This window comes from Meriones unguiculatus, chromosome 11 (genome assembly GCF_030254825.1).
Source record: "Meriones unguiculatus strain TT.TT164.6M chromosome 11, Bangor_MerUng_6.1, whole genome shotgun sequence".
NCBI lineage: Eukaryota > Metazoa > Chordata > Mammalia > Rodentia > Muridae > Meriones > Meriones unguiculatus.
In genome coordinates this window covers 12,592,119-12,664,207 of record NC_083359.1, presented here as the reverse complement: position 1 = coordinate 12,664,207, position 72,089 = coordinate 12,592,119, and the positions used below count along the sequence as shown (strand labels likewise).

The 72,089-nt window shown below is 42.1% G+C and overlaps 5 protein-coding genes across 5 annotated transcripts; 2 read left to right on the top strand and 3 right to left on the bottom strand.

The window, feature by feature from the left end:
* Nucleotides 1-8,283: 8,283 nt before the first annotated feature.
* LOC110552160 (olfactory receptor 2T29-like) lies at nt 8,284-9,246 on the bottom strand. The gene has a single exon (XM_021643270.1). The coding sequence runs from the start codon at nt 9,244-9,246 to the stop codon at nt 8,284-8,286; it is 963 nt and encodes a 320-aa protein (XP_021498945.1).
* A 9,285-nt stretch (nt 9,247-18,531) lies between these two features.
* LOC110552159 (olfactory receptor 2T29-like) lies at nt 18,532-19,549 on the bottom strand. Its single transcript, XM_021643269.2, has one exon. It carries the CDS (start codon nt 19,538-19,540, stop codon nt 18,578-18,580), a length of 963 nt encoding a protein of 320 aa, XP_021498944.1. The 5' UTR covers nt 19,541-19,549; the 3' UTR covers nt 18,532-18,577.
* An 11,556-nt stretch (nt 19,550-31,105) lies between these two features.
* On the bottom strand, nt 31,106-34,905 carry LOC110552169 (olfactory receptor 2T4-like). Its single transcript, XM_060365021.1, has 2 exons — nt 34,889-34,905; nt 31,106-32,159 (listed from the first exon to the last, which is right to left on the bottom strand). The coding sequence occupies exon 2, from the start codon at nt 32,149-32,151 to the stop codon at nt 31,204-31,206; it is 948 nt and encodes a 315-aa protein (XP_060221004.1). The 5' UTR covers nt 32,152-32,159; nt 34,889-34,905; the 3' UTR covers nt 31,106-31,203.
* Nucleotides 34,906-46,013: 11,108 nt separating this feature from the next.
* LOC110552161 (olfactory receptor 2T29-like) lies at nt 46,014-46,967 on the top strand. The gene has a single exon (XM_021643271.2). The coding sequence runs from the start codon at nt 46,014-46,016 to the stop codon at nt 46,965-46,967; it is 954 nt and encodes a 317-aa protein (XP_021498946.1).
* A 17,367-nt stretch (nt 46,968-64,334) lies between these two features.
* On the top strand, nt 64,335-65,440 carry LOC110552156 (olfactory receptor 2A12-like). The gene has a single exon (XM_021643266.2). It carries the CDS (start codon nt 64,365-64,367, stop codon nt 65,370-65,372), a length of 1,008 nt encoding a protein of 335 aa, XP_021498941.1. The 5' UTR covers nt 64,335-64,364; the 3' UTR covers nt 65,373-65,440.
* The last annotated feature ends 6,649 nt before the right edge of the window (nt 65,441-72,089 follow it).

Below are 72,089 nucleotides of genomic sequence, written 5' to 3'. Positions count from 1 at the left end.
GTGGTCATAAGACATGGCAGCTAAAAATTATGAATACATGGAAGTAAAAATTATGAATATCCTAGTGTCACATAGAGGAACATCTATATCCCACAGACAACAGCTGAGATCCTGTGGCTCCCCAGGACCTGGTCCATGGGCATCTTGGGCACAATGACAGAAATGAACTTCATGGACATCAGATGACAGTGACAGAAATGACACATCATTTGACATCAGATGACATCAGTGACAGAAATATACATCAGGGACAGCTGGCTGATGAAAAAGTACATGGGTGTTTGGAGGTGGGTATCAGAGAGTATCAGGAGGATCGGGAAGGTTCTCAGACAAGGCCATCAAGAAAACCATAAACATAATCACAGCAAGCTGGGCAGGGTGTTTGGATTGAATGAACTGTTTGGATTCACCAGCAGAGTGAAATCTGACTGTCCAGTGTAGTTGCTCATCCAGATGGTGATTCCATGGGTGTCTCCTAGGCAACCAAGAATGCTTTTGGGTTACTGTCATGTCATCATAGGAACAAATGCTCAGTGGTATATGTCTCAATCTCACTGTGGAACAGAGGATGTTCCTTGGGCCTAGAAAGTCAGGTTTATAATTTATCTGTAATTTAAGAATATTTAAAAACAAAGTTCATATCTGTGATTAGAATCAAAATAACTCCTCGTGAAACTGTCATATTTCAGGGTCATGAATTATCCAGGTCCCATAATAGTTTCCTTTATCTAGAAGGACCAGAGTCTGTGGGATCAATTCCTAGATTATCATAAACCACTGCTCCCAATGGGAAATCAACTTATTTTGAGGATTTTTTTAACCTGATGTATGAACTGAGTCTAAACCTCTGTGGATTAAGAATCAAACTTTTTATTTTCAAAAGCTCAAAGCTACTTTCCATATAGTGATTACACAGAATGTGAATAAAAAAAAAATGTGGTGACACTCATCTCAGACACATGAATCCTTTTCACCCTAAGGATCATGTGGCACTGAGAGGTCTGTGCTCTGTGGAGCAAACTCATCTCACAAGCAGCACCCAGTGACCAGGAAGGACATGGGGAGAGACACCACTCACTGGACAGACCCAGCTGTGGGGCCAGCCACCCCTCAGGCATCCAGTCCTCTGTGCAATCTACAGAGGAAGGGCTTAAGTTAAGTGACATAATGGGTACACTCAGAATACTGACAGATTCAAGTGGACAAATACACATGCTTTAGAAAGTTCATGCGCATACTTTTCTCAAGAACTCTCATACGGATGTACATTAATGTCATTAGGTTGTGGTTCTCAGTATGAGCACCTTTTTACACATTTATGAATTATGTTTTCAACAAATATCACATGATGCCACTCATCTGGGAATCTTAGTGTTGAATCTTTTGATTTGTGTGTTTATTTTGGAGAATCTGCTGAATACAGGAAACTGGGGAGTGCTGACTTGTGGCAATGGAGAGAAAGATCTAAGGGACAGTGGACAGTAGAATACAGTGGCACAAAGGACAAAAGAATAATTGGGAAGGAGTTTGAAGGACGGAAAGGATGCAGGTGAGGACAGAGAAGGGAACAACTGGCACTAAGGATGTTTGAAAAGGCCATATAGAAACCTGCTCTTCTTCTACATGAATTTATATGGATGTATACACTCTACTCAGGAGACATAACTCTCAGAAGCCATGCACTGTCAAACAGCCCGGTGTTTAGTGTGGGATATTTTTTTCTTGAGATGTTTGTCAGGGGTGTCCTGCAGAATCCCCAAAGGGGCTATTGCCACTGTTCTTGGTTATCCTCTAGAAGTTGGTGCTAAGACCCACTGCTGAAGAAACCGCAGACATTACTCACAAGACATGGCGAATTCATGTTAGTAGTGACTTGGAAGTTTGTCCCTGCTGGCTACCTTTCAGAGTACCGGAAGTTGCCTTATAGATGCTGCTGCTTTGTCTGCAGCCAAAGCCGACACAGCCCCTCGTGGTACCATGAAACCTAGTTAGCAGGAAGCAAGACAAGAGCACACTTGTTTTCTCCATATTGTTTGCCCAGAGAGTATGGTGTTTTAAGAGTTTCGACTTATTTCAGGTGTCTCTAATCTAAATATTTACATTTTTATTGAAGTCATTAGTAATTGTAGAGTGTTGTGTAATTTGTTACTGTTTAAAATGATACAAACATTTAATCTGAAGGCAGCTTAAGCACATGGCTTGTGACTGTCAACAGAGTACAGGGCTAAAGGGCTGGGGAAAGGGCAAGATGGCACATGAGGGGTCTTAATTGTCATCTCCTTAGATTCTGAAAAAGCCTTTGACAAAATCCAACACCCTTTCATGATAAACATAAAGGCATCTATAAAGATTAGGCATTAAAGAGACATACCTCAACATAAGAAAGGAAATTTACAGCAAGTGTATACCTTATATTAAATTAAATGGAGAAAAAAATCAAAGTAATTCCACTACAATCAGGGACAAGAGAAGGCTGTGCACTCTCCTCATATGTATTCAGCACAGGACTTGAAGTTCTAGTTAGAGAAATAAGACAACTGAAGCAGATCAAAGGGATACAACTGGGAAAGGAAGAAGTCAAATTATCGCTATTTGTAGGTAATATGGTAGTATATGTAAGTGACCCCAAAAATTCTATCAGGGAATTTCTACAGCTGATAAACACTGTCAGTGAAGTGGCTGGATACCATGTTAACTCAAAAGACTCAGTAGTCCTCCTGTATACAAACAATAAACAGGCTGAGAAAGACATCAGGGAAACAACACCCTTCATAGTAGCCATAAATAATATAAAAAATATCTTGGTATAGCTCTTACCAAGTGAGTCAAAGACTTGTATGATAAAAATTTCAAGTTCTTTTTATTTTTTATATTAATTACAGTTTATTTACTTTATATCCTAGTTGTAGCCCCCTTCCTCATTCCCTCCTAATCCTACCCTCCCTCCCTCATCTCTTCCCTGCCCCTCTCTAAGTCCACTGATAGGGGAGGTCCTCCTCCCCTTCCATCTGTCCCCAGCTTATTAGGTCTCACCAGACTGGCTGCAGTGTCCTCCTCTGTGTCCTAGCTAGGCTGCTCTTCCCATGGGGGTGGGGGGAGTCAAGGAGCCAGCCACTGAGTTCATGTCAGAGACAGTTCCTGTTCCCCTTACCAGTGGACCCATTTGGAGACTGAGCTGCCATGGGCTACATCTGAGCAGAGGTTCTAGGTTATATCCATGAATGGTCCTTGGTTGGAGAATCAGTCTCAGACAAGCCCCTGTGCCCAGATATATTTGGACCTTGTGGAGCTACTGTCCTCTCCAGGTCTTACTAACTCCCTCTTCTTTCATATGATTCCCTGAACTCTGCCCAAAGTTTGGTCATGAGTCTTAGCATCTGCTTTAATACATTTCTAGTTAGAGTCTTTCAGAGGCCCTCTGTGGTAGGCTCCTGTCCTGCTCCTTGTTTTCTCCTACTTCCAATGTCCATCCTATTTGTCTTTCTAAATAACTGATCATAATCTTACCCCGGGTCCTCCTTCTTGCTTAGCTTCTTTAGCTGTACAGATTTTAGTATGTTTATCTTATCTTATAGGTCTAGTATCCACTTATAAGTGAATATATACCATATGTGTCTTTCTGCTTCTGGGATACCTCACTCAGGATTATCTTTTCTAGGTCCCACCATTTGCCTGCAAACTTCATGATTTCCTTGTTCTTAATTGTTGAGTAGTATTCCATTGTTTAAGTGTACCACAATTTCTGTATCCATTCCTGCATTGAGGGACATCTGGGTTGTTTCTAGGTTCTGGCTATTACAAATAAAGCTGCTACGAACATGGTTGAACAAATGTCCTTGTTGTGTACTTGAGCATATTTTGTATATATGCCTAGGAGTGGTATAGCTGGATCTTGAGGAAGCACTATTCCTAATTGTCTGAGAAAGCACCGGATTGATTTACAGAGTGGTTGTACAAGTTTACATTCCCACCAGCAATGGAGGAAGGTTCCCCTTTCTTCGAAACCTTTCCAGCTTGTGTTGTCACTTAAGTTTTTGATCTTATCCATGAGTGTAAGGTGAAATCTCAGGTCGTTTTGATTTGCATTTCCCTGATGGCTAAGGACGTTGAACATTTCTTCAAGTGTTTCTTTGCCATTCTACATTCCTCTGTAGAGAATTCTTTATTTAGCTCCATACCCCATTTTTTTTTAAATTGGATTACTTGATTTGTTGCTTTTTAACTTCTTAAAGAAAACATTTGAGGAAGATACCAGAAGATGGACTGATTTCCCATGCTCATAAATCAGAAGGATCAACATAATAAAAGTGACCACACTACCAAAGCAATCTATAAGTTGAAAGAAACACCAATTAAAATTCCAACAGAATTTTCTTTTTGCAGAATTTGAAAGTAAAATACTCAACTTCATGTGGAAAAAGAAAAACCTAGGATAGCAAAAATAAAAACAAAAAACAACAATAAAAACCCCAACTCTACAACTAAAAGAATTTCTGAAGGTATCATCATCCCTGATTTCAAACTATATTACAGATATATAATAATAAAAACCATTTGGTATTGGCATAAAAATAGACAGATTGATTGATGGAATCAAATTGAAGACCCAGATAAAAATCCACATACCTATGGACACTTGATTTTTAATAAAGAATCTAGAAAGATACAATCTTAAAAAAATAAAAGCATCTTCAGAAAATGGTGATGTTATAAATGGATATCTGCACATAGAAGAAAGCCCAAATTGGAGATCTCCACCAGGTCCCTTCCCTTAGAGTGTGTGAGGACACTAGGAGAAGATGGCTACAGAATCACTAAGCAGTGCTCAAAGTGGCTCACAGCCTGAATCAGCAGTTACAGGGCCCTCGTGGGTCTTCACTGGGTCCTCTGCAGGTATGTTATGGCAGCTTGCTCTTTTTTGTGGCACTCCTAACAGTGAGAGTGGGGGTGTCTCGGACTCCTTTGCATGCTCTTGGAACCCTTTCCCTCTTTCTGTGCTGCCCCTCCCAGCTCTGATATGAGGGTTTATACCTAGTCCCACTGTATCTTAGTTTGCAGTGTTAAGCTGACATCCCTTGGAGGCCTGCCTGTTCTTTTCTGCAGGAACATATGCGAGAAGTGGATTTGGGGGAGATCTGGATGGGGAGGATGCTGGGAGCTCTGTAGGGGTGTATTTATTACATGAGACATATTAGACTATAGAACAATAAAAAGAATGTAATGCAAATAATAAATTATCTAACAATAAATGGTAATATTCAGGAAGAAAATCTTTTATATTTTGCTACATTCTTAAGTTTATCCAGTTTTGTTTCTACATTAGTTTTCATACTGAACAATCTTGTTTTCTCCAGTTTCCCCTTAGAAGAACTCAGTAACATGAGAAAATCAACAGGGAAACTGAGACTTTTGAGAAAGAAATCCACAAAAAACCTCTATTAATAAAAATTAATAAAATATTAACCATCAATTAGACCAAGGAGAAACAGGAGAAAGACTATCAGGGATGGGGACAAGATTGAATACATCCTCCAAGTTCACAGGACCTAAATAATTATTTTCTTGTACCAACATCATTTCTCATAGAACAGAACAAAACAAAACCAACCAACAACCCAACTAATGAAACAACAACAAAAAAGATAGCCAAGCAAAAGGACAGTGGCAAAAATATCAATATTCCTGGCTTCAAATTAAGAACCACAGCATTTTCTGTGCACAAACAAAGCTATACAGGTCAGTGATATGGAATAAAAGAAACAGATACAAACCCTGGCCACCACACAATGGGAAAAGATGATTTCATCAACAGCTCTTGTTGAGAACACTGTATAGCAACATGCAGAAGAATGAAATTAGATCAACCTCTTGCACTACACAAAAATCCATTTCAAATGTATCCAACATCTGAATGAGACCCGAGCCTCTGAAACAGAGGAAGAAGCAGAGAAAACACTATGAGATGCAGGCATAGGCCAAGACCTTTGACTAGGATTTCAGTTGGTCAGGAAATAATGCCCAGATAATGCATGGCAAAAACTATTAGCATCGCAAGACGGAGGCAGGGAACAGGGTAGCCAGAGCAGATGATAGTTTTTAAATACCCAAAGTAAAGTCCACTAGAATTTCTTGATAGACCCACAGGAGCCTTTACTTCCTCCCTCTTTTGGACTCCATGACTAGACATAGGAGTGATGAACCCAGGTAGGTGTGGCTAAAGAACTGATGATATTTTATAGGTGAGATTGTTAAAAATAAATGATACTATTTTAGGTGAAATTGTTAAATATAAGAATGGAACATCAATGGCGAGTTCAGGAAAAAAAGCTGATATGTAATTACCCTTCAAAAATGAGGTTTGCTGTGAGAAAGGGCATAGAGGTGATGACTGGGTCTTGAGGAGGGGAGCATTACAAAGGAGTAGTGTATCATTTTGGAAACAGCATTTCCCTTTCTGACTGTGACACAAATAATATAGTCATGACCACAATAATCTTATAATTCCAACTTCTCATAAATTTGGCTTCAAATTTCTGTTCTTAGTTCCAGAAATATATGGTACACGGGGACAGGACAGTTCTTGTGGGAAGGAAGTCAAAATGATCCCATGTTGTTGTCTGATTTCATCTACAATGTGGTTTATACTTACTTCCCCAATCTGCAGTCTGTATAAAACCAGCACAACAGAACATATCAAAATATGGCCTATGAACAAGAGTTACAAAAACTTAGAAATTGAAGAACAATCTTTCTTAAAAGTAGAACTAGCCACTCCATATGCAATCATACCTATGTGGCCAGACTGTCCAAGAGAAAGCAAAGTTACAAGAAAGTTAATTATTTCACATATTCTAAATGCAAGGACAGAGAGGAAACATACAGATAACCTAGCTGAAAGATGATTCTAGCTGTGCTCAATTAAGAAACATGTTTCTCTCACTTGTTATCTTTACTTTCTTAGGCTTCACTGCATTCTTGATAACTTCAGGTATGACATTCCTGTAACATGTCACATGTAAATGCTGTGTCAGATACTGAGAGTGGAAACAAATGAGACCCACATCAGAATGGCTGCACTAGCTACTTCTCCTGAAGACTGCTGTCCTGCTTATCCAGACTCCTAGGAATGAGCTTCCTCAGCACAGGTCAGAAACAGCAGTTGGCCTCTTCATGCACAGAATGTGACAGCTGGTCAGCAGGGAACACTGCACTGAAGTTCTCAGAGGACAAAGGCATACACAGGTTAAAGTTTGTGCAACTGGCCAGTTGGTAGACCTCCTGTGAACATGGAGCATAAGAACATAACAGATTTAAAGTTAATTTACCCCAGCCTGTCTATGGTACCTTAGAAGCCATTCATTGCTGGCTTTGGTTTCTGAGCCAGCATCGTTACAACTATCGGTGAAACCTTCTGGAGTGTATTGGCTTATCAGAATGCCAGCTTCCCCTAAGTTAAAAGTTTTCTATGTCACCGGACAGCATCTGAGAACAATGGCAGAAAATTTTCCACTTTTCTACAACCTTAATCATGATGTTCCCACAAATGTAATTGAAAATGCCTTGAGTTATGACTTATGATTATTTTGTGCTTTGTAATTTTCCATGTGACTTTGGAACATGTTTTTTGGGGAACTTAGGTCCATGTGCCTGGGCATTGGTCACTCACTTTCAGCTCATAAATAAGCTATACCTCATTTCCTTTGAAGTGAGAGCTGTGTTTGGTTTTGAGGGACATATTTATATGCAAATACAGCGTCAGTGATGATTTGAAATCCTTGGAACCACTTGAACCATGCAGGTTTACATCTCTTTTAACCATTATTTTTACTATCTCATAACACAAGAGTTGAAGGGAGAAAACTATATCTTGCTTGTTACTTGTATCTAATTTCAAATTTACATAAAAATTTCAAGAAGTACACAGAATTATTTCAATATGTTATTTATTTCATTTCACCTCTTGTTAACTTTGATATACACTTTTCATTCAATTCACTCTATCTTTTCTCAGTTGAACACCCCATGATCATTTATTGCTGAACATGACATGATGTTTGAATGATAAGACTTTGACACACAAAATTGAATAATGTCAATTTCATAATATGTAACACCGACAGAATACATGTAAAGAGTTTGATAGGACAAGAAGTATATTAATGAAGAAATACTCAGACTAGATAAATAATTCTTCAAAACAGGATGAATATGAAATAAGACAGCAGCAAAAGAGATGGAATGACTGATGTTTAGAGAAGAGGCAAAGAAAACATTCCTTCCAAATTATTTTACTATTTCTTGAAAGAGGGTTCTCACACCAAGCAATTTCTTCATAGCCTCTGTGACATTCTTGTTCCTAAGACTATAGATTAGTGGGTTCAACAGAGGGGTGAGAATCGTGTAAAACACAGACACCACCATGTCCTTCTCAGGGGTGTGGAAGGAGACAGGGAGCATGTAGGTGTAGACAGCAGCGCCATAGAAGAGGATGACCACACTCATGTGGGAGGAGCAGGTGGCAAGGGCCTTCCTCCTGCCCTCTGCTGAGTTCATCCTGACAACAGTGAGGAGGATGGATGAATAGGAGCTGGAAATGACTGTCACAGGGATGAGAAGCATGAGCACACAGCACAGGTACATGAGAGTCTCAGAGAGCCTGGTATCTGAGCAGGAGAGCTTTGTCACAGCAGGGACCTCACAGAAGAAGTGGTGGATCTCCCTGGACCCACAGAATGGGAAGTTCATGGTGATAGGGGTGAACATGAATCCATCCAAGGATCCCAGGAGCCAACAGACAGACATCAGGAGGAGGCACACCCTGTGGTTCATGAGGACAGGATAACGGAGTGGGTGGCAGATGGCCACATAGCGGTCATAAGACATGGCAGCCAGAAGGAAAAATTCTGAACCTGCTAATGTCACATAGAAGAACATCTGCATCCCACAGGCAGCAGCTGAGATCCTGTGGCTCCCCAGGACCTGGTCCATGAGCATCTTGGGCACAGTGACAGAAATGTACATCATGTCCATGAGGGACAGCTGGCTGATGAAAAAGTACATGGGTGTGTGGAGGTGGGTGTCAGAGAGGATGAGGAGGATCAGGAGGGCGTTCCCAGAAAGGGCCAGCAGGAAAACCACAAAAATGACCACAGCAAGCAGGGCAGGGTGTTTATATTGAGTGAAGAATCCCACCAGGGTAAAATCGTACAGCCCAGTGTAGTTGCTCATCCAGGTGGTGATGTCCATGGGTATCTCCTTAGAAACCAAGAAGCTTTGGGGTTAGCAATAGCCTACTGATATATGCACAAGCCTACTATGCTGAGAGATGCCCTGGGCCTGTAGATCTGAGAATAACAATCTAGTTATAATTTAAACAACTTAAAAAGTAAGAATGCACATCTGTGATTAGAGCCATTACAACTTTGAATAGCAATACCACAGTTCACGGTTGTGACCTTTCCCTTTGACAAATAGTGTCCTCTATCAACAAGTTCTTCAAAGCTGCGGGAAACAGAAACAGCTGCTCCTAACAGAAATAGTGAATTACCAACCAAAACAAACCAACAAAAGCCAATGAAAGTGAAATGCAAACAAGGAAATTATTTAGAAAATTGCTGAATAAAAGCTATTCTTCAGAATTATTGTAGAGCTGCTTCTAATATTAACACATTGTTAAATGCACTCTCCAATTGAGCATTCTTTGAAGAGTGTTGTTTTTAAAGTAATATAGTAACATACTTTATTTGAATAATACATTCTTTCCATTGATTTTGTAGTGTCTAATATCTTTTTATAGATAAATGCTCTTTAAATATACATTCATATAAACATTCATATAAAAATATAGATATAAAACACATATAACGCGCTCCCTCATCTACGCAGGTTAGACAGAGTTAATGCTAAGTTTCACCTTCTCTGGTCTCTCTTCTCCCAGTTCCTCTCCTCACAGTATCCACCATTTGCTGTAAGAATCCACAGGAAGGCAGAGGATTCAGCGGTCACTGCTGGTTGCCAGGCCAGGCTGTGGCAGCAGCATCTCGGTCAGCCACTTCTTCATGGAGTCTGAGAGGGAGAGGGAACACAGCCCTGAGATGTTCCTGATAGAAACTCACCATTCCCTCCACTCCAGGCTCACAGCCTCCTTCTGTGTTAGATGCTGAAAGAAATCCCCAGACACGTTAACCTTGGTTGCATTAAACAAGGTTAGTGTCTGCCTGTGCTGGGAAAATTGCACATAAAAGTGAATTAAGTTTGAAGGCTTAAATAGGTACAACATAGTAAGAAATGGCACTAGACAGAGTGTATCCAACCTTTTTGACAAGGCTCGGTGAACGCCTCTTCTACACGTAGTCTTAAGAAGAGATCCTAAATGTTTTTAAAAATTATTTGTAAACTAGTAGATTCTGCATGTTGAAAGCTGTAAGTAACAAGAAGGGTATGAAATCTCTTTGTGAGATGTTAGCCAGAGTTAGAGAGGAGGAGATGTTGAGACATCAATCACAAATCTCAGGGACATTTGATATCTATGTCAAGATTCTAAAAAGAAAGTTGCAAAGGGAAATCTGAGATTGAAGTCTTTATAGGGCCATGTCCGTCCGAGCTGCTGATGGAGCAGAGAACAAGACAAGGTTCTTGATGCCGTGGTAGAAATGCCAGAGAAATCTGCAACCTATGGGAGCAGATGGGCAGAGATAGACGGAAATAGACTGAGAGAGAAAATAACAAGGTAGATTTCCATTTTTTTCTTTATTAATTACACTTTACTCACTTTGTATCCCCCCCTGTGGTTCCCTCCCTCCTCCCATCCCAATCCCTCGCTTCCTCCACCCTCTGCATGCATGCCCCTCCCCAAGTCCACTGATAGGGGAGGACTTCTTTTCCTTCCTTCTGATCCTAGTCAATTAGGTCTCATCAGGAGTGGCTGCATTGTCTTCTTCTGTGGCCTGGTAATGCTGCTTCCCCCTCAGGGGGAGGAAACTAAAGAGCAGGCCAATCAGTTCATGTCAGAGACAGTCCCTGTTCCTATTACAATGGAACCCACTTGGATACTGAACTGCCATGGGCTACATCTGTGCAGGGGTCTTAGGTTATCTCCCTGCATAGTCCTTGGTTGGAATAGCAGTCTCAGGAAAGACCCCTGTGCTCAGATTTTTTTTGGTTCTGTTGCTCTCCTTATGGAGTTCCTATCATCTCCAGATCTTACTGTTTCTCACTTCTTTCCTAAGATTCCCTGCACTCTGCCCAAAGGTTGCCCATAAGTCTCAGGATCTACATTGATAGTCTGCAGGGCAGAGCCTTTCAGAGGTCCTCTGTGTCAGGCTCCTGACTTGTTCCCTCTTTTCTCCTTCTTCTGATGTCCAGCCTCTTTGCCTTTCTGGATAGGAATTGAGCATTTTAGCAAGAGTCCTCCCTCTTGATTAGTTTCTTTAGGTGTACATATTTTAGTAGGTTTATCCTATATTATATATCTATATGAGTGAGTATATACCATGTGCATCTTTCTGCTTCTGGGATAGCTCACTCAGGATGATCTTTTCCAGATCTCACCATTTACCTGCAAATTTCATGATTTCCTTGTTTTTTATTGCTGAGTAATATTCCATTGTGTAGATATGGCACAATTTTTATGAAAGTAAATTTATATAAATTTAAAAATGTAAGTTCTCCAAAGTTCACCTTACATTAACCTGCTGACCCAGTTTTTAGAGCCATAGTGAAGAAAGACTGGGGACAGAGTCAAAGTCTATGAGAAGCTCTGAACACTGTCTTCTGGGTGAGTGGAGGTCAGGAGGCAGGTGAGGGGCAGGAGGTGTGCTGGGAAGTCAGTGCTCTCTGTTAAGTGGGAGCCACTGGCATCAAGGTACCCATGCAGAGGGAGATCAGGAATGTGGTATCTGCACAAGGCATGGAACCAGCACCCTGATTGCCCTTATTCATGCTGTGCTACTTGATTTCATGTGAACAGATTGGTGCATTGTTAAAACTTTGTGTTACCAACAGTGAAGGTAGAGAAAGGACAGAGCGTCATCTCAAGCCAGCAGCATCCCTGAGCTGCGCTTCCATAGGAGTCACCATGTTTTCTTCTTTCACAGTGAGAAGCTCAGGGTCTCAGGGCACCTGCCTCTCACCACACAATAGCTGACAGTGTGAGTGATTAACCTATGAGTAGGCACAGAGTGGTACCTGCCTGGGCACTATGGAAATGCCACTTCCCCAGGAATGTATAGTTTGGGTTTAGATTGCCCACTCTCTGCTTCTTATGATGAGACACGAAAAGATTAAGATAGTTATTCTTGCATTATTGTAAGCCTCAAGAATAGCCCACACTTGAAATTAAGCCACAAAGAGACAGTTTTAGAAAACTAATGCATTGGAAAACTAATACAGAAGGAAGGGTGGGTGTGCTGGCAGATGCCTACAACATTCCTAGTATTGTGAGACTAAAGCAATGGGATCATCAATGAAATCATGGCAAGGATGTGTGTGTGTGTGTGTGTGTGTGTGTGTGTGTGTGTATTTCTGTGTGTTTGTATGAAAAACACATGATTTCATTTATTAGCTAGAAAAATATCTCAGTAAGAAAATGCCACAGGGAAACTTTAGAAAGATGCTGGGTGAGACAGTGCACACTTTGATGCCAGCACTAGGGAAGGAGGCATGGAGACTTCTTAGTTTGAGGTCAGGCTGCTCTACAGTGCTTGTTGCAGAGCTACATAGAGAAACTGAGGAGGAGGAGAAGGAGGAGGAGAAGGAGAAAAAGGAAAAGGAGAAGAAGAAGTAGAAGAAGGAGAAAAAGAAAAAGAAGAAAGACTTTCTTTCCTCCACATAATGAATAAGACAGTAAAGAATAAAGGATAAAACGGCCCCATATACAGAGAACAGGCTGTCCTCTGACCACCCCGTGCCATGCAGACTCTTCTGTCAGGTCCTACTCACCATCAGATGCAGCTGCTGCCTGAGCCACATGGGTCAAGGGACAGAAGCTGGTTAAATGCACAAGGAACAGGAGACAAGTGACATCATCCCTGGCTGGACTCTGCTCATTAACTGATCAAAATTTGGTTAATAACTCCCCTCTGGGAATTTTAAGAAGAATGTAAGTAAGAGCCATGGTTGCTAACAGAAACCCTGCCTAGGCCTTATTTACTCTTCAGTTTGTTAAACTGAAAAATTCTAGCCAGTGTCTACAATGCCTGAATATCGCCGCCATAAATAACAATCTGGTCCAATAAGAGTCAGTGATTATATGACCAAGACCTTGTTCACTTACAGAATTCTTTCTGTCCCCACTGCTTCTCTGTGTGTGTTCATATAAGGCCCCAATATCTTTTGTGACATGTTATCTTTCATAGGTGTGGACACAGAAGCTTAGGGTTTAGCTGCTGTGTTATAGACATTGCCCCTGATAGTGCATGGCCATTCGTTCTGAGGCCTCACCCCTCGTGGACCATCAGCTCTCCCCCTGCTCCATCATCCCTGTGTTCTGCTGTCAGTCATAAGCCATGCTCTCTAGAGCTGCCCTCAGTTAAATGTTTGTTTCATCTTAAAAAGAGAACTGAAACTTACAGAACAATCTAAGAGTGCGGATGGCTTGGATGAAAATTTTGACATTACCAACAGCTTGGCAAAAGCCACACTATAAAAAAAGTCACACCTTGCTTTAAAATGCAGATGTCTGCGAAGTGTATACTCTTTGGGGGAAGCTGTAATAAAACCCTGTAGAAGATGAAGGCAGCTAGGCTCTCTTGCTCTTGCAGCCACGTTGCGCTAAAGTTTTTTGAATGCTAAAGGTGTCTGATCACTTTCCCACATAGTGGTGTTCCAATTCCATGCTCTAGCCACACAATGTCCTCTGCTCCTCAGGCCCCAACTGATGGCACAATTTGTAAAAGGAAGGCTAAAAGACTGAAGGCCTCCTCCCTAGTCTAAATGACCTTTGAGAAACAGACCCTTAACTGGCCTTGACAGAACACCAACAATCAAATATTTATTTTGGGCTCTCAGTATGCACTTAAACACCTAACAGGAATTGCAACCATGTAGGGGTCATAAGACATGGTAGCCAGAAGTAAATTTTCTGAACCTTCTCATGTCACAAAAGGAATAGCTGGCTGATGAAAAAGTACATGGCTGTGTGAAGGTGGGTGTCAGAGAGGATCAGGAGGATCAGGAGGGTGTTCCCAGACAACGCTACTGGGAAGGCCACAAAAGTTACCACAGCAAGCAGAAAAGGATGCTTGACTGAAGAATTCCACCAGTATAAAAATGACAGTCCAGCACAGTGGTTCATCCAGGTGTCCATGGATGTCTCCTAGGCAACCAAGAAGTGTTGTGGTCAGTGTCATGTGACCATAGGAGTGAATGCTCAGTGTTATGTGACTCAACCTGACTGTATGAACCCAAAAAGATCTCTGGATCTGGAGAGTTGAGGTTTATAATTTATCTGTAATTTAAGAATGTTTAAACACAGAATCCCTATCTGTGATTAGAACCATCATAACTCCTCATGGAACTGTTGTTGATATAATGCTATTGTGGAATGTAAACAATTTACCCTTGCTCATTCAAATGCTGATTTCTCTACCCCACTATCTGGTTTCAATCTGGACATTGCATTGTGATGTTTATTCTAAGCATCGCCTGTCTCAAGTTTGTGTAAACATGTCACCATTTGTTCTCTGTATTGTTAATAAAACAACCAGCCAGTGCTGTGCAATGGAGAGAATAGGGTGGGACATCCTGGTCCAGAGGGGAGGAGAAGGAAGCGAGTAGGTGAGTGGGAGAGCAGAGATCAGGAGGACAGGACTTGGAACCATGAAGAGAGATGAACCGGACCTAAGATATGACTAAAAACAAGTATAATGTTGGAAATTCTGAATGGGAGGAAGCTATGCGGGCTTGGAGGTTTAGGATGGAGTAACTATTGCCCAGCATCGTGCTTTAGGTTAACTAAATAAATCCTAGTCTCTGTGTGGTGATTTGGGTTAAAGCTGATTTAGGAATAACCACTGATTAACTTCAGATAAATCAATAATAAATACTAATAACTCATAACAAACTGTCACATTTCTGGGGCATGAAATATCCAGGTCACATAAGAATGTCCTTTATCCAGAAGGACCAGAGTCTGTGGGATGTCTTCCTAGACTATCATAAAACACTGCTCACAAAGGGAAATCAAACTTATTTTGAGGATTTTTTAAACCTGAGGTATGAATTGAGTCTAAACCTCTGTGGATTAAGAATTGAACTTTTGTTTTTAAGATCCCAGAGCTACATTCCATATAGTGATTACACAGAAAGTGAATCAAATCAAAATGTGGCGAAACTCATCTCAGACACGTGAAGCCTTTTCACCCTAAGGATCATGTGGCACTGAGAGGTCTGTGCTCTGTGGAGCAGACTCATCTCACAAGCAGCACCCAGTGACCAGGAAGGACATGGGGAGAGACACCACTCACTGGAAAGACCCAGCTGTGGGGCCAGCCACCACTCAGGCATCCAGTCCTCTGTGCAATCTACAGAGGAAGGGCTTTTCACTTTTGGCCAAAATTAAATGAAATAATGGGTACTCTCAGAATACTGACAGATTCAAGTCAATGACTACACACACATTAAAGACTTCATGAGCACAGGTTTCTCAGGAACTCTCATATAGATGAGCATTAACGCCATTGGATTGCGAGATGAGTTACTGTGGTTCTCAGTGTGAATGCTTTATTTTTCTTTTTTAAACATTTATAAATTATGTTTTCAATAGATATCAGAGGATCTCACTCATGGGAATCTTATCGTTGACTCTTGATTTGTGTGTTTAAATTGGAGAGTCTGCCGAATATAGGAAACTGATTTGTGGCAAGGAAGAGTCTCAAGGTCTCAAGGGACAGTGGACAGTAGAATATAGTGGCACAAAGGACAAATCAACAACTGGGAAGGAGTTTAAAGTCTGGAGAGGATGAGAGGGAGGACAGAGAAAGGAACAAATACCACTAAGGACATTTGAAAAGGCCGTATAGGAACCTGCTCTTCTTCTACATGAATTTATATGGCTGCAACCCTCTACTCAGAAGCCATAACCCCCAGAAGCATGGACTGTCAATTAGCCCATCGCCGCAGTGTGATATATCTTCTTGAGCTGTTTGTCAGAGATGTCCTGCAGTCTCCCAAAGGACATTAATGCCATTAGATTGTGAGATGTATCACTGTGATTCTCAGTGTGAGCACTGGTGGCTATTAATGCCAACTCAAGCAGCAGAGCAAATGGTTCCTACTGTCTGCTCCCTTTGTAAACAGCAAGAGGGGCTTGCTGAGACTGAAGCATCAGCCAGGGACCACGCACAAACTGGACCTATGTTCTCTAGAAAGATGTAACTGATAGGCAGCTAGTCTTCATGTGGGTCCTCTAGTAAGGCAAGTGGGGACTGCACCAGACACAGACTCACTTGCCAGTTTTTTTTTTTTTTTTTTTTTTCCCTTCCCATTGGTAGGACTGTCTTGCCAGGCCTCAGGGGAAGAGGGCATGCTCAGTCTTAATGCAACTTGAGCTGGGTTGGATGGGAAAGGGAGCTCCCCTTTTCTGAGAGAAAGGAAAGGAGGAAGGGGAGGGAGAGAAGGTAGGATTGGGAGGGAAGAAGGGATGGGGCTACAACAAAGATATAAAGTGGATAATATATATGTATATACACACACACATATATATATTTAATAAAAAAGAGCAAAGTGGGTTCAGAAAAGTTACTGACAAGGTTTGGTATGAGAAAGTGTCTTGAGTTGGGGCACATTAGAAAGCAATAGTACATCATTTAAAAAACAGCATTTTTCTTTCTGTTTGTGACATAAATGACTTAGTTATGTCCACAATAATCTATGGATTTTGAATTCTCATGAAATTGCCTTCTGCTTTTCATCTTTATCCCCAGAAATATTTGGTACATGAGAACAGGACAGTTCTCCTAGGAAGCAAGTCAAAATGATAGCATGTTGTTGTCTTATTTCATTTACAAGGTGGTTTATATTTATTTCCCCAAACTGCATTCTAGTGTAAAATCAACACATCAGAACAAATGAAAATTTATAAGCTTCATTAAAGCTTATAAATAACACTTATGAAAACTTAGAAACTGAAGAACAATATTTCTTAAAATTAGAACTAGCCACTCCATGTATAATCACACCTATGTGGCCAGACTTCCCAAGAGAAAGCAAAGTTACAAGAAAGTTAATTATTTCAAGTAATTAAAAAAATTAAAATTATTTGAAAAATAATTATTTCAATTATTTGAAATTATTGTAAGTATGAACATTTTATATCTGTGTCAAGATTCTAAAAAGAAAACAAACAAACAAACAGAAGGGCAAAGAGGTAACAAACAGGTAGGTAGTCTGGTTAAAAGATGATTCTGGTTGCACTCAATTGTACTCAACCGGTTTCTCTCATTTGCTACGCTTGCTTTCTTAGGCCTCACTGTGTTTTTGTTAACTTAACTTCAGGTATGACATTCCTGTAACACGTCACATGTAAATGCTGTGTCAGATACAGAGAGTGGAAACAAATGAGACCTACATCAGAATGGCTGCACTAGCTACTTCTCCTGAAGACTGCTGTCCTGCTTATCCAGACTCCTAGGAATGAGCTTCCTCAGCACAGGTCAGAAACAGCAATTGGCCTCTTCGTGCACAGAATGTGACAGCTGGTCAGCAGGGGACACTGCACTGAAGCTTTCAGAGGACAGAGCCACACACAGGTTAAAATTTAGGCAACTGGCCAACTGGTAGACCTCCTGTGAACATGGAGCATAAGAACATAACAGATTCAAAGTTAATTTACCCCACCTGTCTATAGTGCCTTAGGAAATATTCATTGCTGGCTTTGGTTTCTGAGCCAGCATCCTCATGACTACCAGGTGAAACATTTTAAGTGTGTATTGGCTTATCAGATTGCCAGCGTCGCCCAAACTAAAAGCTTTCCCTGTCACCAGACAGCATGTGAAAATCATGGCAGAGATTTTGTCACTTTCCTATAACCTCAATCCTGATGTCCCCACATATATATGTGTGTGTGTGTATGTATATATATATATATATATATATATATATATATATATATATACAGGAGCTGGAGGAAGAAAACTGTATCTTGCTCTTTACTTGTATCTAATTTCAAGTTTACATAAATAATCAAGAAGCAGCACAGCAAAAATTGTATATTCCATTTATATCAATTCACCTTTTTAAATATTCTTAAACACTTTCCTTCCAACTCACTCTGTTATCAGTTGAATACCTCATGATCACTTATTGCTTAATATGAGATATTATTTGAATGGTAAGACTACAGTAACACAAAATTAAATAGCCGTTATCAACTTGATAGAAGGTAACATTCATACAATGCAAATAGAGATTTTGAATAGATGAGAAGTATATCAATGAATAAATTTTTAGAGTAGAGAAATAATTCATCAAAGAGGGATGAATATCAAATGAGACATGATTGATGAGGAATAATATTAGCATAAGATTTGGAAAAACAGATGTATAGAGTCAAGAAAAAAACCTATGCATTCCATATTATTTACTTAGTTGTTTCTTGAAAGATGGGTCTCATGCCCAACAATTTCTTCATAGCTTCTGTGACGTTCTTATTCCTAAAACTATAGATTAGTGGGTTCAACAGAGGGGTGAGTATTGTGTAAAACACAGACATAACCATGTCCTTCTCAGGGGTGTGGAAGGAGACAGGGAGCATGTAGGTGTAGACTGCAGCGCCATAGAAGAGGATGACCACAGCCATGTGGGAGGAGCAGGTGGCAAGGGCCTTCCTCCTGCCCTCTGCTGAGTTCATCCTGACAACAGTGAGGAGGATGGATGAATAGGAGCTGGAAATGACTGTCACAGGGATGAGAAGCATGAGCACACAGCACAGGTACATGAGGGTCTCATAAAGCCAGGTATCTGAGCAGGAGAGCTTTGTCACAGCAGGGACCTCACAGAAGAAGTGGTGGATCTCCCTGGACCCACAGAATGGGAAGGTCATGGTGACAGGAGTGAGCATGAATCCATCCAAGGATCCCAGGAGCCAACAGACAGACATCAGGAGGAGGCACACTCTGTGGTTCATGAGGATAGGATAACGGAGTGGGTGGCAGATGGCCACATAGCGGTCATAAGACATGGCAGCCAGAAGGAAAAATTCTGAACCTACAAGGGTCAGGTAGAGGAACATCTGCATCCCACAGGCAGCAGCTGAGATCCTGTGGCTCCCCAGAGCCTGGTCCATGAGCATCTTGGGCACAGTGACAGAAATGTACATCATGTCCATGAGGGACAGCTGGCTGATGAAAAAGTACATGGGTGTGTGGAGGTGGGTGTCAAAGAGGATGAGGAGGATCAGGAGGGCGTTCCCAGACAGGGCCAGCAGGAAAACCACAAAAATGACCACAGCAAGCAAGACAGGGTGTTTGGATTGATTGAAGAGTCCCAGCAGGGTGAAATCTGACTGTCTAGTGTAGTTGCTCATCCAGGTGGTGATGTCCATGGATGTCTCCTAGGCAACCAAGAAGCTTTGGGGTTAATGATTATCTACTGAAAATTCTCATCGTGAAGATGTGAGGGTGGCTATCTACTTATAATTTAAGAAATTTTAAAAGTAAGAATACACATCTGTAGTTGGAGACATCGGAACATCAAATAGCTGTACCACCATTCATGGTTGTGATCTTTCCTGATGACAAATAGTGTCCTCTAGCAACAAGTTTTTCAAAGGTGCATGATGATTTTTTCTTTTTTGCTACTAACAGAAATAGCCAATCACCAACCCAAACAACCCGACAAAAACCAATGAAAGTGAAATGCAAACAAAGAAGCACATTGTTCAGAAAATTAATGAACACAGAAGTTATTCTTTAGAACCATTGTAGAGTGGGTGGTAATGGAAATGGGATTTGGTACCAAGTATGGGGAGAGCAGAGGTGAGGTAGCGGGGAGGACAGGGAGAAAGACAAGAAATTAGTGTGGAGACATTTCTGGGACAGGGGTGGCTCCTGGGAGTCTATAGTGGTGATGCTAGCTGAGACTCTTAGCAGCAGGAGGTGGGGAGTTTGGAGTTGCCATCAGCTGTATCCATGGGGGACTCCCGGTAGAGAGAGGTATCTACCCCACCTATAAAACCTTTGACCCAAAATTTATCCCTACAAGAAGTGTAGGGATAAAGATAGAGCAGAGATTGAGGGAATGGCAAACCAATGACTGGCCCAACTTGAGACCCACTCCATGGGAGAGAGCCAACCCTCAACACTATTAATGATACTCTGCTATGCTTTGCCTAGCAAAGCTGACTCCAAAGAGGCTTCATCCAGCAGCTGATAGAAACAAATGCAGAAATGCACAGCCAGACAATAGGCCAAGCTCAGGGAGTTTTGTGGAAGAGTGGGAGGAAGGACTGAGTAAGACAGAAGGGTTGAGGTCTGAAACAGAAGACCTACAGAATAAACTAACCTGGACCCATGGGGGCTCACAGAGACTGAACCACCAACCAAAGAGCATGCACGGGCTGGACTTAGGCCTTTTACCTATATACAGCCGAGGTGCAGCTTGGTCATCATGTGGATTCCCTAACAATGGGAATAGAGCCTCTCCCTCTCTGACTCTGTTGCCCACCTTTGGATCTCTTTTCCCTTGGTGGGCTGCCTTGTCTGGCCTCAGTGGGAGAGGATACACTTAACCCTGTTTCCACCTGTTGTGCCCATGTGGCTTGGTATCCATGGGGGCTCCACTTCTCTGAGTAGAAGGAGAGGGTAGAAGGAAGAAGGGAGGCATAAGTGCAGGACTAGAGGAGAGAAGGGAGGTGGCTACAATCAGGCTGTAAAGTGATTACATAAATAATGAATAAATAAATGACAAAAACCCAGAAACGTTGTAGAGCTGCTTCCAATATTCACGCATTATGAATGCACTCTCCAGTTCAGCCTTTACTGAAGAATGTGGTTTTAAAACTGATTTGATGGTAAAAGATCTCAGTTGAGTAATGTATACAGTCCATTGAATTTGAAGTGTCCTATATATGTTTGTTTTGATAGTTAAGGGCTATTTAAAAATATAATAATATAAACATATAGGTATAGGTATAAAATATTTATAGCATGTTTGCTCATCTCACTGGTTAGACAGTTAGTGCAAATCTCACCTTTTCTGGTTGCTCCTCTCCAAATTTCTCTCCACACAATGTCCGCTATTTTTTTGTGAGAGTCTGTAGGAGGCGGGGGATTCAGCTATTACTGCTGATTGCCAGGCCTGGTTATGGCAGCAACATCTCTGTGAACTGTCAATTACCTCTTCTTGGAGTCAGAGAAGCAGAGAGTCCCGAGATGTCCCTGATAGAATGTCATCATTCCCTCCACTCCATGCACGCAGCTTCCTTCTGTGTTAGATGCTGAAAGAAATCCAGGGACACGCTTACCTACACTGCATTAAGCAACATTAGTGTCCATCCAAGAGGCTCGGTGGATGCCTTTTTTAACATACTTTTAAAGAGAGGAGATGTGTAAAGTCTCTTTATTCTGAACTAGTAGGTCCTACATTTTGACAGCCCTAAGCCACAGGAAGGAAATGAAACGTCCTCTTTCTGAGATGTTAGTACAGCAAGCACAGGATTCAGGGATATTTCATGTCTATGTCAAGATTCTAAAAATAAAAACTCAAAAGCAAACCTGATACTGAAGTCCTTAAAGTGCCATATTCTGCCCAAGTTGCTAATGGAGGAGAGAACAGGGTTCTTGATGCCTTCATATAAACACCAGACAAATCTGAGACCTATGGGAGGAGATGCGCAGAGATAAAGACAGGAAATAGACTGAAAGATAGGGAGAAACCAGATACATTTTCAGTTCATAAAGGCATATTAGTGAAAAGAATCTTGGATCTATTCAAAGATTTAAACACCCCAAAGTTCATCTTACCTTTACCTGCTGACTCGGTTTGTATTATTGGACACAGTAGAGAGGATCTGGAGAGGGAGCCACAGTCTATGGGAATCTCTGAGCACTGTCTGCTGGGTGAGTGGAGGTCAGGAGTGAGGGGCAGGAGGTGTGCTGGGAAGTCAGTGCTCTCTGTTAAGTGGGGACCACTGGCATCATGGTACCCAGGCAGCAGGAGATCAGTAATGTGGTGTCTGCACAAGGCATGGAACCAGCACCCTGATTGTCCTTACCCATGCTGTGCTACTCCATTTCATGTGAGTAGCTTGGTACATTGTTTAACACTTCGTATTACTAACAGTAAAGGTAGAAAAAGGACAGAGCATCATCTCAAGCCAGCAGCATCCCTGAGCTGCTGCTTCCATAGGAGTCACCATGTTTTCTTCTTTCACAGTGAGAACCTCAGGGTCTCAGGGCACCTGCCTCCCACCACACAATAGCTGACAGTGTGAGTGATTAACCTATGAATAGGCAGAGTGGTACCTGCCTGGGCACTATGGAAACACCACTTCCCCAGCAATGTATAGTTTGGGTTTAGATTGCCCACTCTCTGCTTCTTATGATGAGACACGAAAAGATTAAGATAGTTATTCTTGCATTATTGTAAACCTCAAAAATTGTCCACATTTTAAGTTAAACCACTAAAGTGACAGTTTTTGAAAACTAATGCATTGTCATATGAACACTTAAAAATACAGAAGGAAGGATAAATGGGGTGTCGGATGCCTACCACAGCCCTAGCATTTTGAATCTGAGCCAGGCAGATCAGGAATGAAATCAAGGCAATCCATGTGTGCGTGTGTGAGTGTGAGTGTGTGTGTGTGTGTGTGTGTGTGTATGAGAGAGAGAGAGAATTTAAGACAAGTAGCAGAGAGACCTTGTTTTCCAAACCCCCAAAATAAGTAGATTAAAGTTGGAACACATACTGCTTCATTCATCAGTTAGAAAATAAGAAATTACTAAAGGGAAGCTTTAGGGAGAAGCCAGGTGTGGTGGCACCTATTCTTGGGCTCAGGAAGCAGAGGTAGGTGGATCTCTGTTGTACAAAGTGAGTTCCAGGACAGCCTAGACTACACAGAAACACCCTGACTCAAAACCCAATCCAAACCAAACCAAAACCGAAACAAACAAACAAAAAACAGAAAGAAAGCAGAATTTCCTTTCTCCACACAAAAAAATAGATAATAAAGGATACAACAAACCTCACAAATAATGGACAGACGGTCCCTCACCACCCTGTGCTGAGTTGACTCTCCTGTCAGGTCCTACTCACCATCAGATGCAGTTGCAGCCTGAGCCACACTGGTGAAGGGACAGAAGCTGGTTAAGTGCGCAAGGAACAGGAGGCTATTGACGTCACCAAGGCAGGACTCTGCTCATTACCTGATAAAGTATTTGTTAATAGCTCCCCTCTGGGACTTTAAGGAAGAATGTAACCGAGAGAGCCAACATGTTAGAGAGGATGCTAACAGAAAGCCTTGCCACAGCCTGATTTACTCTTCTGTTTTGTTAAAGTGAAAAATCCTAGCCAGTGTCAACAATCGCTGACTATAACAATCAGTTCCAACATGAGTCATTTATTGTGCGTTCAAGACCTTGTTCGCTGTACAGAATTCTCTCCCTCCCCACCATCTACTTCTGTGCGTGTTTAGATAAACTTCCAGTAGCTTGGTGACATGCTAGCTTTCATAGGTGTGCACTCGGAAGCGTGGGTTCAGCTGCTATGTCATAGACCCTCCCCCTGCTAGTGTGCAGCAGCGTGAGCTTGAGGCCCTGTACCTCATGTCTGCCCTTCCCCGTCAGACACAAGCTATGTTCTTTAGAGCTGCCTCCAGTTAAATGTTTCATTGTAAATAGTGATATCCAAATTACAGAACAATCTACAAGTACAAATGGCTTCAATGAAAGTGTAAATATTTGTTACCATCAGCTAGGGAAGAGTCTCACTATAAGAAGTCACACCTTTATTTAAACTGCAGACATCTGTAGAGTGTATAGCCAACTCCACGCTCTTGCTCTTGCTTTCAAATTGCTCTGAGCTCTTTTGAATGCTAAAGGTGTCTGATCACTTTCCCACATGGTGGTGTTCCCATTCCATCCTCTGGCCACACAGCGTCCTCTGCTCCTCAGGCCACACTCCTGAGCTCAGCCCTCTCAGGCTCCCAGGTTTTAGCCTGCAGATGGAGCAGTGTCTTGACTCCTTCCGCACTTGGTTTCAGGGCATCCCAGGATGGATATTGGCAGGGAGGGGAAATGGGGTCTTTCCCTGTTGTTGCTGGTCTGGGGCAGCTACATCTAGGTGACAGAGGCTCTGTGGGACTCCAGGCTGTGTCCAGCACCTGAGACAGGTGACTCGGCACTGTTATCACCCAACTGTGCCAGGTGCTGCGTGGTGTCAGGAAAGTAGGTTCAGAGGATCCAGTACGGAATGCACAGCAAGGGGCACATGCAGCTGCCAAAGGGACAGCATTCCATCCACTGTCTTCAGCCTGCCCAACAGATCATCACTCCTGTGTGACCAATGTCCTGCAGGAGTTTCTCCAGCTAAAGGGCATTGTAGAGTCCTAGAAACTGATTCATGAGGACCTCTGTGGGAGAAGTGGAAAGAAACCCCAATCTGACTGTCATCAAACAATCAATCCTATGCAATAAAAAGTGATAATCTTTATTATAATGTGGACAGATCATAGAAATGCAACAGAAAGAGAACTGAAAATAACAGAAGTTTTTGCACAGTGTAATGTGCCCACAGATACACAGAAGTGACAGTTGTTCCTGCTGAGATACAGGCAGTGGGGACTGCGCTGTTGTCCACGCATTTCTCCTCTCCCCTTCTGAAGAGAATTAGCTGGGAGGTCTTTCTTCATGTTCAATGGTTGTAAGAGTCTTCAGGGGAGTAGACATTACCTCATTACCGCATTACATTACCTTTAATGTAAAGGATCAGAAAAAGATTTTTCCAAGTAAATGGACCTAAGAAACAAGCTGGCGTAGCCATCATAAAATCTAACAAAATGGACATCAAATCAAATTGATCAAAAGAAACAGGAAGGATACCTCATAGTCATGAAGGGAAAAATCTACCAAGATGATCTTTAAATTTTTAACTCTATGCCACAAATGCAAAGAAACATAACTTTGATGAAGAAATATTGCTAATCTTAAATCATACATTTGACCCTCAAACACTGAAGATCGGAGACTTTGGTCCCACGCTCTCAGCAACAGACAGATCATCCAGACAAAAACTAAACAGAGAATTACTGGGGCTAACAGATACATGAATTAATTGGACCTAATAAATATCTACTGAACATTTCATCCAACCTCAAAAGAATATAACGTCTTCTTAGCACTCATGGAACTTGTTTTGAAACTTGTTTGTACTTACTCAATCACAAAGCATGCTTCAACAGATAAAACAAAATAATAATAATAATAAAATGAATAAAACACCTACATCCTATCAGACCACCATGGATTGAAACTGGGTTTCAACTACTACAGAAATTACAGAAAGCCTACAAACTCGTAAAAATTGAACAACTCTCTGCTGAATTTGCAAACTGGGTCAAGACAGAAGTAAAGCATAATTCAGTGAAAATGAATACACAAAGGAGCCACTGAGAGACTCTGAAAGCAGTGTATGTAGTATGATCATAGCACTAAGTGCTTTCGTGAGAAAATAGAGAGATCTCATACTAGCAACTTAACAGCACTCTTGAAAGCTCAAAAGAAGTAAGGGGATACAAATCAGAAAGGAAGAGGAAGATGGGGGGATAATTTCAAATTGAGGCCACAGATCAATAAAATAGAAACAAAGAGAACAATAAAAAGAATCAATGAAACAAAGAGTTTGTTCTTTGAGAAAATGAACAAGATAGACAAACCCTTATTCATACTAACTAAAAGATGCAGAGAGATTATCCAAATGAACAAAATAAGACATGAAAAGAGGGACATAACAGTAAACATCATCAAAATTCAAAGACTCACAGACCAATTTTCCTTATGAACAAAGATGCAAAAATACTCGCAAACTGAATCCCAGTACACATCAAAAAGATCATCCACTGTGACCAAATAGGCTTCATCCAAGAGATGTAGAGATGGTTCAATGTATAAAAATCCATCCATGTCAGCCACCATATAAACAAACTGAAAGAAAAAAACCCACATGATCATATCATTAGATGCTGAAAAAGCCTTTGACAAAAGCCAACACCTTGATGATAAAAGAATTGGAGAGTTTATGGATTAAAGACACATACCTTAACATAATAAAGACAATATAGAGCAAAGCCTATAGAAAACAAATATAATGGAGAGGAACTAAAAGCAATTGCACTAAAATAAAGAACAAGACAAGGCTAACCACTCTCTCCACATTTATTCAATATAATACTTAAAGTTCTCACTTAGGCAATAGGAAAACTGAATGAGATCAAAGGGTTATAAATGGGATAAATTATAGGATAAAATACTTACGTCACCCTCAAAAATCTACCAGGGAACTCTACCGCTGGTGAACACCTTCAGCCATGTGGCTGGATACAAGAACTAACATAAATAAATAAATAAATAAATCACTAGCCTTGTATACAAACAACAAATTGGCTGAGAAAGAAATCAGGAAAACAACACCCTTTCCAATAGCCACAAATAAACTAAAATGTCTTGGAGTAACTGTAACCAAGCAAGTGAAAGACTTGTATGATAAAAATTTTAAGTTTTTGCAGGAATAAATTAAAGAAAATACCAGAAGATGGATGTATTTCCCACTCTCATGGATCAGTAAGATCAACATAGTGAAAATGGTCATACCATCAAAATCAATTTACAGATCCAAAGCAATTCTCATCAAAATTCCAACACAACTTTTTTGCAGGCCCTGAAAGAACAGTACTCAATTTCATGTGGAAAAACAAAAATCCAGGATCATTAAAACAATCCTGAACAATAAAAGAATTTTGGAGATATCACCATCCCTGATTTCAAGCAGGATTACAGAGCTATAGTAATAAAAACCACATGGTATTGGCATAAAAACAGATACATTGATCAATAGAATCAAATAAAAGACTCAGGTATACATCCACACACCTATGGACACCTGATTTTTCATAATTAATCTAAAGAGACATAATAGAAAAAAGAAAGCATCTTCAACAAACAGTGCTGTTATAAACAAATGTCTGTATGTAGAAGAATGATAACAGACCTACACTTGTCACCCTGCTCAAAACTCAAGTCCAAGTGGATCAAAGACTTCCACATAAAACCAGATACACTGAACATGATAGAGGAGAATGGCATAGGAGACAATTTGCTGAAGGTAACTCTAATAGCTCAGGCACTAAAGTTAACAATTAATAAATGAGACCTAATGAAATCAAGAAGGGTTTGTTAAAGTAACGGTCACTATCAGTAGGACAAAACAAAAGCTTACAGAATAGGAAAAGTTTTTCATGACCTCTGCGTCTGATAGAGCACTGACATCCAAAACATATAAAGAGCTCAAGAATCTAGACATGAACAAACCAAATAAGCCAATGGAAAAATGTAGTTCATACACAATTCTCTAAACAGAATTCTCAACCAAACCAAACCAAACCAAACAAAACAAAATACAAAAACAAAACAAAACAAAAAAAACAACTGAAATGGCTGAGAAACAAAGAAATGTTCAACATCCTTAAATGTCAGGCAGATGCAAATCAAAATTACTTTGAGATTCCGTCTTATACCTGTCAATATGGTTAAGGTCAAAGACACAAGTGATGGTTCACACTGGCAAAGATGTGGAGCAAGGAGAAAATTCTTCCTTTGTTGGTGGGAGTGCAAACATGGGCACCTATTACAGAAAACAGTACGACAGTTCCTCAGGAAACTAAATCGCTCTACCTCAAGACCCAGATATACCGTTCTTGGGCATATACCCAACGGATGCTCTATCCTACCTCAAAGACTCTTGCTTAGCTTTGTTGGTACCAGCCAGATTCATAATAGCCAGAAATTGGTTATTGTTTTCTAGATGTTCCTCAACAACAACTAACTGATAAAGAAAATGTGGTACTTTTACACGATGGAGTAGGAGTCAGCTGTTAAAAAAATAGCATAATTTTCAGACAAATGGATGTGGAACTAGAAAAAAAAATCATCCTGAGTGAGAAAACCTAGAACCAGAAGGACAAACATAGTACATATTAGCTGTTAAATAAATGATAATTTTTCTGTAATCCACAAACCAGAACAAAGTAACAAGGAGGGCTCTAAAGGTATGCATGAGTCTCCTTGGAAAGGGGAATAAATTAGACTTTGTGGGTGGACTGGGGTAGGTGTGAATGGGAGCAGGAGGGATCAGGTGGGCAGTAAGGAAACCCATGCCCAGCACTGACTGGACTGCCAGGAACCTGAGGCTGGGTAGCCTAGAGACTAAGATAGAGGACCTCCCCTATCATTGGACTGGGGGAGGGGCATAGGAGAAGAAGAGGGAGGGAGGGTGGGTGGAATTGGGAGGGGATGGGGGAAAGGGCTACAGCTGGGATACAAAGTGAATAAACTGTAACTAATAAAAAAATGAAAAAAGAATGGAATGAAATATGAATAATGAATGAATTACCTAACAATAAATGGTAATCAATATTGGGGAGGAAAAAGCTTTTGTTATTTTATTGCCTTCTTATGTTTATCTAGTTTTGTTTACACATTAGTTTCCATAGTGAATAATCATCTGTAGCTGTGTTTTCTCTAGTTTCCCCTTAGAAAAACACAGTAACATGAGAAAATCAACATGGAAAATTGAGGAAAAAAATCCACAAATAGACTGTACAAAATAAAACTATTAATAAAATAGCGGAAAACATCAACAGGCAACTAGACCAAGCAGGAAGAGATTGTCAGCGACGGAAGACAAGGCTGAAGACACCCTCTGAGAACATAGGACTTAAATAATTGTTCCTTTGAACCCCCATCATTTCTCATAGAAATAGAACAGAACCAAACCAGAACACACCAACCAATTGAACAAACATGATAGCCAAAAGAGACCTTAGCAAAAGAGCAGTGGCAAAGGTGTCAACATCTCTGACTTCAAATTAAGAGCCAAAGTAACAGAAGCAGCATAGTGCAGGCAGGAAAGGGGGTATACAAGTCAGCAGTATGGAATAGAAGACCTAGGTGTGAACCCACACAGTCATGGCCACCACGCAATGAAAAAGAGATGATTTTATCAAAGGATCATGCTGAGAATCGTGGATAGTGACATGCGAAGGAATGAACGTGGACCCAAACACAAACCATGTTTTTAGTTGACATACTTTAGTTAAAAAGAACAGTTGACCAAAAGTGTACTAAAGATCCTAAAGGAAGGTTAGTACATTTTGAGACTTTCCCAGAACTATGGACATTGATGGATTAGGTCTTTGTTTTAGTTTTGGCAGCTGGTGCTGTGTTACATGTCCTGAATGCTACTTTTATCATGGAGTCAGTTATGTGGGGAAAGAACAGTTCTCTTAGGAAGGAAGTCAAAATGATGCCATGTTGTTGTCTGATTTCATCTACAAGGTGGATTTGAAATTCCTTTACCAAACTCCAGTCTGATGTAATACCAATGCAAAGAACAACTCAAACAGTGGCCAATGAACAAGAGTTACAAAAACTTAGAAGCTGAAGAACAATCTTTCTTAAAATTAGAACTAGCCATTCCATAGGTAATTACACCTACGTAGCCAGACTGCCCAAGAGAAAGCAAAGTTACAGGAAAGTTAATTATTTCACATATTCTAAATGCAAGGGCAGAGAGGAAACATACAGGTAGCCTAGTGAAAGATGATTCTAGCTCTGCTCAATTAAGAAACCTGTTTCTCTCACTTGCTACTTTTACTTTCTTAGGCCTCACTGCATTCTTGCTAAATTAAGTTCAGGTGTAACATTCCTGTAACATGTCACATGTAAATGCTGTGTCAGATACTGAGAGTGGAAACAAATGAGACCCACATCAGAATGGCTGCACTAGCTACTTCTCCTGAAGACTGCTGTCCTGCTTATCCAGACTCCTAGGAATGAGCTTCCTCAGCACAGGTCAGAAACAGCAGCTGGCCTCTTCAAGCACAGAATGTGACAGGTCAACAGGGGACACTGCACTGAAGTTCTCAGAGGACAAAGGCAAACACAGGTTAAAGTTTGTGCAACTGGCCAACTGGTAGACCTCTTGTGAACATGGAGCATAAGAACATTACCGATTTAAAGTTAATTTACCCTGTCCTGTCCATAGTGCCTTAGGAAATATTCATTGCTGGCCAGGTGAAACATTTTGGAGCGTATTGGCTTATCAGAATGCCAGATTCCCCCAAACTAAAGGTTTACCCTGTCACCAGACAGCATGTGAGAACCACAGCAGAGATATTGTCACTTTTCTGCAACCTCAATCCTGTTGTCCCCACAAGTAGAGTGGAAAAATGCCTTGAGTTATTAGGTCTGATTTACTGGTGCTTTCTAACTTCCTATGAAATGGTGGATTATGTCATTGAGGGAAACCTGATTCCATGTTCCTGGGCCATGATTACTCAGTTTTGGCTCAAGAATAGGCTAGAGCTCATTTCCTTTGAAGTGAGAGCTGTGTTTGGTTTTGAGGGATACATTTATATGCACACACACCTACCCTGAAAATTTGAAACCGTATTTATTTAGATATAAACTATTTAGATATAAATTCCTTTTAACTATTCCTTTTACTATATCTTAATAGAGGAGCTGAAGGGTGAAAAGTTTATCCTGACTTTTATTTTTATCTAATTTCACATTTATATAAATTATCAAGAAAATACAAATAATTAATTCAAAATGCCAATTATCTCAATTTACCTCTTGTTAACCTTCATAACCACTTTTCCTCCAACTATGTCTTTTATTAGTTGAACACCTCATGATCCTATGGCATAATATTTGATAGATAAGACTATTGTCCAAAGAAATGAAATGGCCATTATCAACTTCATAAAATAGTACATTGGCAGAGTACATATAAAATGTTTGAATGGACAAAAAGTATATTAATGGAAACATTTTCAGAACAGATAAATAATTCTCCAAAAGTGTTGAATACATTCTGTATTCATACATATATTCATAATGCATGAGGACTAATATCAGCATGAGACCTGGAACAACAGATGTGTATAGACCAAGAAAAGACCATATTTCTCCCAAATTACTTTATTATTTATTAAAAGAGGGATCTCACAGGCAACAATTTCTTCATAGCCTCTGTGACATTCTTATTCCTAAAACTATAGATTAGTGGGTTCAGCAGAGGGGTAAGTATTGTGTAAAACACAGACACCACCATGTCCTTCTCAGAAGAGTGGAAAGAGGCCGGGAGCATGTAGTTATAAATAGCACTACCATAAAAGAGGATGACCACAGTCATGTGGGAGGAGCAGGTGGCAAGGGCCTTCCTCCTGCCCTCTGCTGAGTTCACCCTGACAACAGTGAGGAGGATGGATGAATAGGAGCTGGAAATGACTGTCACAGGGATGAGAATCATGAGCACACAGCACAGGTACATGAGGGTCTCAGAGAGCCGGGTGTCTGAGCAGGAGAGCTTCCTCACAGCAGGGACCTCACAGAAGAAGTGGTGGATCTCCCTGGACCCACAGAATGGGAAGGTCATGGTGACAGGAGTGAACACGAATCCATCCAAGGATCCCAGGAGCCAACAGACAGACATCAGGAGGAGGCACACTCTGTGGTTCATGAGGACAGGATAACGGAGTGGGTGGCAGATGGCCACATAGCGGTCATAAGACATGGCAGCCAGAAGGAAAAATTCTGAACCTCCTAGTGTCAGGTAGAGGAACATCTGCATCCCACAGGCAGCAGCTGAGATCCTGTGGCTCCCCAGGGCCTGGTCCATGAGCATCTTGGGCACAGTGACAGAAATGTACATCATGTCCATGAGGGACAGCTGGCTGATGAAAAAGTACATGGGTGTGTGGAGGTGGGTGTCAGAGAGGATGAGGAGGATCAGGAGGGCGTTCCCAGACAAGGCCAGCAGGAAAACCATAAAAATGACCACAGCAAGCAGGGCAGGGTGTTTGGATTGAGTGAAGAGTCCCAGCAGGGTGAAATCTGACTGTCCAGTGTAGTTGCTCATCCAGGTGGTGATGTCCATGGTGTCTCCTAGGCAACCACGAAGCTTTAGGGTTAATGACTATCTACTGATATGTGCACAAACCTACTGTGCTGAGAGATTCCTGGGCCTGTAGATCTGAGAATAACCTTCTACCTATGATTTAAGGAATTTAATAAATAAAAATGCACATATGTGGTTATAGCCATCACAACTTTGAATAACAGTACCACAGTTCATGGTCCTGACCTTTCCTGATGACATAGTGTCCTCTACCAACAAGTTCTTCAAATTTATAAGATGACTTTTTTTGATACTAACAAACAGTGAATTACTGACAAAACCCCCACTAAGTAGTAATAAAATTGAAATGCAAACATGCATATTATTTAGAAAATTTATGAATAGAAAAGTAAATCTTCAGAACAGCTTTTGAGCTGCTTGTAATATTAACACATCATGAGATGCACTCTCCAGTAGCCTTCACTGAAGAATGTGGATTTTTAAATGATTTGGTAACAGATCTTAGTTGATGAATACATACAGTCCGTTGAATTTGAAATGGCCTCTGTTTGTTTTACTAGATAAATGGTTCTTTAAATATACATTCATATAAACGTGTTAGTGTGAAAATACAGACACAAAAATACATATACTATGCTTGCTGATGTATTACTGGTTACATAGAATTAGTGAGAAGCCACACCCTTTTCTGGTCTCCACTTCTCCAAGTTCCTCTCTTCACAGTATCCACCATTTTCCTGTAAGAATCCACAGGAAACAGAGGATTCAGTGGTCACTGCTGGTTGCTAGGCTACGGCAGCAGCATCTTGGTAGACTGTCAGCCACTTCGTGAAGTCTGAGAAGCAGGGAGAGCACAGCCCTGAGATGTTCCCAATAGAAATTCACCATTCCCCCCCATTCCAGCTCACAGCCTGTCCCTGTGTTAGATGCTGAAAGAAATCCAGGAACACATTGACCTTGATTGCATTAAACAGGTTAGTGTCCGTCTATGCTGGCAAAATAGTACCTAAATGTGAGTTAAGTTTGAAGGGTTAAATAGGTACAACATATTAAGAAATAGCAGCAGACAGAGTGTGTCCAGCCTTCCTGACAAGGCTCAGTGGATGCTTCTTCTACACATGCTTTTAAAGAGAGGAGGTTTTTAAGGTTCTTTTACTTTCGAAACTAGTAGACCTTACATTTTGATAGCCCTCAGTGATAGGAAGAAAATGAAATCTCTTTCTTAGATGTTGGTAATGGCTACAAGGGAGTGGCTGTTCAGACAGCAATCAAGCAACCACAAATCTCAGGGACATTTCATATCTATGTCAAGATTCTAAAAATAAAACCTCAAAGGCGAACCTGATACTGAAGTCCTTAAAGCCCCATGTTCTGCCTGAGCTGCTGATGGAGCAGAGAACACGGCAAAGTTCTTAATGCCTTTATATGAGTATCAGAGAAATGTGAGACCTGTGGGAGGAGATGCGCAGAGAAACAGGAATATGCTAAGAGATAGGAAGGAAAAAGATTTCCGTTTTACAAAGGCATATTCATGAAAGGAAACTTAAATCCATTCAAAATTTTAACATTCCAAAGTTCATCTTACCTTTACCTGCTGACTCGGTTTGTATTATTTGACACAGTGAAGAAAGACTGGGGACAAATCCACAGTCTATGGGAATCTCTGAGCACTGTCTGCTGGGTGAGTGGAGGTCAGGAGTGAGGGGCAGGAGGTGTGCTGGGAAGTCAGTGCTCTCTGTTAAGTGGGGGCCACTGGCATCAAGGTACCCATGCAGAGGGAGATCAGGAATGTGGTATCTGCACAAGGCATGGAACCAGCACCCTGATTGCCCTTATTCATGCTGTGCTACTTGATTTCATGTGAACAGATTGGTGCATTGTTAAAACTTTGTGTTACCAACAGTGAAGGTAGAGAAAGGACAGAGCGTCATCTCAAGCCAGCAGCATCCCTGAGCTGCTGCTTCCATAGGAGTCACCATGTTTTCTTCTTTCACAGTGAGAAGCTCAGGGTCTCAGGGCACCTGCCTCCCACCCCTCAATAGCTGACAGTGTGAGTGATTAACCTATGAGTAGGCACAGAGTGGTACCTGCCTGGGCACTATGGAAATGCCACTTCCCCAGGAATGTATAGTTTGGGTTTAGATTGCCCACTCTCTGCTTCTTATGATGAGACACGAAAAGATTAAGATAGTTATTCTTGCATTATTGTAAGCCTCAAGAATAGCCCACACTTGAAATTAAGCCACAAAGAGACAGTTTTAGAAAACTAATTCACTGGAAAACTAATGCAGAAGGAAGGGTGGGTGTCCTGGCAGATGCCTAAGGTAATCTGTGAGACTTAGGGGGAACAGCGAGGAAATCAAGGCAAGTCTGGTGTCTGTGTGTTTGTGTGTGTGTAAAACATATTGCTTCGGTTATTAGAAAATTATCTCAGTAAGGAAATATTACAAGGAAAGTTTAGAAAGATGCTGAGTGTGGGAATGCAGACTTTTATTGCCAGTACTAGGGAGGGAGAGGCATGGAGATTTCTTAGTTTGGAGCCAGGCTGCTCTATATACCCCACTGCAGGACAGCCAGGGCTACACAGAAAAACCCTTTCTCAAAAACCAAGAAGAAGGAGGACGAGGAGTTTCTTTCCTTCACATAATGAATAAGACAGGAAAGAATAGAGGATAAAACAGACCCTGTATACAGAGAACAGGCTGTCCTCTGACTACCTCGTGCCATGCAGACTCTTCTGTCAGGTCCTACTCACCATCAGATGCAGCTGCAGCCTGAGCCACACGGGTCAAGGGACAGAAGCTGGTTAAATGCACAAGGAACAGGAGGAGGCAAGTGACGTCATCCCTGGCTGGCCTCTGCTCATTCTCCTGGATAAAGATTTGACTAATAATTTCCCACTGGAACTTTAAAGAAGAATGTAAGAGAGAAAGCCAGGGATGCTAACAGAAACCGTGCCACAGCCCAATTTACTCTTCAGTTTTGTTAAAGTGGAAAATCTTAGTCAGTATCAACAATAACATAAATATCGCCATCATAAATAGCAATCAGGCCCAACATGAGCCAGTTATTGTATGTTGAGAACCTTGCTCACTGTGCAGAGTTCTCTCTTCTCACCACCTCTCTGTGTGTTCATATAGAGGTCCAGTAGCTTTTGCGACATGTTATCTTTCATAGGTGTGGGCTCAGAAGCTGAGGGTCTAGATGCTGTCTTGTAGACACTGCCCCTTATAGTCCATGGCCACTAACCCTGAGGCCTCCTCCCTCAGGGGCCATCTTTCCCCTCCTCCCCCATCACCTCTGTGTTCTGCTGTCACTCACTAGCCATGCTCTTTAGAGCTGCCTTCAGTTTAAATCTTTGTTTCACTTTAAATAGAGACCTGAATATTACAGAACAACCTGCAAAGTACAAACAGCTTTGATGAAAATTTTTATATTGTCAATAGCTTAGAAAAAGCCACACCTTGCTTTAAACTGCAGACATCTGTGAAGTGTATACGATGTAGTTGAAGCAGGGATAAAACACAGTAGATGACAGAGCAAACTCCACACTCTTGCTCTTGCATTCAAATTGCTCTGAGCTTTTTGAATGCTAAAGGTGTCTGATCACTTTCCCACATGGTGGTGTTCCCATTCCAAACTCTGGCCACACAATGTCCTCTGCTCCTCAGGCCACACTCTCGAGCTCAGCCCTCTCAGGCTCCCAGGTTTTAGCCTGCAGATGGAGCAGTGTCTTGACTCCTTCCGCACTTGGTTTGAGGGCATCCCAGGATGGATATTGGCAGAGAGGGGAAATGGGGTCTTTCCCTGTTGCTGCTGGTCTGGGGCAGCTGCATCCAGGTGGCACAGGCTCTGTGGGACTCCAGGCTGTGTCCAGCACCTAAGGCAGCTGACTCGGCACTGTTAGGTCCCAGGTGTGTCAGGTGCTGCTTGGTGTCAGGACAGGGTCACCAGCAGCTTCAGAGGATCCAGCCTGGAATGCACAGTGAGGGGCATGTGAAGCTGTCAAGGAGACAGCATTCCACCCACTGTCTTCAGCCTGCCCTCCAGATTGTCACTCCTGTGTGACCAATGTCCTGCAGGAGCTTCTCCAACTAAAGGATAAGGCATTGTAGGTCCTGGAAAGTCATTTATGAAGATCTCTGTTGGAGAAAGGGAAATAAAAAACCAATCTGAGTGTCATCAAACAATCAAATCCTATGCAATAAAAAGTGATAATCTTAGGTTACAACATGGATGAGTCATAAAAGTGCAATAAAAAAAGAACTGAAAATAATGGAACCTTATGCTTAGCAAGTAAGCTTATACTTAGAAAGTCTTTCTTCCTTCGTGTTTAAAGTGTTGTAAGAGTCTTCAGGGCTTTAGTGAAGCTCACAAATGTCACAAAACTGTTTATAGGTTTAGTGGCATTTCCTGGAACGAAAGAGTGGCTGGTTCTAATTCCTAGTTGCTTCAAATATTCTCTCCTCTTGCTATTGACCCTGGGATTTGGTTCACTGCAAATAGGAGCTCGGTTTCTATTTGTGTGTTTTTCTCTAGAGGAGCAAATGTTAAAAGGAAGAAGCAATAAAGATTTTTTTTATGGAAAGATGATTTTTATATGGTAAGACTTATGTCTAAATTAAGATAGCTGTTTCCAGAATTCAAGCAATAAATACAAAGCTGAAAAGCCTAAACATGTTACAGAAGGTCTGAGTAAATTATGTGAATTATGTAGAAGGTGAGCCATAAGGATCTTTAAGTGAAGGTGATAAAAAAAATTGAGGTCAAAGTTCAAACAACCATTTATTTACATCATTAGAGTCCTCCAAAGTTATTGATCTGCTCTTGGAAACATCTGCAAGGGATGGAAATCCCTTAATGCACGGAAAGAGGGGTGCTTCATTCAATCACTACAGAAAATTTACAATTAGCAGGCTGGTGCAACCAACTTTCTGAGTATTGATTAACCACACTTGAGGGCCTATACCCATGTGAACAGAGGAATCAAAGTGGTAGTAATTTTTACTGTGGTCCCTTAAGGTCATCTAGGTCACAAGAAGGTATAGGTCATCTTTCAAAAGGTCTCTCAATTCTAGTGAGTCACCCGTCGTCTTGAACAAAGAGGCCAACAAGGCAATGCAAGGTGCAAATCAGTGTCCATTCTGCAGAGAAGAGAGTCAACATGGAGGGACATTCTCCCAGTGCTTCCAAAGGAGGCTGTAGTGAGAAACACCCTGACCTATCAGCAACTGACATCACAACTGGTTTAAAAAGGCCAAAAGACACAAGGGCTCCTCTCTAGTCTATATGACTTTTGAGGAACAGACCCCTAACTGGCCTTGTCTGAAAAAAAAAATGTTTATTTTGGCTCTCAGTAAGCTTTTAAGCACCTAGCTGGAACTGTAACCATGTGGTGGTCATAAGACATGGCAGCCAGAAGGAAAAATTCTGAACCTGCTAATGTCACATAGAGGAACATCTGCATCCCACAGGCAGCAGCTGAGATCCTGTGGCTCCCCAGGACCTGGTCCATGAGCATCTTGGGCACAGTGACAGCAATGTACATCATGTCCATGAGGGACAGCTGGCTGATGAAAAAGTACATGGGTGTGTGGAGGTGGGTGTCAGAGAGGATCAGGAGGATCAGGAGGGCGTTCCCAGACAATGCCAGCAGGAAAACCACAATGCAGGGATATCTTAGAGGAATGATAGCACAAAAGGTAGATTATTGAATCTACTCCTCACCTTAAAGCTTTAATTGTTAGTCTCAAATCATGTTATTTTTAATTCATTGGTATAGGATTTTGTATATTGATGCAAAAGTAAGTTTATGCATCAATTCCATACTTTAAGTAAGTGTGGAATTAAAATTTAAAGTTATCTTTGATACATACACACACATACACTCACACACACACACACACAAACACACTCTTACAGTTTTTACTCTGGTATAAGGTATTGTACCCATACAACTAATTCATAATACAAGGTTTACTTCCAATTCTTTAAAAACTGCTATTGAAGGCTTTTTATGATAATTAAGTAATACAAGTTAATTGTTAATTAATCAACTCATGGTCATGTCAGACACTAATCTAATCTATCACAAATATGCATATCCTAAGTTTTACAGATAGATATAGTTCTATAGATAGATAAATTATGTAAAAATAAATAGACACAGTCTTTAAAAACCTCAGAGACCTGCAGAATATGACATTTCAAGACATTTTTATTATTTTAAGGGTTCTTTGACAACCAGACAGGTCAACCATTGGCAGCACCCAGCCTACCTCAAAGAAGATATGAGGATCATAGGACCTCCATTTTGGAGATGGCTTCAAATATGGCAAGCCAGCCACTGGGCAAAGAAAATGCCCTTGTTTCTACCATAGACAGAATTCTGCCTAAAATGGGAAAGCTGGGATGCAAGCCAGGTTGACTGCCCAACTCTGCCACTATAGGGTAAACATTCCTTAGTAATTCATGCCTCACAAATATGTCTGTCAAATTACTGGGCCAGAAGGCTGAAGATGATGCTCCAGCATCACAGACTGTTTTGAGTGGCTGTCCAGGCAGCAAACCCTCTCTGTCATTTTTTAATTTTGGAAGTTGCTAGCACAAACTTTCTGCTTACTCAGGTAATTAATTTCATTCCTTCTCAAGTCTCTGATGGGGTTGAAGACTAGATATTTATTTTACAATTAAAGCTTAGTTATTTAGGAATTTAAAAGATGCTTTAAGTTCTAAATAGATGTTTTAGGTGATTAGATTGATAGAAAAATAATTTAGGTACAAAACCTTAGACTCTCTAGATAAGATGGATAATATTTTCTTCAAGGTTGACAAATATACTTAGACATTATGTATTATTATGTGTCTTACCTATTGGTTTTTATAACTGTTCCATAATTGTTCTTATTGTATATTATATTTTAAAACAGTTTTATTTAGACAGAAAAGGAGAATTGTTGGGGGTTGGTATGGTGCTATGTATTCTGAGGCTTATTACTGGCCCCCAAGATCTGGTTGTTTCCTAGATGAGCACATTCTCACATATATCTGTTCTTGTTGTAAAAAAAAAAAAATTATTACTGTTTGACAAGTAAGAAGCCTGTACCTGGGCAGGCTAGACATGGTCTCAGGCTTTAAGAACAGAAGAATCATGGAAGAAAAAGACATAGGTACCAGAGGAGGAAGGAAGCAGGGAGGCACAATGGGTTAGCCTGGAGAGAAGCACATGGCTAAATAGGCATGGACGGAGGAAACTGGCCCAGATGAGGAACATTAGCAAGTATTTTGGAAGGTAGCCCAAACGGAAATTATTAGAGCAGATGGCATGGGGTACGAGATAAAATAGCTTAGTAAATAATACCTGCCATGCCCCAGGTATCTTTTATTGATTGTGATAACAGTTTAGACAATACTGCCATAATAATTATAACGTTAATAATAAACATTATTAGACCACACCTTTAAATTAACCTCAACACACAATAGCTACCACAGCAAGCAGGGCAGCGTGTTTGGACTGACTGAAGAGTCCCAGCAGGGAGAAATCTGACTGTCCAGTGTAGTTGCTCATCCAGGTGACGATGCCCAAGGGTGTCTCCTAGGCAACCAAGAAGCTTTGGGGTTAATGTCATGTGACCATAGGAACAAATGCTCAGTGGTGTTTGTCTCAACCTGATTGTACAGACAGGAAGTTCCATGGGCCTGGAGATTTGAGGTTTATAATTTATCTGTAATTTAAGAAAACGTAAAAACCAAATTCATATCTGTGCTTAGAACCATCATAACTCCTCATGTAACTGTCACATTCCAGGGTCATGAGTTATCCAGGTCACATAAAAATGTCCTTTATCTAGAAGGACCAGAGTCTGTGGGATCTCTTCTTAGACTATCATAAACCACTGATCCCAAAGGAAAATCAAACTTATTTTGAGGATTTTTTAAACCTGAGGTATGAATTGAGTCTAAACCTCTGTGGGTTAAGAATTGAACTTTTGTGTTTAAGATCCCAGAGCTACATTTCATATAGTGATTACACAGAGATTGAATCAAATAAAATCTCAGACACGTGAATCCCTTTCACCCTAAGGATCATTTGACACTGAGAGGTCTGTGCTCTGTGGAGCAGACTCATCTCACAAGCAGCACCAAGTGACCAGGAAGGACATGGGGAGAGGACATGTCCACTCACTGGACAGACCCAGCTGTGGGGCTGGCCACCCCTCAGGCATCCAGTCCTCTGATCAGTCTACAGAGAAAGGACTTTTCACTTTTGGCCAAAGTTAAGTGACATAATGGGTACACTCAGAATACTGACAGATTCAAGTCAGTGACTACCCACACACTAGAGACTTCATGAGCACAGGTTTCTCAGGAACTCTCATATGGATGAGCATTAACGCCATTGGATTGTGAGATGAGTTACTGTGGTTCTCAGTGTGAGCTCCTTTTTACACATTCATGAATTATGTTTTCAACAAATATCACACAGTCTCACTCAATTGATGATCTTAGTGTTCAATCTTATGATTTTGTGTGTTTAATTTGGAGAATCTGCTGAATACAGGAAACTGGGAAATGCTGGTTTGTGGCAAGGGAGAGAAAGATCTAAGGGACAGTGGACAGTAGAATACAGTGGCACAAAGGACAAAACAACAACTGGGGAAAAGTTTGGAGTATGGAGAGGATGAGAGTGAGGACAGAGAAGGGAACAGCTAGCATTAAGGATGTTTGAAAAGGCCATATAGGAACCTGCTATTCTTCTACATGAATTTATATGGATGTATACACTCTACTCAGGAGCCATAACTCCCAGAAAGCCATGCACTGCCAAATAGCCCAGTGCTTAGTGTGAGATAGATCTTTTTGAGTTGTTTGTCATGGGTGTCCTGCGGACTCGCTAAACAACACAGGGCTATTGCCATTGCTCTAGGTTATCCTCTAGAACTTGATGGTAAACTGAAGAAAACACAGACATTGCTCACAAGACATGGGCAAACCATGTTTGTAATGGCCAGGAAGTTTCTCCCTGCTGGCTGGCTTTCAGAGTGCCAGAAGTTGCCTTGTAGACCCTGCTGCTTTCTCTGCACCCAAAGCCGACACAGCCCCTCATGGTACCATGAAAGCTAGTTAACAGGAAGCAAGACTCCTGGTGAGCACTCTTGTTTTCTCCATATCCTGTGACCAAAGTGTATGGTGTCTTAAGACTTTTGATTTTTTTTTCGGGTGACTGTAATATAAATATTTATAATTTCATTGAAGTAATTTGTACTTGTAGAGTGTTATGTAATTTGCATGTTACTGTTTAAAATGAAACAAACATTTAAATTGAAGGCAGCTTAAAGCACACGGCTTGTGACTGTCAACAGAGTCCAGGGCTGATGGGCTGGGGAGAGAGCAAGATGGCATGTGAGGGTCAGTCTGTTGCTTGCTGGTAAGGGGTGGTGCCTACAACCAAAGAGCTGGACTCCACGCTCAGATTCCACACCTGTGAAAATTACTGGAAGCTTATGGGAACACACACAGTGAGAGAGAAAGAGACAGACAGAAAGACAGACAGAGGAAGAACACTAACCAACTCTGACAGGTGACTAAGCCTATAACCATGTATTGACTGATTTGTGTATTTCACGATTGAGATTTATTGACAAGGTTGAAATTTCAGATCCTTGTTAATCCTGGTTACCATTCCACTTTTAAAAATACTGGAGACAAGAAAAAGACATAAAGATAAAACCACGTGTGTAATGGAGACGTCGGTCACCTTTTTTGGCTCTGTTAGTCACATCTTGAAAGTCTCAAAGGAGCATTATTCACAAAATCCCTCCACACCACCGCTTAATGAGCAGAGTCCAGCCAGGGATGACATCACTTCCCTCCTATCCTTTGTGTCCTTAACCAGCCACTGTCCCTTGGCCCACCAGAGCTGCCAGCAGAATCTGGGGTGAGTTGGAGCTGACAGGAGATTCTGCAGGAGCCACTGCTCCTGACTCAACATCTGCCGTCAGAATCCTCTATTAGTTCCTGACAACATTTCTTTGAGTTTCCTCTATCTTTTTCCCCCTGTGGAGAAGAAAATGTACTTTCTTCCCAAACTTTCAAATCCTACTTATTTAATGCAATGGACTTAGCATGCTTTATTCCCCGCTGTATAGAAGCAGAAGAACATGCATGCTGTCTTCTTAACTGATCTTACGGCATACACTAGCAGTCTTGGGACTGGTATCTTACAAGTGGGTAACAACGACACACGGAGAATGATATTTATTCTATGTTTTCTGTGATGAAAAGAGGCAGAGCATTGTTTAGACTGAATTGCAGACTACAGGGGGAAATGGGGTTTCCAAGAGACCTGAGGCAGGAGCATGTTCCGTGTTCCCCGAAAGGGTGAAACTTACTTCCTTTGTCAGTTGGTTGTCTTGCCTTGCGTTAGGCACACACTCTGAAATCTGGCTTTCCCCCCTCTGAATGAAGAGAAGAAGGTAAGTAAGTTTCCCAGCCCCTGGGCAGACGTGCTGTAGGAAAGGCTTAGAATGGACTTGGATGCTGCTGGCTCCAGCAGCTGGGATAACTATCAGTGCGGTGTGAAGCTGCCCCGCCTGTCCACATGAGATGCAAACTGGAGAGTGGGGGACAGGATTGCACAGGCTGCCGTCCCTGTGCCTGCCTCAGAGACCATGTCCCTAGTCCTTCTGATGTCCTGGTGTCTTGGTGTTAGAAACTCCCGCTGACCTGAGTGCAGCACTTCTTGCTCCAGCACAGTCCCTCAGCTGTCCCTGGCCCACATTCACTCCACAGTGTTTAGATTGCCTTATTTGGTGACCACTATCGTGGACTCTGGTTCACTGTGTCCACCAAACTGTCTGGTGTGTTTGCAGTGTTTTGGGACATTGAAATATTGAACATGTATTAGTTTCTGTCTGTCATAAAGACACTAGTAGAAAGGAACTCTGTCTGCCTCTCTGTCTGTCTGTCTCTATCTATACATCTATTTATCGACTATCTATATGTTTTCCCATCTCCTGCAAAACACCTCCAACTTCTCCAACCTTTTAACGATGGCTTCAGGAACCCTGCAGCTCTCTCAGCTTCCTGAGCATCATGGAAGGCACAGATTTTGAAGCAGTCGAATATGAGTACTGGGATTAGTTGAGGGCATGGTCACAGTGGTGTAAATGGCTGTGAAGCTGGCCGTTCTTCCTGAACTCCCCCTGCCCTGTAACCAGGGCTAAACTCTTCTCAGGAAGAGGAGACGTTTCGGTGAGAGATACCAAGACTTGACATCTATCAATTTCAGAAAGCAGAAGGTTGACAGGAGGGGCTGGATGGGCTGGCTAAGCGGTTAAGAGCGGTTTGTTGCTTTTGCAGCAGACCCAGGTTCGGCTCCCAGCGTGGCTGCTTACAACCATCGTAACTCCAGCTCCTGGGCATCTGCCACCCTCTTCTGACCTCCTTGGACAGTAGGAGCACTTACAGTGCACATACAACTGTGCAGGCAAGACACATATACACGCTAGAATGTAAAACGTAATACCATAGCTCTAAAGTATAAAGTTTAAAAATGCTCGGTCTGTTTAAGGAGAAACATGGCGTAAGCTTTAGCTGACTTCAGAGAGGGCAGATGCACTTTGTACCTGTTGCTTTTACATTTCTGCAGCTCTGTAGACATTTGACTTTGTCATATCTCTATATTGTCTTATGCAGACTAGCAGGAGCCCCTTTAAACATCATCAAGCTTAAAGTCTCCTTGACATGTTTCCAGAATCCAACCCAGAGTCCAGCTGGTGAGCATGGAGCATAGGGAGCACGGAGCCTGTGCCAGCGGCAGCTCAGTGTTGCCCAGTTGTCTCTGCTTCTTGGGTTCCATGAGATAGGGATTGTGACAGTCAACGGAGCAGATGTCACTGCACGCACAGCCGCAGGCTGGCCTGGTGAGCACAGTCACCTCTGACCCCATAGACTTAGAGCATATGATGGGTCGTGTGAGGCGATGAACTCGGAGAATCCCAGACCTTACACAGGTGAACTTTCCTGCTAACTGTGCTGATCGGGGCTAAAAGTGTAACTACGTCATATATTCATTTGTAAATTCCTAAGTTCATGTGAATGTTTACCTAAGCGTATAAGGTTTTCTTACATCTATGCAAAATAAGCATACCTGCAAACACAGAAAATTTCACATCCAAATTCTTTTTTAAGTAGGCTGTCTACATTACATTTCAAGATTTTTCCTTATCATTTTGAAAGCCAAATTCTTAAATGCCTACACAATGTCTAAACTGGGGATCAAAAGTAATGTAGTCAATAATACAATAGAAGTATCCATCTCTAAGATGGCCCTCCAGGATAGTGAGTTCTTAACTCTCGCACAGCATGTGGTACTCATCCATTTTTATCTTGGGATAGGGAAAGAACTTCCATTGTTTTGCTTTATCTAACTGTGGCCAAATCAGAAGGCAAAGTTATCATCATCATCACCACCATAATCATTCCCACTACCTCCCAACCACACTGTTCCATCTTCATCACTACCACCACCATCATCATCACTACCTTCAACCACACCATCATCATCGCCACCACTACCACCATCAGTGGCATTATTTTAGGTAGAGCAGATGGAGGGGGCTGAACAATAGCTGGACTGGTGGCAGCATTTGGCCCCTGAGTGGGCTCTTTGCTCCAAGCCTCTTTGGGTTCTGAGCATTGGTTCTGTTTGTAGGAAGGTGAGGCTTCTTCCAGGCAGCACAGAAATTCTCACGTTGTTCAGATCCTAGGGATGGAAAAGGTTCACTTGTTTGAAAACTCCACCTTACGTCATTACTTTTAAAATATGCTTATGTGAAACACACCTCAGTCTTTAAGACTCCAATTGGATCCTTTTTATTTCTTTAAATTTTCAAAAATTTATTCCCTTTACATCCTTATTGTGGCCCCCCTCCTTCATCTCCTTCTGGTCCCATCCTCCCTTCTTCTTCCCCTTTTTCTCTTCCTCTAGTCCTCAGAAAGTGGAATCCCTCCTCCCCTTTCAACTGACCCCAGCCTATCAAGGCTCATCAGGACCATCTGCATCCTCTTCCTCTGGCAAGGCGGCCCCGCCAGGGGGAAGTGACTGAGGAGCAGGCAACAGAGTCCATGTCAGCAACAGCCCCTGCTCCCCATACTAGGGAACCCACTTGGAGACTGAGCTGCCTATTGGCTACATCTGAGCTGGGGACCAAGATGGATCTAATTGGATCCTTAATGTATAAACATCAGGCTTTAAAACCAAACTTTTTAAAATAATTTTGATTTTACACTTTCTGTCACTGAATCTCTATTTGTGTTAGCATGGGGCAGCATTTCTCAAGTTTGTAGTACTTGAGAGAAGACAATGTCTGCCATTAGGAAAGTTCATGACCATGAATTGTGGAAAATTTGCCCGGAATCACCAGTGCTTCTGACCAAGATGTGAAATCTAAATTTTCTTTTCTTTTTTTTATTTTAAAATTTTAATGAACGACTCATACAAATATTGCATGCCACTAAACTCATAACATTCTACCACTTTCATAAAAATAGCATTTCATTTGATCTTTTTTTTCTAAGATACTTTCTCTTTTTTTATTTTTCTTATTAGTTACATTTTGTTAACTCTGTATCCAGCTCCCTCATTCCCTCCCAATCCCACCCTCCCTCCCTCATCTCCTCCCTGCCCCTTGAAATCTAAATTTTCAGAAAACAAAAAAAATTGGTTGAGTTATGTGTAATTTGCAATCCTCAGATCTCCAGGCACAGGGAACGCCCTTTGTAAGAACAATCAGGCTGAGATACACACCACTAAACATTTGTTCCTATAGTCACATGACACTAAACCAAAGCATTTTTCCTGTCTAGGAGACACCATGGACATCACCTCCTGGAGGAGCAACTACACTGGACAGTCAGATTTCATCCTGTTGGGACTCTTCACTCAATCCAAACACCCTGCCTTGCTTGCTGTGGTCATTTTTGTGGTTTTCCTGCTGGCCCTGTCTGGGAACGCCCTCCTGATCCTCCTCATCCTCTCTGACACCCACCTCCACACACCCATGTACTTTTTCATCAGCCAGCTGTCCCTCATGGACATGATGTACATTTCTGTCACTGTGCCCAAGATGCTCATGGACCAGGTCCTGGGGAGCCACAGAATCTCAGCTGCTGCCTGTGGGATGCAGATGTTCCTCTATGTGACATTAGCAGGTTCTGAATTTTTCCTTCTGGCTGCCATGTCTTATGACCGCTATGTGGCCATCTGCCACCCACTCCGTTATCCTGTCCTCATGAACTATAAGGTGTGCCTCCTCCTGATGTCTGTCTGTTGGCTCCTGGGATCCTTGGACGGATTCATGTTCACTCCTGTCACCATGACCTTCCCATTCTGTGGGTCCAGGGAGATCCACCACTTCTTCTGTGAGGTCCCTGCTGTGACAAAGCTCTCCTGCTCAGACACCTGGCTCTATGAGACTCTCATGTACCTGTGCTGTGTGCTCATGCTTCTCATCCCTGTGACAGTCATTTCCAGCTCCTATTCAGCCATCCTCCTCACTGTTGTCAGGATGAACTCAGCAGAGGGCAGGAGGAAGGCCCTTGCCACCTGCTCCTCCCACATGACTGTGGTCATCCTCTTCTATGGCGCTGCTGTCTACACCTACATGCTCCCTGCCTCCTTCCACACCCCTGAGAAGGACATGGTGGTGTCTGTGTTTTACACGATTCTCACCCCTCTGTTGAACCCACTAATCTATAGTCTTAGGAATAAGAATGTCACAGATGCTATGAAGAAAATTTTGGGTATGAAATCTTTTAAAAATCTCTAAGTAACTTGGAAAGAATATTTTTTTTCCTTGTCTCTGTTCTTGGTATCATGCTGATATGATTTAGAGGACCCTCACATGCCTGCTAGCACGATGCTTTTTTCCTGTCATCAAGGGCCTTTACTGTATAAGAAAATAGATTATCTCCATCTAGTTTGAAGAAATAATTTATCAGAAAGTATATTAGGTAACATGGGTTTGCTATGAATGTTAACAGGATTGTGTGGGTTTCATTACCTTCTTTTTTATGTGTATTGAACACACTGAAATTCTTGAGATGTGTCCTATTTGCTCATAATGAGCAAATAATGGAATATTAAATATCATTTGGTAATATTCTGTGGAGAAACTGGTAGGAATGTTTGTCTTGGATATTGTTCCATGACTTTTGCTCTGGGTGTCCTTGCTGTGTGTATCATAACAGTATCAGTTTTTTGTGAGGGACTGGGAAAAATTCCTTTTTTCATAATGTTTTGGAACCATTGGAGAGTCCTTATTACTCTTGTAACACTTGCTAGAATTCAGTGATTAAACCATTTTCCTGGGCTTTAAAACAAAGATTTTATTTTTAAGGATGTGTGTGTTTGGTTGTGTGTGTGTCTGTATGTGTGTCTTTGTGTATATGCTTGAGTTTATATTATGTGTTTTGTGTGTATACATATATGTGTTTGTGTGTGAGATATTTTATCTGTGTTTGTGTATGTATTTGTGTGTATGTGTGTACATTTGAATGTGACTGTGTGATATGTTTCTATGTGTGTATGTGTGTGAGTGTGTGCTATGTGTGTGTGAGTGAATGTATGTGTGTGTCTGTATGTGAATGTGTGTGTGGGTATATGTGTGCATGTGAGTGCAGTGTCAAAGTGTCCAGAAGAGGTTATCGGATCCTTTGGAGCTTTACAGGTGGTGTGAGCTTCCCAACATGAGTGCTGGGAACTGAACTACATCATTATTGATGAAATGGATTTCTTTCAGGCATCATATTGAGCCTCATTCTTTTACCTATTCACATTTTTTACTCTGTGTGTTCCAATTGGATAAAGCATTCCGCTGTCACCCATGGTAACAGCCAAGATCAAGAGCACAAGTTTGCACCAGCTCCTGTTTCCTAATTATCTTGTATATTTTTTTCTTTCCTTACTGTCTACTTTTGGGCTTAGATGATTTTTTTCTAGTAATATTATTATTTTTTTTTCTTCATTATTATCATTTATTATAATGTATTCAATTTGTATCCTGGCTGTAGCCCCCACCTTTCTCGTCTCCTCCCATTCCCACCCTCCCTCCCTCTTATCCCCCATGCCCCTCCCCTAATCCACTGATAGGGGAGGTCCTCCTCCCCTTCTATTTGACCCTAGCCTATCAGTTCTCGTCAAGACTAGTTGCATGGTCTTCCTCTGTAGACTGGCAGGGCTGCGCCCTGCAGGAGGAGGTGATCAGAGAGCCTGCCACTGAGTTCATGCCAGAGAAAGCCCCTGCTCTCCTTATTAGGGAACCCACTTGGAGACTGAGTCTATGGGCTACATCTGAGCCAGGCTTTTAGGTCCTCTCCATACACTGCCCTTGGTTGGGGTATCAGTTTCTGCAGGGACCCAGGGATCAGTTTTTCGGCTCTGTTTGGCTTCTTTTGGAGCTCCTGTCCCCTCAAGGTCTTTCTATCTCCCCCTTATTTCATAAGATTCCCTGCACTCTTCCCAAAGTTTGTCTGTGAGTCTCAGCCTCTGCTTTGATATCTCAATCAGTAGAGTCTGTCAGAGTCCATCTGTGGTAGGCTCCTGTCCTGTTCCCTGTCTTCTCTGGCTTCCAATGTCTATCACATTTGTCCCTCCGAACATGGATTGAGCATCTTCCCTAGGGTCTTCCTTGTTGTTTTGCTTCTTTAAGAATATAAATTTTGGTATGTTTATCCTATATTATATGGCTAATATCCACTTATAAGTGAGTATATACCATGTGTCTTTCTCCTTCTGGGTTACCTCACTCAAGATGATCTTTTCTAGTTCCCACCATTTGCCTGCAAATTTCATGATTTCCTTGTTTTTAATAGCTGAGTAGTATTCCATTGTGTAAATAGACCACAATTTCTGTATCCATTCCTCCATTGAGGGGCATCTAGGTTGTTTCCAGATTCTGGCTATTACGAATAGAGCTGCTATTATACAACAAAAACACTTGCTCAACCATATTCTAGTAATATTATTTAAATCCCTTTCTTTTTGCTTTTAGTTTGTGTACAAGATTTTACTTTGTGGTTATCATGAGACTAAAATTAATCTTATGGTAAAACAACTATTCTTTTTTTTATTTTGTTTTTCAAGACAGGTTTCTCTATGTAGTTCTGGCTATCCTGGACTCACTTTGTAAACCTGGCTGGCCTAGAACCCACAGAAATTCATCAGCCTCTGCCTCCCAGAGTGCTGGAGGATTGGCTGGAGAAATGGCTCAGCCTTTAAAGGCTAAGCTCACAACCATAAATTTAAAACAATTATTTTAAAGAGAATATTTTTGGTCACAAAAACAAAAAAATATGTAAAATTTAGGAAGTGAAATCTTACATACATTTTGAATTTTGAGCTTGTAATTTTCATCTTTTTACATTGGTTATCTCTTGATAACTTTTGTAGTTGTGACCAGAGCTCTAAATTGTGTCTGCAGCCCCCCGTTTTCTCATTCATTGCTTTCCAAGAGAGAAATGAGGACTCAGCCCTTTAGTGGCAAGTAATAGGAATTACTGAGATGGAATAGGAACATGACCCTCCCTAGCAGCAACCATTATGAGGTGAAACAAGTCACCACAAACTTTCCTGTCAAAGGGGAACAGAAAGAGGGAGCTTCACTAGAAAGGTATTTAGCAAACATATGTGTTTTAAAACATGAACAGTCTCAAAACCAACCAGAGTTTCAATAATGCCTTCGACGGCAGTCCAGGGCTGGATCCAGATGTGGGAAACTAGGACCCCTTTGAGTTGCTGCCACAGCAAAAACTGTGATAGACACCTGACCCCAACCTGGTGTGGCTCAAAGAGAGAGAGAGCTCGGGTGCAGACACAAGGCTTCAGCACGGCTTTGCAGGGAGACACACGGTTCTCAGAGGATGGAAGGAAGACCGTGGGAGCACAGAGGGAGGATGGGAAGCAGGGTGAGATGGCTCTGAGACCCACTAAGTGATATACCAGTATGTCCACTCTTGGGGGGTGGCTGAGAGTCATAATTTTGAGCTGGGCCCACAAAATCAGTGAAGAATTCTCAATCAGGGGTTCACTTCCCAGGAAAGAGGTGTAGGGCAAGAGAGATGAAGCAGGGTGGGCAGGATTCTACTTGGTAGGATCTTTCACAAGGGAGTGGACTGTGGCTGGGGAGGACGAGGCTTCTCCCATGATGCTTATTTCCTATAACCATCCACACTGTTGGCCACACATCCATTTACAATAGTGACCAAAACAACAAAAACGGCTGCACAGGAAGCTTGACCCTGGTTGCCATGCTTCAGCACAGCCTGCTCCTTCTTCCCTCTGATGCAGGAGATCTGTTTGTCCATCAGCAAGACCTGGCATCCCCACTGCGAGCACCGGTAAAGGCTCTTAGCTCTTCCAGGCAGTAGAACCTGCGGGTAGTGGAAATGACGAATCTACGTTGGCGGCCTAGGCGGTGGGGAGCCCAAAGCCTTTGCAGACTCTGGGTGATGCCGTGGGAGCCACCGCATGGAGACTGCGTGAGCATGAGGGGATCTGGGTGGCCAGTGAGTTTGTGCTGTCACTTTAGCTATCATCTCCCCTCTCTATAGCCAGTATTGTGTGCACACGCACCGTATCCCGGTGGGCCAGGGGGTTTGGAATTTATATTCCTCCATGGCTGTTGTGAGGCACGATAAGTGTGAGCAATCCCTTCCTTAGTTTGAGCCATGCCCTTCTTTTTAGTTAGTGTCCCTAGCAGTGTGACACTCGTATACACACGTACAAGCGTTACTCACCCATCTGAATGTGAAAGGCTTACATACTGACCATGGGAGTGATGGCTGGTCTTGGTAGTGGACTTGACTGGGTTCAGAGATGCTGAGAACAGATTGTTTGTCATGCAGAGAGGGCGGACAGAGGGGGACCATCCCCTGTATGTAGACAGCACTAAGCTCTGGACTTGGGGTCCTTATGGAGGCGAGGATGAAGCAGGGTGATTGCCCTGCAAGCCCTCCTTCCTCGTGCGTCCGTTGCTGTTGCTGCTCCTTCCACTGACAGCAGACTCCAGCTCCCTGGCCTTTGGATGTAGACTCAGCCCCCAGCCCTCTGTGTAAGTCCCTTCAGCACCGGGGCTGATGAGGAGTGCAGATCCTCAGCCTAAGCAGCTAAGGTGTTCTCCTCTCTAGTTTGCAGGGACTGCTGTTGGGCTCGGTTCCCATCATGTAAGCAATCTGTCGGCCTCCTCTTCTAATTACACACACACATGCTCCTTGTTCTGTCCCTCGAGAGAACCCCTGATCACGCAGTCAGTCACATGTTCAGGAATCCATCTTGCTGAAGCACTAAGACAGGATTATGAGGCCTTGGGATAATATTGTTCCAGGCACTAGAGCCAGCTGAGCCAATGAAGAGTGATGACATGGGGTGAGGTGAGGCAGTCCCTGCATCCACAGCGAGATGGGCTCGGGGACGTCAATGGCTTCTCCATTTATGAGTTCTTCATTGTTTCAGCCACATAAAGAGGAGGCAGGTCTGGGTCTCTCCTCTTCACTTTCTGTTTCCTGTTTCTCTTGCCCTATGCCTCAGGCTATGGGCCTCCATGGGTAAGAGGTCCAAGTTTAGATCAGTGGCAGAAGCCTTCCCACCGCAGCCGCTATGCCCGGTTGTGTCCACTCTGTCCCTTCTCTGCCTGTGTTGGACGGAACCAGCCACACCTCCTCCACATGCCGTCTGTGGTGGCACCATCTCTCCCCTAACACAGGACCTGACCAAGGGCAACAGCTGCATCATGGCCCTGGAGCCAGCCTGTCTGGCTGTAAGAGAAAACTAATTGAAAACCGGAAGAGCCCAGGGAGCCACCTCCTGCCTCAGCCTTGCTGAAGGAGACAAATGAATCTGTCATAGGCCTGGGAGTCTCCCAGCCTCTGTGGATGCCTGAGGAAGATGAGGGAGACACACACAGGTAGACCTCTAAGGAGGAGGTGCTTCTGTCTCTGCAGGAGTGAAAAGTGCATCCTAATGTCTAGGAACACATTAGGATGGGCACAGTGCTGAGGACTGAAGACACTGAACCTCCAGAGGCGAATGCCTTGGCTGCCCCAGAAGGGTAATAGATGCTGAATTTAAATAGGGCAGTTTGAGCCAGTAGTTCTGATTTTGTGTTTTTGTTTGTCACACACTAGACCTTTGCTGAGCCTCTGCTCGGCAGGTGGCAGGAGGTAAGAGTATCATGGCAAATCGATAAATAGAGGCTCTGGCAGTCTCCAAAATGAAAGGATGTAGAATGTTACCCAACTATGGGAGCAGCAGGATGTGAATGAGAGGCATGTACATATAGTTTGTTAGACTACTGTATATGGACCGCTGGGGCGGAAGTTCACTATAGCAAGGGGCCCATGGAGAAGCCGAGGTGGAGATGAAGGCATGAAACTAGAGGGGCTCGGGTTTCCATGCTCCCCATTATACATTCTGGCTTTGTTTATATAATGTTGCTTGTTGAAAATGTGATGTTCAGACCCAGTTTGATACCTCGGCCCGGGGTGGGTCTGTTTCCTTCTACTAAACCTGTGATTAAGTCCACACCCCAACCCCTATTCCTTATCTGGCTTTCCCACTCCTGGCTGCCTCACCAGCCTTAACTCCTCCTCCAGAGCAGAGCAGCGGACTAATGAGCCCCGCCTTCCCCTCTATTCCCCCCACCCCACTACACCTTGCCTGAACTCCCAGAGCAAATTTGCTGTACTCGCTACGCCTGTGCATGGTGCATGTCATATAACCCGAGCTTCCTGCTTCCCCATTCTAAAAGTGTTCCACCATCAATGGTCCTTCCTTCTCCGCAGACCACCCCACCCCAGTGTCCTCAACTTGGTCCTTTCTTGTCTTTGTGTTGCAAGTTGAGTAAGAAATCCCCTTTGGTTTGCATGACTCCTTTCCTGGGATTTCTGCCCTCTGCTGGCCATATCTGGATCACAGCTGTGGAGTCCCTTTGCCTGTTTATTCCACATTGAAATATGGAAAAGATACACATGAATACAAAGTTATTAAATATAACAATAAGATAACAATAGCAATTCTAATGATAAATGCACATTACTCTATTGTCACTAGATCCAGACTTGGTATTTACCTTTTAAAGTCTTTAAAAAAATGCCTTTAGGCTTAATTCACGAATGCTGTGTTCAGATTAAATCTCATCGTGGAAAGGTTACTCAGAAAAACGATGTATTACAATAGACGGAGAAGTAAAAATTAGTTTAAGACAAGCCAAGACAAGCAAAAGCCAAGGGAACTCATGAGAACCAAGTTAGCATTGCAGAATATTCTTGCAAGAATACTAAACATGTTGGAGGAAGGGAGATAGGCCCTTCCTCACTCAAGAACACAGGGCAGAATGTAACACATGATACCAGTAGAGGAACAGAGGAGGATGGGGAAATAGCCAATTATGTATGACCAGCAGACCAGAAAGCAGCCAACATTAATTATCAGGGCCAATGAAAACTAGCAATCACCAATCAGAACAAATAAAATCCCAGCCTTAGCAAACAATTTTCAGTTACAGCCTTGAATGTAAATGGACTTAACTCACCAATTGGATTTAAAAGTTTGGTCAAGAAACCCATGTGGCCTGTGTCCCTCTGAAGCACAGTCAGCACCAGTGATTTTCGATCTCTCCCCTGAGCTCCATTGTCCACAACTGCCTTCCCGAGGAGGGCTACCAGCTTCAGGAACATACAGGTTAGACCCCCTCCCCACCAAGTCCACTGCCCACTAGGTCCCTCAGGGGCACGGCCAGCAGCGGTGAGTTTCTCTCTGTCCCCTGAGCGCCATTATCCAGGACACAGGTCTGCCTGCCTTCCGAGGTGGACTGCCAGACCCAGGAACATCTGGGAGTCCTGCTGGTACAGGCATAACCGGATGGCTAAAGGCCAGTGTAAGAACAGAATCAACAAGAGGCAGAGCAATATGGCATCACCAAAGCCTAACTACCCTACTACAGCAAACCCTAGTTATCCTAACACAACTGACGATGTACAAGAAGATGACCTTAAATCGAATCTTATAAAGGTGATAGACGCCTTTAAAGATGAAATGCGTAAATCCCTTAAAGAAATACAGGAAAACACAATCAAGCAGGTGAAGAAAATGAACAAAACTGTTCAAGACATGAAAATGGAAATAAAAGTTGCAACAACAACAAAAAACAACAATAACACGCACACAAACTGAGGTTATCCTGGATATGAAAATCCTAGTAAAAAAAACAGGAACTACAGACACAAGTATCACCAACAGAATACAAGACAAGGAAGAGAGAATCTCAGGCATAGACGATACAATTAGAGAAATCGATACATCGGTCAAAGAAAATGTTATATATAAAAAGTTCCTGGCACAAAACAGCAAAGAAATCTGGAACACTATTAAGAGAACAAACTTAAGAATAATAGGACTAGAAGAAGGGGAAGATTCCCAGATCTAAGGCCCAGAAAATATTTTCAACAAAATCATAGGCGAGAATTTCTCCAACCAAAAGAAAGAGATGCCTGTAAACCCCCCACCACATAATAATCAAAACACTAAATTTACAGAACAAAGAAAGAGTATTAAAAACTGCAAGGAAAAAAAGGCCAAGTAATATATAAAGGCAGACCTATCAGAATTATGCCCGACTTCTCAACAGGGACTCTAAAAGCCATAAGGGCCTGGGCAGATGTCTTACAGACCCTAAGAAACCTGAGATGTTAGTCCAGACTACTATACTCATCAAAAATTTTCACTCACCATAAATGTAGAAAATAAAATATTCTATGAAAAAAACAAATTTAAACAATATCTATCCACAAATCCAGCCCTAGAGAAGATACTAATAGAAAAACTCCAACAACAGGATGATAACTACACCCAAGAAAACACAGGAAATAAATAACTTCACACCAGCAAAACCAAAAGAAGAGAAGCACACACACGCACACACACACACACACATACACTACCACCAACATTAAAATAACAGGAATTAACAGTCATTGGTCATTAATATCTCCCAACATCAATTAACTCAATTCCCAAATAAAAAGACACAGGCTAACAGAATGGATGTGAAGATCGGATCTATCATTCTGCATAAATGAAACACATCAGTGACAAAGACAGACAGAATAAGGGGTTTTCCAAACAAGGCTGGTAAGCCATTCTAATATCTAATAAAATAGGCTTTCAACCAAAAATAATCAAAAGATATGGATAAGGATACTTCATATTCATCAAAGGAAAAATTCAGCCAGATGACATCTCAGTTCTGAACATCTATGCCCCAAACACAAGGACACCCACATTCATAAACAAACATTATTAAAGCTTAAATTGCACATTGAACCCCACACCTTAGTAGTGGGAGACTTCAACACCCTATTCTCACCACTGGACAGGTCATCAAGACGGAAACTAAACAGAGAAATAATGAAATGCACTGGTGTTATGTATCAAATGGACCTAACATATATATATATATATGATATATATATATATCATCTCTGCACCTCAAGGAAACTTCTCCAAAATTGACCCATATAGTCAGTCACAAAACAATCCTCAACAGATACAAGAAAATTAGAAATAATAGCTTGTATTTTATCAAACCAACATGGATGAAAGCTGTACTTCAACAACAACAAAAATGATAGAAAGCTTACAAACTCATGAAAACTGAACAAGGGTGACAAGAATGTCAAAACCTTGAAGAAAGAAATTGAAGAACATATCAAAAGATGGAAAGATTTTCCATGCTCTTGGATTGGTAGGATTAACATAGTAAAAGTAGCTATCATATCAAAAGCAATCTACAGATTCAATGCAATTCCCATCAAAATTCTAACACAATTCTTTATAGATCTTGAAAGAACCATTCTCAACTTCATATAGAAAAAAATAGAAAGCCAGGGTAGCTAAAAACAAATCTGTACAATAAAAGAACTTCAGTACCACCATCCCTGATTTCAAGCTGTACTACAGAGCAATCATTTTTTAAAAAAACAAAACACAAACGCATGGTATTGGCATAGAAACAGACAGGTTGATCAATGCCATTGAATCAAAGACCCAGAAATAAACCCGCACACCTATAGACACTTGATTTTTGACAAAGAAGACAAAACTATACAATGGAATAAAGAAAGCATATTCAACAAATGGTGCTGTTCTAACTGGTTGTCTGCATGTAGAAGAATGCAAATAGATTCATATCTATCACCCTGCACAAAACTCAAATCCAAGTGGATCAAAGACCTCAACATAAAACCAGATACACTGCATCTGATAGAAGGGAAAGTGGGAATAGCCTTGAATGCATTGGTACAAAAGACCACTTCCTGAACAGAGCATAGCTAACACACACAATAAAATCAACAATTACTAAATGGGACCTCATGAAACTGAAAAGTTTCTGTAAGGCAAAGGACACTGTCAATAGGACAAACAAAATGGCAACCTACAGAATGGAAAAAGATTATCACCAACCCTACATCCGACAGAGGGCTGATATCCAAAATATATAAAGAGTCTAAGAAATTAGACAGCAACAAACCAAACAATGCAGTTTAAAAATGGGGTACAGAGCTAAACAGAATTCTAAACAGGAATCCCTAATGACCAAGAAGCACTTAAAAGAAATTTTCAACAGCATTAGTCATCAAGGAAATGTAAGTCAAAACAACTCTGAAATTCCATTTTACACCCTTCAGAATGGCTAAGATCAAAAACTTGAGTGACAGCTCATGCAGGTAAGGATGTGAAGCAAGGGGAACATTCCTCCATTGCTGGTGAAAGTGCAAACTTGTACAACTACTTTAGAAATCAATTTGTCTGTTTCTCAGAAGACTGGAAATAGTTCTACCTCAAGACCCAGCTATACCACTCCTGAGCACATACCCAAAAGATGCTCCACCATAGCACAAGGACAGTTAATCAACTATGTTAATAGCAGCTTTATTTGTAATGACCAGAAACTGGAAACAAACTAGATGTCCCTCAACCAGAGAATGGATAAAGAAAATGTGGTACATTTACACAATGGAATACTACTCAGCTATTAAAAACAAAGACTTCATGAAATGTGTAGGCAAATGGATGGAATTAAAAAATATTACTCAGAGTGATATTCTGAGCAATCTAGACCCAGAAAGACATGGGTGGTACGTACTCACTTGTAAGTGGATGTTAGCCATAAAGTACAGGATAACCACGATACAATCCATAGACTCCAAGAAGGTGAGTAACAAGGAGGTCCCAAAAGAGGAAGCTTGGATCTCACTCAGAAGGGGAAATAAGATAAACATCAGGGGTATATGGAGAGAGCGAATAGTGTGGGAGAAGGGGTGGGGAAGAGAACAGGAGGAGTCAAGTGTGGGGAGGACTGAGGGAGAGAGAACTGGGAGAACTGAAATTGGTGGCATGGGTGAGGGGGGTTGCAATTCTGGGGTGAGCCAGAAACCTAGGACAAGAGAAACTCTCAGGAATCCATGACAGTGACCCTAGCTAAGACTTCTAGGAACCTGAAATGACCACCTTCTTCTACCAGGCTAGACTTCCAAAGGAGGGATGGGACACCAACCCCTCCCCACCCATACAGAAAAACTTTGACCCAAAATTTGTCCTGCCTACAAGATGCAGGGATAAAGATGAAACAGAAATTGAGGGAATGGCCAAATAATGACTGGCCAAAATTGTGACCCATCTTATGAGAAAGAGAGCCAACCCCTGACACTATTACTCATATTCTGCTATACTTGCAGTCAGGAACCTAGCATAACTGTCCTCCGAGAGGCTTCACCAAGGAAGCTGATGAAAACAGATGCAGAGACAAACAGGCAAACATTAGGCAGAGCTCATGGGATCATTTAGAAGAGGGTGACAAAGGACTGAAGGAGCCAGAGAGAGCAAGGACACCACAAGAAAACCTACAGAACCAACTAACATGGACCCATAGGGCCTCACAGAGACTGAACCACCCACCAAGGAGCAGGCATCTAATGGAACTTAGGCCCCTACAGACATGTAACAGATGTGCAGCTTGGTCTTCTTGTGGGTTCCCTAACCACAGGAGCAGGGGCTGTCTCTGACTCTGTTGACTGCCTTTGGGTCCCTTTCCCCTAACTGGGCTTCCATGTCTAAACCTCAACAGGAGAAAAAGTGGCTAGTCCTACTGCATCTTGATATACTAAAGTGGGTTGTTATACATAAGAGGCCTCTCCTTCTCTGAGGAGAAAGGGAATGGATAATGGTGGGAAGAGAAGGGAGAGGCAGAGACTGGGGAGGAGAGGAAGAACAGAAAGATTCTATCAGAATGTAAAGTAATTAATATTAATAAAAAGAAACATGTGGGTAGAAATGATATCTATAACCCAAGAATCAAAGGTTGGAAACCAAAGTAAGCAAATGGAAACTCCAGTTAAGCTGGGGCAGCTGTTCCTATATATGATAAAGAAAGTTTTAAAACTAATCACAAGAGGGCTATTACATATCGGGAAAGGGAACAGGGTTCACATGAAAACTTCTACATTGGAGGCAGAAATGTACATTCTTATCAATGCCATACAGACCCCTTCTATAAAATTTATGGAAGTATAGGTCACAAAGCAAACCTTAATCAGTAAATGATTCCCTGCATCCTAAAGGTGCCCGAAGTTTTCAAAACAGAGCCACCAGCTGAGGAGGACACTTCATAGTCAGAGCATAAGAGTGTCTGTGTATTCTAGAGCACACTAGGGATCATATTAAATTCTTATCACAGTTAATATTCAGCAAAATTGCAGGATACGAAGTCAGTCACCACACTGTAGTTAGTAGGATTTGTAAACTTTATCAATGGCCAATGTGAAAAAAATAAGCAAACGATGCCACTTACAACACGGAAATAAAATGCTTAGGGATCTGTTTGCTCAATGAAATGGAAGATTTCCACGCCAAAAACTACAGGACACTGCTGATGTAAGTTTAAGAGGACAAATGCAGACATCCATTTTCATGCCTCGAAGACATGATACTGTTTAAGTCTCAATTCTGCCCAACATGTCCACACGTGAAATAAAACCCCTGGTCAAAAAAAAATTCCAGTGGAGTTTATCAGAAGCAGAAAAATATATGCCAAACTACATATGGACGTTTTTCTGCCTAGTCTTACGTCAGCTTGACACACAAACTAGAGTTACCTGAGAGGAGGGTGCCTCAGCTGAGAAAATGTCTCCAGAAGATCTGGCTGTAAGGTATTTTCTCAGTTAGTGATCAATAGGGGAGGGCCCAGCTCATTGTGGGTGGGGCCATTCCTGGGCTGGTGGTCCTGGGTTCCATAAGAAAGCAGGCTGAGGAAGCCAAAGGAAGCAAGCCGGCAAGCTGCACCCCTCCGTGGCCTCTGCATCAGCCCCTGCCTCCAGGTTCCTGCCCTGCTTGAGTTCCTGTCCTGACTTCCTTCCTTCGATGATGAACAGGGATATGGAAGTATACACTAAATAAACCATTTCCCCCAAAACCTGCACTTTTGTCATGGTGTTTGTTGCAGCAATAGAAAACCTAAATAAGACAGATATCTTAAGGGATCCTAGGGAGTTGTTGTGGAACACGGAGGAGATAGAGCTTTGCTGGAAGAAATGGGTGACTGGGGGCAGGCCAGGAAGCTTGATAGTCCAGATGACCCACTTCCTGTCTGCTTGCTGTTTCCTGGTTGGGATGCAGTATGAACAGCCCCATAGTGTTCCCATGGCTGTTCTCTGTCCACCGTGACGGATGACACCACTTTAAGCCCTCTGCCCTCAAGTGGCTTTTGTCAGGTGTTTTCCTCTCTTCAGATTAAAGCAACAAGAAAAACAGCTAATTCGGAGTCTCATTATAGTAGGCTGATAATAAATATTCCAAATTTGTTTCTATTTGGAGTCTTGTTCTGCTTCTGATCCTAATGGGAAAGGTTTTCAGTCTTACACCACTGAGAGGCATATTGGCTATGGATGTCCACACACAGCCATTCTTCTGGTAGAATATTTATTTTATCTTATTTCTAATTGTTTTACAATTATTTATTGTGTCTTGGGAATATGTGTGTGTGTGTGTGTATACATACCATTACATTATACATATATGTATATATACATGTACATGGATATACATATACATTATAATAGTAGATTGTAATGTGTGTGTGTGTGTGTGTGTGTGTGTGTATGTAATAGTATGTATGTGGAAGCCAGTTTTCTCTTTCCACTTGTGGATCCCAGGAATTAAGCATAAGGCTTGGCAGAAAGTACATTGGTCTGCTCAGCAATCTTACTGGCCCCAGACTAATCTTTAAAAGATAGATTTTATTTATATTTGTATTTTTTTTAGTGTTTATTCTCTTCCTTACATTTATCTAACTTTCTTAATGTCCTTGTTTTGTTATTGAGGGTTTTGTTGATTTTTAATTCTTGCTGTTTATTCTCTCCTTCCTTCAAGGCACCCACCTGCCTCTGCCCTTTACTTTCTTCCTTCTGTGCTTTCTCCACTCGCCAGATCTTATTCGTGTACCCACTTCTGCATTTACACAAAACAACTTTTAATGTCATAGCACAATTTTCATTCATTGCTTACCATTTGAGTTTTATAGTTATTGGTAATGGGTTACCGGGATGTAATTAATTGTAAGTGTATTTTTATATATTGTTCAGGTTAATAGTGTTACTGTTACAGTAGTTTGATTTCTCCTCTCTGGTTGGTGCCGGGAGTTGAGTCCTTAAGAGGAGACTCCTTGATAAGAAAGTACTCAAAACCTGGAAATAACCAAGCCAACAATATGCAGATCATCACACAGGAAAACAAGAAACAAACAAACAAAAACAAGAAAACACAATTCCTCAAAAAGATCTTAACTCCTCCATTACTGAAGTGCGTAAAATGTCAGGTGAAGATTACAAAAGTTACATGAATATGGAAAACTAGCCAGTTATTCCAAAGAAGATACAAAGAAAAGAGAAAAGTGAAATAATGAAATCAGTTCAGGATCTAGAGAAGAGAGTTAGAAATGCATGAAAAAGCCATAACACGGATGAAGACATCACTACCATGGGTGAAGATGTCAGCACTGTGACCAAAACTTCAGAAAAAAATAGAGATATGGGAAAATTAAATAAACAGGAAGGTCGGAAGGCTCAATGAGCTAAATAAAATAGAATGGCAAACACTGCTAGTAGCTGAGACCAAGCAGCAGAAGGAGGGAAAGGTCAGGAAAGAGTACCCTCAAACATCAATGGAGAGCGCAGGCTGGAGAGCTGCTCAGCCTGAGACACTCTTCCAGGTGCTCCCTGCTTGGCTTCCGGCACATCTGGTTTCCCACATCAGGCAGCTCACAACCTCGTGTAACTCCAGTCCCAAGGGATCTGATGCCCTCCCTCTGTCCTCCTCAGGCACGTACATACATGCAGCACACACACCACAAATAACCATGAAAATACTAAAATAGATAGGATTTTAAAGAAAGAAAGTAACGAGCATGGCCGCCACCCTCAGGACCTCTTGGATACGAGGACGTGGCCAAACACAAGAGTCCATGAGGTAGAAGAAACTGCAGCCGCTACAGTAAACAGGAAGGGATAGGTTCCTCCAAACACTGAAGATAAAATGACCATAGGACCATAGCTCTCCTGGGGACATATCTGCAGGCACGAAGGCACAGGTTTATCGCAGTAGTACTCACAATAGGGTAGAAGCCTATCAACAGATGACTGGATAATGACACGAGGTCTGTATATTCTATGGAGCATTCACCTGTAAGGAACCAAATCATATCAAATGTACAAATTTTGATGTAACTGAAGTTTTTGCCTTGAGTGAAGTGAGCTAGACTTGGGGACGGGGGAAGCATTACATGTCTTCTCTCATATGTGGAATCACTGAAAATTGATGGACAATTTAGTAATGGAAGGAGAGCAGAGGGATGAAAGGACGAAGGGAGGAGAAAGAGGGCAGGAGGGGACGTGTGTGTTCACAGCATAGTGCGTGCATGTCTGGGCGGATCCCAGTGAAATACGCAGCTTCCCTGCAATACACACAACTGAGTGATTATAATAAAAACAAAAATGTAAATAAGCAAACGGTGTGTCGCGAACACACTGCTTTCAGTTGTTTTACGCCAAAGCTTCCAAGTTGAGATGTTTTTCTCCCAGAAGAAATGCATTTTCATTGTGTCACCACGAATAAGTTGCATTAATGAACTATTTGACACTGACAGTAAGTGGGAAAATAATTAATTTTTTTTCCATGCGTGAAGTTAACTGGACCCCTTGGGATTCGCCTAAAACTTTGCTGTGTTTAATGGGTTTTTACAAAACTCAGGGAAGTCTCCAGTCCGGACTTATGTCTAGACACCAGCTTTTATTTTCTTTCATCTCGGGAAAATCCTGTAAACATGAAGTTGAGTATGTAAATGAACAAGGAGAACGTGGATAACTATGGTGATAAAATCGTGAGAGCTCGGGGATCGAGACTGGTGTGTCTGTGTTAGCAGCTGAGCAGCATACGGTGCAGAGAGGAGGTCCTGGCTGTGTTACAGTGCCCGTGCTTTTATGCTGGCAAATGGTTGGGCTCCTGATGCTGCCTCCTTTATCGCTGGAGCTGAGGAACTGGTCTTTTTCAGAAAAAAAAAATCCATTTATAACTCACCAATACCCAACACAGGCTGAAGGGTTTCCCAGTGTCAGGAGGATGGGCAGGTATGTCAACTGCCTCTGTCTGCCAAACTCATTTCCTCCCTCATTCAGAGGGTGTTCCTCTCTCTCTCTCTCTCTTTCTCTCTCTCTCTCTCTCTCTCTCTCTCTCTCTCTCTCTCTCATTATTGCTGTGTTATACAGTCTACTCGCTGAATGATATACTGATAAAAACTGTTCAAAAAGAAAAGAAAATCAATGAGGAGAGAGTAGGTTTTGAAAAAAATCTAGAAAAGCTTTCTGTGTGGAATTAATCAAGGAAGTGGGCGAACAGAGAAACTCGACAGGACAAAGAAGAGACACTGCCAGTGTGAGTTAGCGGAGGAGGAGTGCGCTACGGCTGGAAGGATGAAACTGAGTGAAGACTGGGTTCTGCACCTCATGACTGACAGACCTCTAGGTGGAAAATATCCTCGAAGCATCATTTTGCTTTGTTTATCGTTGTGTTACTATGCCAACAAAAGCTAGTACCTGCATCTGCGTTGTGTGATGTTCTACGTGTTATTGAGCCTAGACCTGCATTCAAAAATTTAATTCAGAATTTCTTTAAAGAAGTGTAGGCTTCTAGTGTGTATTTGGGGGGTATGATCCTGTAAAGACTATTTCACTGAAAGGAAAATGCCACATGCTTTCTTGCATATACAGACCTTTGATCTAAATTTCTATGTAATATATGGATGTAGTTATGAAACCAGAGAGGGGACCACGGAATGCAGCAGGGAATCTTCAAGCAGCCAGAGCAAAAGAGAGGGTAATGGAATGCATGTGATAGGGCAAAAGGAGAACTATTGGGGAGAAGGAAGACCAGTGAGGATACAGGGAGTGAGAGGGTGGGGAGTGAGCAAGGGAGATGAATAAAAGTGTGTGTGAAAATCCCTGGTGAAACACGTTGCACTCCATGCAGACTTAAAAATAGTAAGAAAATCCTGGCTTTGAAACAATTCTGCTCTCTGGGACCCTGACTAGAAATCTGGGTGCCAGAAGTCAAGGTGAGTTAGTTGTATTGTTTTTGCTAATACCAACTTAGGCAATTTAAATACTACCTGTCCCATCCCACCTGGAGAGACCAATAGTCTTATTTCCTGTAGGGCCTGGGAATGTTAAGCTCTTTGTTTGGCTAAACGAACTCTGTAAAATCAGTTACCAGCCTTGTTGAAGGAGAGTGGAATTATTTTCAATTTTCATGTTTTTACTCGTGATGTCAGTCAGACAAGTCATCCTACCTCACTGGAGTGACAGCTCATGTTTAAGAGACAGATAATTAAAACACACAGTTCACAAAACACAGAGGAGGGCTCTGTAGTCTGGATGACATGATATAATGATGGTAAAGTTATCTCTGTGAAACTATGAGATCGGGTTATAATTTGCCAAAAATAGTCACTCATGGTTAGGAGTGTGATGAGAAAAGGTCTCTTGGAGAGACCATCATTTAAAATTAGGATACGTGATACCGTCCGCATTAAAGCAATGTGAAGGGGGGCTGATGTGACCTAAGAATGCTCATGTGGGGTTCTTTGATGTCTTCTCATTTGGACAGGCATGGCTCAGTGGCAGCCATGAGACCCCAGAATTCCAGCATCATCTTTGAGCTGATCCTTGTCGGGTTTTCTGATCACCCCCAGACTGAGGTTCCGCTCTTCCTGGTCTTCTCTCTGATCTACCTAGCAAACTGTTTTGGGAACACAGCTGTCATCGCATTAGTGGCTCTAGACTCCTCTCTGCACACACCCATGTATTTCTTTCTCTGCCACCTGGCTTTCCTCAATGGATTCTTCAGCACAACTGTGGCTCCAAAGATGCTCTTCAATTTTCTTGCAAGCAGGAAGGTCATCTCTTACCCATTCTGCCTGGCTCAGACCTACCTCACCCTGTTCTTGGAGTCAACCGAGTGCTTTCTCCTTGCAGTGATGGCCATAGACCGCTACGTGGCCATCTGCTATCCACTGAGGTACCTTCTCATCATGAGCTGGACTGTCTGTCTAGTTCTGGCAATGTCGGTCTGGGTCACAGGCTTTTGTGCCTCGGTTGTACCTCTCTACTTCATAATGCTCCCATTCTGCAGTCCTTACATTGTTGATTATCTCTTCTGTGAGCTGCCCATCCTTCTGCACCTCTTCTGCGCAGACACGTCTCTGCAGGAGGCCATGATGGCCATTGGAGGGGCTGGCACAGTGCTATTCCCCTTCCTCCTGATTGTTCTCTCCTACCTGCGCATCCTGGTGGCTGTGGTAAGAATAGACTCAGTTGAGGGCAGAAAAAAGGCCTTTTCAACATGTGCTTCACACTTGGCCGTGGTGACCATCTATTATGGGACGGGGCTGATCAGGTACTTGAGGCCCAAGTCCCTTTACTCCACTGAGGGAGACAAACTGATCTCTGTGTTCTACGCGGTCATTGGCCCCGCACTGAACCCGTTCATCTACAGCCTTCGGAACAAGGAAGTGCAAGGCTCCATGAGGAGAGTGATAGAGAGATACAAAAAAAGCACAAGAATCGTGTTCTAGAATCTTCAGGAGCTGAGCACTGTGTTCATTTGCCCAAATTCTAACAGGTTCATGCCCAAATTCTGTGACACTAAACCTCATCGGTAGCAATTTCAACTTACCAGAACCACATTTCGATAAACTCCCCTGACCCCCCTGACATAGTTATTTTTATTTGCCATCTTTATGAGTAAATACTGATGTGCATTGAGTCAACATGTCACCTGCCAGCTCAGTCAAATATGGATAATAAATCCAAGAATATACACGAACGCATAAACCCCATGTCAATGTTGTCACTGACTGCGTTCTCTATTTTACGGCTCTCTCTTTCTCTCTCAATCATTTTGGTTTTGTGAGACACTGACTTGTTCTGTAGCTCAGGTTGGCCTTGGCTTCCCGAGGGCTGGGATTGCTGGCATGTGCCTCCACACTTGGGGTTGGCTCAGCTTCCTATCCATTCAGAAGACCTCATGTTGTGACAAGTGCTTGGTCCCTGGCTCCTAATCAGCCCTACATTGTTGAGGAACTCAACCTAAAGGTAGACCTCTCAGCTCGTCCAGAATTAAAGGCAAAGAAAATCATGCAACATGTGTCTGACTCCATGTTACATAATGAAAGCATGTTAAAGTTATTAATGAGAATTGTCTTATGGTGCTGAAAGTAGAACCCAGAATATTGTGTCTGCTGAGCAAAGCACTGAGTACTTCATCCTAAGTGCCAAGGAGTACATTTAAAGGAGCACAGGCTTCTGTTCTCAGGGGTTTTGTTAATTAATTTATTATTTATTAAAATGTCGGTTTTGAATTATTTTGGGAAACGTGCGTGCTTTCCTTAAATTTAAAGTAGAAAGACACACTGCTCTTCCAAACATCTAAGTTTGGTTCCCAGCACGGCATCAGGTAGCTCACAATAGTCTGTGAGTCTAGCTTCACAGGAACTAATGCCCTCTCCCTTTTGAAATTGTATTCACAAGTACACATCACATCCAGACAAACACACATACACATTCAAAATATATGTATGTATGTATGTACGTTCTTTTTAATTTCTTTAATTTCATCTCATATAGGCGATAGCTCACAACAAGTAACAGTAATTTTTATTAATTCACTTATATATACTTAAATTAACAAGTTCATGTTTTAAAAGGCCATGTACGGGTTATTGTGATATTGCCAATTTTGGAGACACGGGGTACATTTGATTCCAGATTCGGCCATTCTTTGTGCAAAGACTTTTCTCAGGAAAGCTGATGTACGCGAAGCATATTGTTGTAAAGATAAGCACGCGTCAACCTCATGCCCTCTCTACTGCCTTCCTGATTGCTGATGGCCGTTGAGGCTCCCACACTAGTGAATGTTCCCTTTCACAAGCTGGAGGTGCATGTGTAATAGATCTTATCACACGGTGGTTAACGACAAAGCCCGAGGACCTCCGTATCTCCCGTGAGACTACTGTCTGTCTGCACCAGTAGTTAACTGACAGGGCCTTCCCTCCCGATGGACTTTGGTTTTCCGTGAAGAGACCAAGGGCTAAGATATCCAAGAACCTTAACTTGTTTTTATGTTAGAGTATGTGTTATATTTGTATGTACAGTGACAGAAGACTAAAGACAAAAGGCAACAGTGGAGTGAGGTAGAGGCACTTCCCAGAACCTGGAGACAGACCGGGGTAGACCTCTGTGAGTTCAAGGATAGCCCTAGTCTACATAGGGAATTCCATGCCAACCAGAGCTGTGTAATAAGACCATGTTTCAAAAGAATATATATATGTATATATATATTTATTTATTTATGTTCATCCTTTTAAAATTCCAATAGTAATTACTATTATTAACTCTCATATCACACAGACCATAGTGCACAGTAAATCTATCTAGAGCAACATGCATATCTATGGGTTGCAGAACAAATACAACGTAGAGAGGCTGAGCGTTCATGGGATTTCAGAAGCGGGCATGGAGTCTGTATCGATAAGATAATGAACCAGACCAGTGCTGCGAGGGGGCTGCTGGAGCTGCTGGAGTCAGGTTTGAGGGAGGAGCTGCGGAGCTCAGCTTGAGGCCAAACACCAAACCTGGCCACTGCAGGAAACATGTCAGGAGCAGGGAACAGAGGGTCAGGTCCAGGTCCAGACAGGCAAACAGGAGGATTGGCAGACAGTTCAAGCAGGCCTCAGCAGCAGCAGGGTGCCGAACCAAGGGAGGCTTCTGGGACATCGGTGGTGGAGTTGCCTGATCCCTGTCGCACTCACCAGATGATAGGTTGGTATCATCTGGTGTGTTTGATAACTCCTTCGGCCTAAGATTCTGATATGATTGTAATATAGCCATGTGTTCCCACACCCCCATTTCTCTCCAATGAACTTACAGAATGGCTCCCTTTCTAACCCTAGGAACACGTCAGTCACCAGTCTGTGCTGGATGGATGAGGCCTGACGGATGGCTCAGAGGCTCCAGCCATCTTTCTACCTCACAATGGAATCAAAAGCTACATGTAAAATGGAGTCTCCTAGGACAATGCACACTGGAAAGACCCCTGTTTCATACAATGTGAAGCAATTTAAAGTAGGGCACAGATAGAGCCCAACACTCATGATTCTAATGGAGTTAAACATTTAGCTGCTACTAAATAAAAATCCCAAGAGCACGGATTCTTTTGCTTTCCAGTGGTTCTTGCCACCTGTTAGTTTTCTAACAGTGCGTAAAAAAACAAATCATATATCCAATTCAAATCCTTTTTTTTTAAAGGTATATTTGCTTTTTTTATTTCATGTGTGTGAGTGTTTCACCTGCATGTCTGTGTGTGCTCCATGTGCATGCCTGGTGCCCGAAGAGGCAAAAAGAGGGCATCAGATCTCCTGGGACTGGAGTTACAGCTGATTGTAAGCTACAGTGTGAGTGCTGATGATTGAACCCAGGTCCTCTGCAGGAGCAGCCAAGGCTCTTAACCATGGAGCTGTCTCCCCAGGCCCTAAGTCAATTCAAATTCTTCTTTTGTTTGTTATTTTATTACAATTTATTCACTTTGTATCCCAGCTTTAACCCCCTTCCTTGTCCCTTCCCAGTCCCACCCATCCTCCCTTTTCTCCTCCCATGCCCCTCTCCCAGTCCACTGATAGGGGAGGTCCTCCTCCCCTTCCATCTGACCCTAGCCTATCAGGTCTCATTAGGACTGACTGTATTGTCTTCCTCTGTGGCCTGGTAAGGCTGCCCCTAGGGAACCTACCTGGACACTGAGCTGCTATGAGCCACATGTGTGCGGGGGTCCTAGGTTATCTCCATGCATGGTCCTTGGTTGGAGTATCAGTCTCAGAAGAGACTCCTGGGCCCAGATTTTTTGATTCTGTTGCCCTCCTTGTGGAGCTCCTGTCCAGGTCTTTCTATCTCCTCCTTCTTTCATAATATTCCTACACTCTGCCCAAAGTTTGGCTATGGGTCTCAGCATCTGCTTTGGTACTCTCCAGGGTACAGTCTTTCAGGGGCCTTTTGTGGTAGCCTCCTGTCCTGTTCCCTATTTTCTCCCTCTTCCTATGTCTATCCCTTTTGCCTTTCTGAATGAGGATTGATCATCTTACCCAGGGTCCTCCTTCTTGCTTAGCTTCTTTAGGTGTACAGATTTTCGTATGATTATCCTATATTATATGTCTAATATCCACTTATGAGTGAGTATATACCATTCGTGTCTTTCTGTTTCTGGGAGACCTCACTCAAGACAGTCTTTTCTAGTTCCCGATCTCCCCCCACCCATAAGTCAACTTCTTATACTAACTGTTAATGCACTTTGGGAAGCTACTGTAAGGTACTTCATTCTATAAAAATTAGCCCATTTTCACTTTTGTTTAGACCAAATAGTGTATCTCATCAGAAATAAGTTTTGGATTTAGCTAATGATGAAACATAGATACGAATTCTTAATCAGCTGAACAGGTAGGTCTGTAATGGAAAACAGGGTCCAGAATAGAAGAGGAGGAGAGTGCTGATTGGGGGAGGCAGCACACAGAGCAAACTCAGTCCCCTGAGGATTAATTAGAAGAAAGTTTTTGCCCAAGTAATGATTCCATGGTCTTCCCAGAAATCTTAATGGGATTACGCAAGAAATATTTTTTTTTCAATGCAGTTTATTCAGGAACCTTGAACAATCCTCGGACCCTGGGGAAAGCCAGCCCACAGCTTAAATAGCCTCTGGGTAGCCAACCCAGGCGTGCCACGTGGGCAATGCAGATAGGTCCACATACATGGAAATATCGTTTTTTAAAGACTTATTTTTTATTGTTTTTTTCTAGAGAGCAAGAGAGAGAGGTGCTGTAGCATTCATCTTGAGGTCAGAGGGCAACTTGCAGGAGTCAGTCCTCTCCTTCTGCCATGTGGATCCTGGGAATCAAATTTAAGTTGTCAGACTTGATAGCAAATGCTTTTACCCACTGAACCATCTTTCCAGTCTGGGCCAATCTCTTAGAGGATACCAGCTCTTAAAATAGTTGGTCTAACTAGTTGACACAAATGGACAATTAAATTAATTTATTTAATATAAACATATTATTTATTAATAATTATACTAAATTAGAATGCCTAGTAACTTGTTTTTCTCTAATTTCATAGAATGCAGATGAATGGTGGTTCTCTGTGTGTGTGTGTGTGTGTGTGTGTGTGTGTGTGTGTAGATTATAAGGTGATCATCAGTTCTTTGAAGCAGATTCAGTCAAATAAAATTTAATGTTACTAAATATTGGGAAGTAACAAAACTTTGGTCCCTCAGCTTTGTGTCCCCTCCCAGGCTCTTAGTCTCATTAATCAAAGAATTTTAAAAAAGGACTCAAATGGAAGCTAGAGGAGAATCTTATTATAGTTTAAAAGAAAAAAAACTCTGCACACATGTGGCCAATGGGCAGCTTGGTCTTCATATGGGGCACCTGGCAGGTGGAGTGGGGGGGGGGGGAGGGCTGTTTCTGACATGGACTCTATTGCCTGCTTTTGGATCACTCCCCACTGGCAGGGCTGCTCTGCCTGGCCTCAGGGGATGAGGATATGCTCAGTCCTGATGTGACTTGATGTGCTGAGGAAGGTTGATATGGGGGAAGAGGGACTCCCCTTTTCTGGGGGGAGAGGGAGAAGGGAAATGGGAAGAGAGGAATGGGGGGAGACTGTATGGAGAAGAGGGATGGGGCACCCTAGGGATGTAAAGTAAATAAACTGAAATTTGAAGAAAACAAAACAAAACAAAACAGCCCATGGCAAAAGATCTGTAAATTTCAGAAGCTGCCAAGAGGAGGGAAATGGAAGATGAAAAAAGCCCGTGCCATTTCAGTTTAACAACCGTGGAAATCCACGACATAGCAACAGGCCATGACGGGGAGGAGGTGTAGAGAAAATCTCTGTGTACTGTATGGAAGAATCACCTGTCAATAAAAAGCTAATGGCCTATTAGCTGAGGCAGGAAATAGGAGGTGGGCGTTCCAGCACAGAGAGATGAACTCTGGGATAGAGTTCAGATGTGAGATTCACCCACACATGAAACTGAGGAGAGGTAACCAACCATGTGGCACACATAGAATAGAATAAATCTGTAAAATAAGTTATAAGCCAGTCAGGGAATGAGCCAAAGCATATGGCCTGGGCATTTATTAGTAAATAATCAAGCCTCAGTCATTATTTTGGGAACTGGGGCATGCACGGAAAAGCCTGCTGTTGCAGAGAGGCTTTTAGAACAAGAATAAGGAGGTCCAAAATAGCAGAAGAGGGGATATTTAAGTTCAGGTTAGCATCTGAAAGAAAGATACAGAAAAAAGGAAAAGTTGAACTTTTTGACGCCAAAAGGGTGACAGGTGCAAGGAATCTCCCAGAACTCAAAGCAGCTTGTAAACCAAAGTGCAGACTCTCATTAGAGGGATAATTATTCTGCCCTTCTCCTTAACATAGTTTTGGTTGGGTCTGCCTTCCTGGGAGTGGTCTCTCCTTCCTGGGGCTGGTCCTTTGGTAAGGTGATTGACCCATCTGACTGCTACCATAGGTCTCCACCATCTCCCCCCCCCCCAAAAAAAAAAAAGAATAGATTCTATTTTCTTGACTAGAGGAGGGTTTTTTTTTTTGTTTGTTTTGGTTTGGTTTAGTTTTGTTTCTGCTATTCTAACAGAGAAGTAATTTTGTTACCGGACTTTGACTGCTTTAACAAGCCAGGCTCAGCCTCAATGAGATAATTAAAAGAGCTACATCTATAGTGAAAAGGGGGAAAAGGAGATGTATTCAGTGTGACCATATTGGAAAGAGGAAGAAAGAGATCCAGAGCCCACCCCCAACTCAGTCTTCAGTGTCCTGACGTGAGGAGTTAGTGTGTGTGTGTGTGTGTGTGTGTGTGTGTGTGTGTGTGTGTGATAGCATTGAGGTCAGAGCACAACTTGTTGAAGTCAGTTCTTTCCTTCCATCATGAGGGTACCAAGAATCAAATTCAAATCATAAAATTTGGCAGCAAGTGCCTTTAACCAGCTGAGCCATTTCTCTGGCTCAGGAAGGGTAAATTCAAGCAGACGTCATAATTAGGCAATTCTGGTCGTCAAGTGGTCCGACCTATCATTGTCTTTGTTCCAGTCTTCCCTGAGAAGTGAATGGAAGAGCTGTCAGAACCATGTGGAATCCCTTTGGGGAGACTGAGAAGGGGCTCCCTCACTGGCTGGCACCAGACTTCAGCCTTTTTCTCCTTTCAATATGAGATTCCTGGGGAAGGGATTCTAATTCCCAGG

Excerpts from the sequence above, each read along its gene's own strand:
- LOC110552159 (XM_021643269.2), bottom strand. The coding sequence starts at position 19,540 with ATGGACATCACCACCTGGATGAGCAACTACACTAGACAGTCAGATTTC.
- LOC110552161 (XM_021643271.2), top strand. The coding sequence starts at position 46,014 with ATGGACATCACCTCCTGGAGGAGCAACTACACTGGACAGTCAGATTTC.
- LOC110552160 (XM_021643270.1), bottom strand. The coding sequence starts at position 9,246 with ATGGACATCACCACCTGGATGAGCAACTACACTGGGCTGTACGATTTT.
- LOC110552156 (XM_021643266.2), top strand. The coding sequence starts at position 64,365 with ATGCTCATGTGGGGTTCTTTGATGTCTTCTCATTTGGACAGGCATGGC.
- LOC110552169 (XM_060365021.1), bottom strand. The coding sequence starts at position 32,151 with ATGGACATCACCACCTGGATGAGCAACTACACTGGACAGTCAGATTTC.